The sequence below is a fragment of the Platalea leucorodia genome, assembly GCF_965183815.1.
Source record: "Platalea leucorodia genome assembly, chromosome: 4".
Classification (NCBI taxonomy): domain Eukaryota; kingdom Metazoa; phylum Chordata; class Aves; order Pelecaniformes; family Threskiornithidae; genus Platalea; species Platalea leucorodia.
This window is the reverse complement of record NC_138826.1, coordinates 79,294,343-79,366,431: the sequence shown is the minus strand read 5'-3', so window position 1 is coordinate 79,366,431 and position 72,089 is coordinate 79,294,343. Positions and strand designations below refer to the sequence as shown.

Here is a 72,089-nt window from a genome sequence, read left to right as displayed (position 1 = left end):
AGCCATGTAGCAATGCACTGAAATACAGCTGGGGAGTGAGCGCTCATCCTCAAGCCAAGCCCCACATGCCAGCAGTGGTACCTCGCCGTTTTGTCATGTCTTTCTGCGTCATGTCTGAGCTGGAGCAGCTTTGTCTGCCTGTGAGTCACGAGAGCATTCCCAGGCAGTGACCTTGCCTAGCTCAAGGGACTGGCAGGGGTCTTTGGTTGCTTGTTTGGTTTTGGCTTGGGGACTTTGTTTGTTTGCTTCCTTGTTTGTTTGTCTTTTTAACATTTGTTTGGATTAGTCTAAAAATTGGTGAAATGCCTTCATTTACTCTGCTCCCAAAATAGGTAGGATAGTTTTCAAGGGTCAATTAGAAGGGCCAACAGGCCCTTGGATAACCCTAATCCTACATTCAGTGATTTCATCCAGGTTATTTTACCCTCGGCTCTGCATTTGGTGAGGCAGAAGCTCAAGAAACCTACTTCTACAAGTGAGTTTAGTGGTTACTGTCTTGAAAAACTACTATTTTAGGGTTGATTATAATTCTATTCCACTGATTCTTTTCAACTGTTTTGAATTTCTGCAGCTCTAAGCATCTTTCAGTAATATTATAGATGGAAATTTAAGATCCTAGCATAGTGAATATAAATCTTGGTTTCCTTAGGTACCTTTTGGAGATCCATTAAAAGAAATTTAGGGGCCCAAGGTTTAAAGACCTGCTGTAGTATGTTTAGCTATAATGTGCCAACACTTAAGTGGCTATTTTCACATCAATCCCTGCATGCAGTGGGCCAGCCACCTGATTTTATTAATGTAAAATGCATATTGTATTTATGGATTCCTCCTGTTCATAACTATCTTTTTGTAATAACTGGATTCTCATTTTTTCTGTCCTTCTCTGGCAAGCAAGCATCACAAACCAGCATCACCATGTGTGACGGGCACTTACCTGCCACCTTCATCCTGACCATACACATCCCAGCTGGGACTCCTCTGTGGGGCACAGAATTAGGTGACTCCCAAAATCGGAGCTGTGATTCCTGCAGGAAAGCGCTGTGTCTCCATGCCTGGGACCAGATTTGGGGCAGTATGCCAAGTCCTTTTGAGAACTTGGCCCTAACTGTAATTACCATGGCTGATGGCTGCCCACTTCTGAAAATCTGCTGCAATGTTACGGGTGCTGAACATTCAGAAAATCTGGTGATAAAGACCAGCCAGTCAGTGGAGTGCTGTCTCAGTTCAAGGGTGACATGAAGGACAGCAGAACAAGGGCCAGAGCTGCTAGTAAAGGAAAGCAGAAATGCGTTCAGAGTAATAGACAGTGTCTGTTCAAGATTCCAAATACCTGGCGAAACCAAACCAAAACAGGAGTATTACTAACAAATGTCAAGCGTACTTATTTCTGTGCAACAAGTATAAAACGCTAAATCACTTCCAGAACACACAGTCTGAATTACCTTTGCAAAAGACTAGCATGGCCTCAGCTCCTGCAGAAGAGCTCTGAACTAAGATCCTGAATCCAGAGCCTTCCAGTTGCTCTGGGCAAATGCATCCTCACTTCCATACAGAGCCGTGGCCTCTTGGCCATGCTCTGTGTTTCACTGGAAGAGCTGGTAATATTGCAAGCTGCTGAAGAAGAAAAACTGCTGAACTGCTTTGGAGCTCTGAGATCTGGGTGGGTGAAATTCATTATGATTTAATTATTTTTTTTTCCCCATTCATTTTAAAGATGTATATGAACTACTTTCAGAATGTTATTATCATCTGTAATTTTATTTTTTTTCAGTGAATCTTTACACTGACTATTTACATATTCTTTACACTCTCACTTTGGCACACCCCGTACATGGAAATCTGTACAGGATAACTCATAAATGATTGTGGTAACCACTCTATAAAGGTGTAAAGTGCAGCCATTGCCACGGTACCTACAAACCAGATTCTATCAAATTTACCTTCAAACAGGGATTTCAGCTGCCCCTGAATGTATCCGGACGACCCCTACATGTGTTAGCAATATGCTGCAATGCCATACATGTGTTCCCATGCGGCCTATCCATGCACGGACGGCACAGGTTTCTTTGTTCAGAATCACATCATGCATGTGTTTGTTATTCATGTTTCTGCTTCTCTAGCTTTCCTTTGATGTAAATTTAATACAACTTTTTTCATCATTATTTGAAACAGAAACTCTGGGACAAAGAGAGCATCAAATATAGGATATACTGAATAACATTAGGCAATGTTTTACACTTTTTCTGCAAGTCTAAGCCATAATAAAAAATACATATTTCTCCAAAGAAAAATAAAAGTCTCGACTTTTATTCAGGAGCTACAGACTTAGAGTTAGGGTCAGGCTGGGATGCCATGGCACCGAGCTGACCAAAGTCTACCGCAGAGGGTTTGTGTCAGGGGAGGCAGGAGGAAATTCAGATCGACTTCAACTGTGCTAGAGACATTTTATTTTAAGTGGGCATTAGCTTCTAAGTCCCCTACAAGTCCTATATTGTGTCATATACAATTTTGGAAAAAGATGCTTATGTGAAGGCTGGGAAAGATGATTAATCTTAAGCTTTACATTCCTCTTTAAATCTTTCTGAGCCACACCTTCACCTGTTATTAGCTTGCACAGTGTATGAAGATAACACTACTCTGTGCTTAACCTTTAGACAAAATTTCTGTGATTATGGGCCCTGGTTCCCAAAGTGACTGTGAGAAATGAACAGGGCAGATGGGAGCAGGCTTTCCCAGTGGATGCTACAGAACGTTTCTGTAATGATTTAAAGCCATGTTAAACAGTAGCTTATTCACATTCAAATGCAGAGCATCCCAAGATGCTGCATGAGGCAGGGGAGAACTGAAATTGCTTTTGCGGAGATGCTAGGCATAATTAAAGGCTTATGTCTGAATCTTACAGCTAACAAACTGCTGTACAACAAGGGAAACAGCTCCCTAAGTAGCTTTTTACAAAACACTAAATATACTATCATAACAATAAAACCTAACTATCCAGCTGCCAGTGAATTATGTGCATGTGGTACTGTGGACATCACGTCCCCTCTCTCCCCTTGAATCCATCCCTTTCTGCTGCTGGAAAATAGCAAAGGTCCTCCAAGGAGCAGCTGAAAAGTTCGACAAAAATAAATCGGAGCTGCTTAATCTGCTTTTGCAATCTGGCTGCACTTTTTCTGAAAATCATGATTGTCCCTTTGGCAAAGTTCAGGGTGAAGTGAGAGCTGTTAGCATGGCCCCAAAGAGAGGGGAGAAAAAAGGCGCTTGCTGTCTCCCCTTTTGACATGACAAATAAAGGCAAATGTGTGAAGGTATTAGAGCCCCACTGCAGAGCAGGAAGAGGAAAACAAATGGCACCACACCATATGCCCATAATCCCAATTAAAATGCATTCAAATTCATTTCTCTTCTCCTCAGCTTCCCTTTTCCACACCAGTGAATAAGCATGTTTGACAACAGAGTGTGGGAATTTCTAGTTCACTGAGCAGGTTTCCTTTCTCTTTGCCCCTGCATCTACCTGAGGCTGCTGCTCCAAACCCTCGCCGTACACTCCAAAGCAAGCCCTGTCTCTCCTCGCCATACAGCCAGGCGTTGCGCACCATGCCAGGGACTCCGGGAGAAAGCAAACTGGGAAGCAGCAGACATGGCTTGAGATAAAGCATTCTTAGTGGCAGTGCTGGGCTTTGTAGGAAATCAAACCTTTTAGGCTTCCCATTTATGCTGTGCTTAGCTCGCCACCTTTCCCAGGCATGAAGTTTCCTGTGCTTGAGGAATACACACAGGGAAGCATCTAGCAGGCAAGCGGGACCTCCTGCCTTCAACAGGCACTGAGCAGCAGGCACAGCAGCCAAGGTGATACCTGCTCAGTGCCACCGGCAAGAAGGGGGAAGGGGAAAAATGCCGCAGGGTACTTAGGAGGCTGGAAAAAAGCCTTGGAGCCAGCGGGGTTGTGAACACATGAGAAGAAGGCAGCATGGGCTGTTCATTAGAGGCTGAACGGATCGAGAGAGGGAGAGGATGTTAGTGTAGCAAATCAATCTGCAAGCATCAAATTGATTTTAAAAAATGCAAAAGGATGCATTCACCATTATAAAATCGAATAGGAAGAGCAACAAATAAACATGGTCTACAGTTCATAAAACCATGGTTAGATAGACAGCAAAACCCTTTTCTTAGGCAGGATAGAAGGCAACCTCATCTGCAGCTTTTCAAATTTCTACTTTTCACAGTTCTAATGCAGAACTAATTATTTCCCTCTAAGAGTCCTTCCCTCTCCTCTTCATCTTCCTATTGACATAAAAGCTATTGACTGGACCTATAATCACAGCATTGGTTTTCACTATTTGTCTCTTGCTTCAAACTCTGTTTCTTTCTCCCTTGTAGCATCTCACAGATCTCAACCAAGAATTCAAAACACTTGCTTATAACTTTGCAGTCTCCAGGTTTTGGGATTTACATCCCCCTCCTTGCCAGCCTTTTCACATCTCCATCCCACTGCTTCCTACACAGAGTACAGCTGCCAGGTTGATGATACAGATGCAGAGATAAAATTCAATTCTCAAGAGCTGACTTAGTAAAATGATTTTAACATACAGTTCCAGATAGTTTTCTCTGTATGTATTTTCTTTATGCTTTTAGGTTCACCACATCAACCATTGCCTCTTGAGCAGCTGGTAAAGCAACTCAGCTAGTCTCTGTCCCACTGTATCTGCTTTTTGTCTGGCCTGGGACATTCTGTCTGATGGCTTTCAGTGAACTGCCTGCCCGTGGCCTCAGAAGAAATGTCTCCAACACCAGTTTGCTCCTATCAGCTGTCCATACATTTTCTGATGCCAGGAGGTCTCCAGGAAAGGTCCAAAGGAGGGTGGTGGTGTGACATATTATCTCATTCTTCAAAAAGGCTGAAAATTTCTAGAAAATTTCATCCTGAAAAGGATACCTAGCATGGAAAATTTCATTCAAATGTTGGGAAATTTGTGGTAATGGCCTCTTACAAAAAGAAATGCAGGAAATGAGGGCTATTTGTGGCACTCCTAGTCTGTGGTTGAAATGATTATAGGAGCTCTTGCCCACTGCTTTCCTAACCAGGAGTAAGGGCTCCCAAATGAGCTAAGTGATTCTGTATGTCAAGCCATACTAGTGCTGTATGAACTGTAATATTTACTTAAAATCCTCTTGCAGACAATGTACTGATTCAAACTTGATCCCATAGCTGCTACGAACAATGTCATTATTATACAGCTTGTTATCCCACGACAGCTGGAAAAAATGAGCTTGATAATTCACACACAAATTTGAAAATGTGCCTGCACTTCTAACTGTGTTACCCATCATGACTTCTGAATCGCCACTTGGACAGGCAGCTACCGAACAGTATCAGTACCGATGCTTCAGGCCAATCAAAAGAAATGAGTGAACAACTCCAGGCAGATTCCTCCTGGCGTATGCTGAGGTTATGCCTGTGGTCATTTTCTGCTGTGTGCCTGTAGAGGCCACGGTATATTTGTCATGTGAGGTAACCCATGAGAGAAATCTGCAAGGAGGCACATTTTGAGGTTGCCTCACACTATTCAGGGTTTGGCAGACCCATTGTTTATACAACATTAATACCAAATTGATGCTTTTGGGAAACTCCACCCATGAGTGATCCAGAAAACTTCCTGATATGCCCAACAAGACTTCAGCCAAGTGCACTAATTGTAGGCTGCAAAATATTTTTTCAGAGGAAAAGGATGGGAGAGAAGAGAGGGTGAAAGCAGAGAGGAAGAGATAAGCAAAGAACTGATAGGCTACAGCAGGACAGATGATATAGGCAGAACAAAGTATTAGTGCAGAAGGAGGCAGAGATTGTGCATACGTTTGGGAAGACTGTTCAACCTGATTATCAGAGGCTGTACTTAAGCAGAACGGCGTTCATGTTTGTCCTCTCCCTATCTCTCTCTCTCTGCCTACATTCAGCTTCTGCTGGCATTGCCTCTTCCACTCACAACCCTAAAATTTAAAGCCTCTTCTTCTCCTTGGAGGTTTCAGCATCTGGCAGGGCTTAAAGCATCGCCTAGAAAATTAGACTGGGGTGCATCCCTTTCTTTCCCCATTATTTCTGTAGCCCCCGGCTGTGCTGTGACAACAATATAGTCTGATCCCGTTGGCTGCGCTAGCCTCTTGGACAATCCACTTTCAGATGTGATGGGTTTCCTGTTGGAGAAAATATTATTAAAACTGAGAGGTCTGGAAAAAATGAGATAGATACTCTAATGCTTAAAGAGAATATTAAAATGATGCTTATAGCTGGATCCTGCTGTTTGGTAACACCAAGACCAAATTAACTCCAGAATTTAAACCACCAGATCTTGATGTTGGCTGAATGCTTATTCTCAGTCAGATGCTTTTTAAAGCCAAGTTAAGCCAAGTTAACCCAAGTACACAGACACAATTAACATATTGTTGAAACTCATGGGTTGAAGGAAAAAAATGTATAGGAGGTTGCTAGAGGTTGAGAGTCTGGAGTACAAAGGCAGATAAAGTTGTCTGCCTACAGAGTGAACCCTGAAGTGAAAGCGAAGCGAGCCCCCAGGATCCCGGGCACATGCCTACACAAGGTCCTGCCCTCAGATAACCCCACATTAAAGAGAAAAAATGAACAACTAGCACCCGCTGGGTGATTCAGACTGAAGCACAGAGAAATATCTCTGTCTCCAGGTGAAGATGGAGCAGATAAACCAGGGAGCAGCAGCCAAAGCACAAGCAGCTGTCCGCTGAGGCAGCTTTCTAGAGCGTATCTCTGTGCTTGACATCCCAAGAAACCACCTCAGATCCACAATTCCAGCAGCCACGAGTGCCCAGAAGACACTGGAGAGGTTGATGCAGCCTTTGTACCAGAAACTGTCCTGGGAGAAGCGAGTGAAGGAGACAGTGCTGAAGGGCACTGCTACTTCAGAGAGACCGCAATGCAATTAGGCATTTTTGAAAATAGAGAGGAAGAGACAATGTTGGCCCTGGGAGGTCTCCTGAAAATGCTCAGAAATGAAGCTCAATGTGGTATGAAAAATGCTTCACTTCCAGGGCAGTTTAACCTGAGCAGCTTCTGCAAGGGAGGAAGCTGCTCTGGGTCTCCCACATAACAAACCAAGAGACTGGGCTGTGCAATGTCCTCGTTATCAAAATACCTAATTCTGAACAATCAGAAAAAGCCAGGCAGAGCCAATGTGTATTTCTCCCAAGACCTTTTCACTCCAGTTTAAAAAAAAAAAAAAAAATCAAAAAAAGAAGTCAGGAAGAATCACAGGTTCAGTCCAGAGCCGTCCCAGAGCCGTGGAGCCTGGAGAACTGCCAGGCAAGCTGGCAGGAAATCAGGCAGGCTTGTGATGGAAACCTGCCTGTGTTTCATCGGAAGTTCATCCAAACAGAGACGCTTCAGCGAAACATTTTGCTTACGACAAATCGGCATTCTCTGACAAAAACCTGTGCTGTTGGAAACCTCCCAGCCAGTGTTTCTTGTGGCATAATCGTTCCTTCAATAAAAAAAAAAAAAAGCAAGCAACTGGGTGTGTCAGAGCTAACATTAATGGGCTACTTTATATATAGCTTTGTAAGTGATTCCTCATATGAGGCAAATCTTAAAAATGAGACCTCAGGCATTTCAGTCCAGTTTTGTTTTCACAATGAGTGCTGAAGGCTCAGCTTTGTTACCCTACAATGTACACAAATGTAAAAGGAATGGTGAGATGCTGGGTGAGGATGGAGCAATTTTATTGTATCCATCATTTTTTCACTCTGAATAGCATTTTTCAAATATTAGATTGTTAGTTTTGTATTCCTCCCTGTTCCTCCCAAATCCATTACACAGAAAAATGCAGATAATTCCCTCCCAATACTCAGATTATGTAACGAGGGCATAACTCTCTCACTTTGAAATGACTAACTACTTGATCATTTAGAGAAAAGAGAGAAATGTGGAAAACACATACACAACTCGGAATAGCTGAGAGCATTTTTCTTTTAAAAGAAAAAAAGAAAAAATGAGGGATATTTCCTCTTTTATGGTTTTGAATGATTACTGAAAACCTCTCATTCTCGCCTCTCTTCCAAAGGAGTACCCAAAAGGCCACAGGATAAGGTCTGCATACAAATTGGGGACGTAGTCCTGCATACTCTTCGTTTACCTGAGCTCCAGGGCCAGAAGTGGGAGGCTCTAATTCAGATAGCTGTGAAATAAATAGCAAAGTACCCATTTAAACTAACCAGAAGCTCAAGTTATAATGGCCATATTTGTTTTCCATGTACCTTTGAAAGAAAACAGCCATCAGTTGCTATTCAAATGTTCTTTCTTTGCCCCCAGTTATGTGAATACAGTGCACAAGATTAAGACGTTTTCAGCATGTAACTTCAATCGTGTGAGAAGTCCCACTGATTTCAGCCAGCGACTTCCTATTGAGTCAGCAAAGTACTTAAGCCTGCGTGTGATTTTGAGATGACTAATCTCCCTGGCTGCATCTGCGCTGGCGGGTAGGTACACTGGGCAGGATGTCCTGCGGCCCCAGCCCCCGGCATACGCCCTGGCTCCATCCTGGCTCTGGGCTGGGACAGGATCGGTGTGACCACAAGCTCCTGCATGCTCTGCTTTCGTTTGGAAAGAAATCCCCATGCCCGGAGCCGGCAAGAAGTGCGGTGTACTTTGTGAGAGTCTGCAGCCGGGGTGATTGAGGGGATGACTGGAGGGGCATCTACTCTGCTGCATGGCCAAAAGCCCAGCTTCGTGCTTAGTGTTACCCACATGCTGAAACTCTTTGGTAACTTGGAGTGGTACTATATCAGTCCTAGCTCGAATGAGGCTGTCACAACTTCTCTAATGAACCTCTCAGTCTTTCAATAACACGGCTATTTATAGGCTAGGTCTATACTGAATAGATTGCAGAAGCTGCACAAAAGCTCACAGTGTTTTAGCACTGAAGCTGTAGAGAGATGTCAGTGCAGACCAAAACCACTCAGGACTGTTACATAGAATTAAATATTATAATCTACTATGCTTTGCCTGATTACACTCACTGCTTAACTGAAAAGTTAATGGCATCTTATTACATTTATAAAATTTTCTTAGAAGTGAGAGCTGGTCTTGTGAAGTACAGGAATTTTCAAGTCTTACAGATTAAGAAATAAGCCCTACTTTTGCCTGCAACATCGATTTTTAGGTATAGCATCACTTAATTTTAACAGAATACCCCCAGTAATCAGTGCAGAACTTGGACATAGTCAGAAACCATCAGCAACTGTTTCATCTTTCTCTTTCAAGTTGCTCTTTTTAGGGTCTAGCAAACGTTCTGGGTCTTGTGCTCCCAGCATGTATCATAGGGTGAAAATAATAATAAAAAGAATGATTAAAAAATGTTTGACGAGTGCTCTCATGAGGAAGAATTGCTACTGGGAGCATTCTGTCCTTCTCACCACCCAAGTGCATTACATCTCAAATGTTTCTTTTTGAGATGTGCAAGATGAAGGTAGCATGAAGCAGCAGGACTCTTTGCCTATGGCTCACCTGAATCTTTCTTAGAAGAGATCAGAGAAAGGATTTTACTGCTTTGACCTTCCCAGACTTCCATCTCTATGGCACTTGTTCATAAAGTCCCAATAAACAGCAGATCACTGCAAACATGCTTTGCTTATGAATCTTATAAATCCTCTGAATCTTCTGAGAGAATTGACATTTGATACAGGTGTTGGAATAAGCACTGTAAGCCTTTGGCTTCCATCACTGTGGCCAGAAAAGGCTTCAGTGACACCCTATAGCACAGAGACTGGCACTTCCTGCTGCTTTCTCTTTGTCCCAATCTATTATCCCTTTTAAAGGAGCAGGGATTTCCTCTGGGGATTAGGAAGAGGAAAAAACTTGAGACAGAGGTACTATTTCATTACAATACAAAGCACAAAAGGGTGAAAAAGATAGCTAATGGTTGTCTTCTGGCAATTGCTTCCTCTTTAGCAGCTTTGAAGAGAAGTTAGGTCCCTCTGTTTTATCCTGGTCTGTAAGGGCACTTACATAAAGGGACTTACTTGCAAACCTAACTACTAGTTCGAGTCGCAGAATCCTTTATTTAGATAGCAGAGACCCTCAGCATTTCTTCTCAGCCCACTCCTGCCTCTGCAAGTGCACTGAGTCCTCTGATGCCCAGGACCCTGCTTTAGGTGTGGGAAAATGGTGTGACCCCAGTTGCCAGCGGGCTCAGTACCCCTGTTAATGCCAAAGCTCCCAGGGGATTCCTGAACTAGATGTTCCTACACAGGTCTAGACCGTCGCTGCTTCCCAGACAGTCAAATTTTACATTCAGCCGTCCTCAGGTGAGAGAGAGTGACTTTTGAAGGATGAGGTTAGATTAGGCACATGGATCCAAACTGAAGTCCCTGCTCCAGCGGACCTAGAAATTCCCAGAAACCCTTGGAATCAAACTATTAACCTATCACACAGCAGCTCTTCTGACCCTGACACACTCAATTTTTTTTTTTTTTCCACTTGTTTTACTAATTTTTGCTTCTGAAGACAGGGAAAATGAAGCAAGGCAAGGTGAAGACCTTAATCTGATTGTGTAGCTTTGTGGCAGGAAACATCTTAGTGAAAATAAGCAATTTTTCTGCTTTAAGCTGCATTTACAAATACAGTGGTGGTACCTTGTCTAGAACTGCTGACTCTCTTACAAAAGAAATATTTTGGAAGGGATGACACATTTTGTCTCATATAAGGTTCCTCAGTGCTCACCAGTAAAATTCTTCAATACCAATACATAATCAAAGACCTTATTTTTATATTATTAAGACATTTAAGTGTAAGTACAATACTAAGTTATAAATATGTTCTGTAACAAGTAATAAATGCAGCTTATCACTCACTGACTAGTTTAGAAACTCATTTTTTTCTGCTGGATTTAAAATTTCTAGTGAAATTGGTGAGGAGTGTATTCAGCATGTCCTGTTCGCTGAGTCAATTGAAATTGCACCTGTTCTTGGATGCAAGTCATAACAAACGCAACCCATATACATTGTAAAGAAAAGGACTTGTATGCACTTTTTCCAATTAACATCTGCCTTTTGGCAAGTCATTAACCTATTTTCTCACAAAGAAACGGCTTCAATTGTATTATGCATCCGAAGCGTGCAAAAGTCCCTGAGGGGGCACTCTGACAAAAACACACTGTTCCTGGATCCAATGTGAACATACATATTCATTAATTGTTTCAGGCAAAGAATACAGAATTTCTGATTTTTACAAGTCTTACAAGGTAAACAGGTTACATAAAGCTATGTCCTTGGAAATACATTCACATCCCAGCTACCATCACTCAGTAGAAAACTCAAGAGTGGTTTTGCGCTGTGATATGGCAAAGAAAATAATTCAGCAACACTGCAATAAGACTTTTAGGAAGAAAAAAACCCCTGTTTACCCTAAAAATAGCACAGCATGTTTACTTCTTTAAATAAATAAATATAAATAAATAAATAAATAAATATAAATAAATAAAGGTTGGAAATTGTCTTTCTCGAATCCCTCATGCTACAGGGATCTGTTCAGGCTGTCCTAAAATGGTGAGGCAAACCTATCCTACCACAATTTCTCCAGCCAGAAGATTAGTTTAACCAAAATTTAAAACTACGATTTAAGTCTCTTGACATAAAGATAATGATAATGAAACAATGAATTATTATCTTACACATGTAAAAGCAAGAAACAACAATCCCCCACAGACAAGAGAGTTGTTCAGATACATTCGCTTCCAGGAACTGGTTTTCCAAAACCGTAAGTTTATTAAAAATATGTCTTCTGTAGTAAAAAGTAAGTACTGAAGATTTTTTGAGAATGTAGTGGGGTGTTTTAAAAAAAACACAAAACAAACCACCAAACCAAACATGAAACAACATCCCAAAAATAGAGAAAACCCAGAATACAATTTGAGTTGTCAGGTTGGTCCATAAACAACAACGGATTATTGGCATAAACTGATGTCTCAGTCTGATTTTGGTCTGGTATTTGAAAACCTGTATGTTCAGATTAAAAGAAAAAGTGAAGTGCCTTAAGGTCCAACGTTGCAACATTTAGCCATTCGGTGTCTGTCCCCTTGGTGATAATTAGGAACCTCTAAGTGTGCTCCCAAAGGAAGTGCATATTGCCATCCAAAATGAAAGACTGAGAAAAATACCTTCATTGCCTCAACATCGTGCTTTATGTAATACCCAAGATAAAAATACCATTAAAATTCCACTAAACTTTGATGGGAATTACAAATAAAATTTAAGACACAGTTGTAACTGACAGCATTTCTTTCAATTTGGAAGAGTGTTTTTGTTTTGAAATGTCTGCAGAAGCATGTACGATGAGTTGCTGAGCTACTGCATAACACTTTGACGCCTCAGGAATCTGAAGTTGGGTTCCTCCAGAGACAGTCTCCCAGTGATGCCGGCAGGAGAGGTTATTCATGCTGCCACCTTCTCTCTTTCCCCCACAAACCTTGGGGATCTACTGCATGTCATTCAGACATTGGCGTTGTTTTTTTTAATAAGTAATTAATTGAGCCATTTTTGCAGTAGCTGGCCTGGATGCTGCAAGCAGTCTTTCTCCAACAGGGTGGCCTAGTTACATTTACTATCAGAGCGATAACTTAACTTGAGGAAAGCTGGACTGCATCAGGTACGTGGTTCAGCTGGTTTAGAACAAGTATGGATTTCCAGTACTTCACTGCAGTCTGCAATACAGATATACTTTTCATAATCATTTAAAGAGGTGTGCAATTATTTTTTCACATGGTGCAGAAGCACGACTAAGGCTAAACAGCAGTCATTTTCCTCTAGCTCTATAAGATAATTCAAATTAGTCAAGTCACCAGTCATTTGCCAAAGCACAAACCCTAGAGTAAATGCTTCTGAGAGTTTAACCAGCCTCTTCAGATGCTTTTAAAGGAAGCTTTTCTATTCTATGGCTTTATTTGAAATTGTATGGATCAAGACAATGAGATAACTAGCCCACATCAATGTTCCTTTAAAAGAAACATCACTTTAGCTAGTTGTGGTTCTGTTTTAGGAGAGCCATCATGGTTTGAGGAAAATACCTCCATCCTATTCTCAACCAACCATCTCTAATTACACAGACATCGCAAGTGTCATGCATGTTGAGTTTCACTATCAACACATGACCTGATAGAATGACAAGAACACATCTTAATTTGGAAGTGTTATGTTAGTTCACCAGATTCACAAACAGCAGAGGAATAAACTGGATTAAGTAGTAAATGCCTCAGATAGATAGTAGGTACTGAAAAGGAAGGATTAGTGACAGGAGCTAAGACAGAAAGGAAAATTTCAGCAGAGATTTTATTAAAAATACAGAAGTAAAAGAAATTTCCAAATCTTGTTGATAAATAACCCTGAAAAGCTTAACAAAAAAAAAAAAATCTACAGATTTAAAACATTCATATATAGTCCACTCAGAAAAAACAACAAACAAGCAAAGGATTTTAATAGCTACATGGTTTTGTGTCTTCTAATGGAGCCAAGAAAAGGCAAAGACCACAAGGGTATTTGCAAATGCATAAAGCAAAGTACATCTGACCCAAAAGACAGTATTTATATAAGTATGCGTTATATAGCATTATAAACAATTGCATAATCAAAGGTCAGGCTGTTTACATTGAAATATGTAAGACCATCCTTTCCAAAAAATCTGTGGCTAGGATGTTGCACAGAAATATTTGCATCTAAATTTTTTATAAGAAGAGATTGCTTCTTCACAATAAACAGTAATACTTAAGGTGGAGCTGAAAATACGTAGTACTTGTTGGCAAAATTCAGAGTTTACCAAGCAAGTGAGGTGATGTCTGGCTATCTGAAGGTGATTACTATGACAGAAAATGAAAAATTATAAAACAAAAATTGATTGCTCGTTGCTTTGGCTCAAACCGCAATAGTATTTACACAGTGAGCTTCTGCACTTAAACTGAACTCTATTGATGTTAATGAAGTTCAGCCTGGGAAATGGGCTTTGTCTATACACAGTCAGTTGCAGAATTGGATTAAAATGCTCCCCCCATTTCAAGTGTCCTATTTTTCAACATACAAAATGGGAAGTTGCAGAAATGGATGACTACCTAGTTTTGATTGTGGATTTAAAACAGGTGTTCTGCAATTGCCATTTAAAAAAATAATAGGTACACATAAAGAAGCAGAGACGTTTTCTGTTAAAAAACAAGACCTACAATCATCTTTCTAAAAATTGCATTTTTATTAAAAATAAACCCAAAATCATCATACATTTATGGCTTCATTCATAACGCATTAACTGATGAGGGATATTCATAGCATGCAAAGCTTGAGCACCTGTGGAAGTCCTTGGAGGACGAGAAACTTTTGTATTTATGATACAGATTTTGCATCATTTTGTGTTTGGTTCAAATATATTCTTCAGAAATATGAAGCTGATTTTTATTTTTCTAAATATGAAAAATGAATTTGATGGGGATGAGATAAGCAGAAGTGCTCAACTGCATCAGTCTTGTAGCTGAATTCACACACATGCAATTATAGATTCAAAGTTTAAGTGATATCATTTTCATATTTATAACTAAAAGGTGTTGTGTTTTTTTTTTGAAAGAAAACCTCTGGCATTTTTGGAGTTAGGGCTAATTAGGTCTTATTTAATTTAGCTGCTTGAGTAATGCTGCCTTAGCACAAAGAGCATTATTTTCACAATCCTTACCTGAGTTAAAAAACCTGCATAATGCACTTCCATAATAATTGCTATTCATCTAAAAATACGTAGTTTGTTGCTTAGTCATATTCAAGATCTTATTAGGTTGAAATAAGAGTCCTGTAATGCTCAATGGGAGTGATTTCAGAAAATATTAGTTTTATCTGGGCTACACTTTACTAAATATATAACCAGAATATCTGCTTGCTACCAGTGTTGAAAATGTGTTTCATTTTTTTTCTTCAGTTTTTATTACATTGACATGTTAGAAAAGGATGATTTTTTTTTTGCTTATCACAAAATCCAATGAAGTAACATTTATCATTTCCTTGTGAATATATGAAACATTCATCAATACAGTTTGTTTTCATCTTTTATTCTTCCTGTCTTCCCTGAAGTAACATTTTTTGCTGATTTTCTAAGCATTCTTTCAATTTATCTTCAGTCAAAGTCAGACGTTGTTCCAGGATTGAAATAGTCTGCATGAAGAGGACAGTAATTTCAATTTGTTTTTATATTACTCACACAGTATTATACTGTGCAACATAGTAACATAAGAAAAATAATTGTAACTCAACAGGAAAAAATATCCTAAGATGGCTTTTCCTTAGCTATTCCACTATTTACAACTATATTTACAAATAATGGTTTTGTATCTATGGAGATTGTCTAAAGGTTTAAAATTGTTTTCACAAAATATTTTCTCTGAGAGAGAAAGAGAAATATATACATGCATATATAAATTACTCTGAGATACTATGTGAAAGTTGGATCCATATTTCAACAGAAAAACATCCATCACTGGTGACCCCAAATGATGTCTTCCAAAAACCTAGAAGAAACTTCTAAGGCATCTTCAAAGAAAGGAAGTGAGAAAAAATATACTATTAACAGTCATTCTCCAAGAGATTACCTTCTTCAGAAAAGGTAGGTTTCTGGACACAGGCTGGCAGTTTCTTTTTAATCCAGTTTACTACACAAATTATTTTCAACTGATGACTTGACTCCATACTTCCCAAAACCTATTTCTTGAGTTAACATATATATTGCAAAAGAACGCAGAAAAAAAACCAAACCCTTAGCTACTCCCTTTTGATTTGGTTTAATGTTGATGTATTACAGACTACAGAGTAGTATCTTAAAACATAGATTGGCTAAATCTGGATTACTAAAAAGAAGTATTGAGCATTGGCAAACCAGTGACTCAGAGTCACTGACCGCAACTAGTATTTGTGCAGTTTCACTGACACTAGGAATTATTCCACTGCTTGGATTCCTACCTAAGCCAACACCTTGAACACTAAGTTTGAGAAGGGATTTAATAGTACATTGTCAATTTACTTTGTTCATCCCCTGCTAATGCATGACTGTTCAAGCTGGAATGTCTGCTAAACAACTGGCTTCTGGCAAATCTACGCTAGATCTCACTACTGAAAAATAGTGACTCTTTTCCTCCAGAGTTAAAAATACAACAATAATCTTTATGATGATGTAGCAGGAAGCTTTCACGTTAGCAAACACAATACATATGATCAATATTTGCTGAAAGGAAAAAAAGACAAAACAGTCACTTGACTATACAACTATTCAAAATAACCCCATAGACTTTAACATTCTGATTTATGAACATGGTTCCTGGGGTTTTTTTGCCCATTGACAGCATTGTCATTTTCCACTGCAAGTGTTATCTGTTATTGCATACTTACTAGTGTTAAAACATCCAGCTGGTCCACAATGTGCTCCAAAGCATTACCCAGGGAGGAGGAGATGCCTGTTTGCTTATCCACATTATGCACAGCTGATTCGCTCTCATTCTCTGACTTCCTTTTTGAACTTGTTGCCAAGACCGAAGCAAGGGGATACTGCAGATCTTCACTGCTGACATCATCCTTGAATACAGAAAGACCATTTGAAGATTCAGTTGCCTTTGTCTTCATTTAATTGGAAACATACAAAGACAGGCAGAAAAGTCTGGCTTTTAATTAAAAGCAAACAAACAAAAAAATCTATTTACGCATATATGCACACACACAAGGGCGTTCAGATTTGCTTCTTGTACCAGGTCCGATTCATAACACTTCAATTCATTCTGACCTAAGAGAGAATTTCAGCTGTGATAGATGAGGCAATAAGAGAAATCTCAGCAGTCTTTAGGTACGTGTTTCAGGTACATATGATTAAGGAACTACATGCTGTACTACTAGAGCTTGAATTAAAGCTCGAATAAATACTATTACTGACTGGAGTTTTCTTCAAAAAGGTAGCTCTAGTTCACAAAGGAATTCATTCACAGCAGTCATATGGATGAAAAATTAATATGTGACTAGATGATCACAAGTTCCTTCCAACTTCATAGCATGAAACGTTTGTTTAGTATGAATTAACCTCTTCTTTCAGAATAAAAAGAAATGAAGTAGTTTTTAGTTGTTTATTCAGTGGCATCACTTTTTGAGAAACTGATTCTTTCAGAAAATGGGAGAAGGAAACAACAGAAAAGACCCACACAATGCAAAGTTAAGAGAGAAATAACTTTGATGTATAAACATTGCTCCAGGTTAAGTGAGAGAGCATGATCTTCCCAGTCACTTCTGGTTTTGTTTGTGCCTTGAAGTTCTCAATGGCACTTTTGAGGCATGAAAGGTTAAATCATCACTAATTCATTAGAAAGTCCTTGATAACAACTTTACCTGATTTATTAATGACTGTTTGAGATTTCTTTTAAAACTTTATACCTTCAGATAATTTTAGTTTATTTTTACACTAAAATAAACTGAGGTAGTCAAGTTTTATTATCTCTATTTACATTTCCAATATCCCCAACATTTACAAAATAAAACTTTTAAATGTTTACAATTTAACTGTTTCTCTGAAATTTATTGACAGATGATGAAAATATCCATTAGCTATGCAAAGGGGAAATTTTAGTCTTACCCAATGTATTTAAAATACGCAATATTTACAATGTACCCCAAATATATTTATGTTGTAAAGCTAAACAGTTTTTCAAAAGAGTCTTAAAATCATTGTCAGCCATTAAAAAAAAATCTCCTAAGTCTCTGAAATAATCTTGTAGAATGTAAATTGCTAGGCAGAATTAGTGGCAAACCTTTACAAGATTACCTGGGCATGCTGATGAGCTTCTGCCAAGAATGATTTATAGGTAGTTGACCCTGCCTTTGAATCAGGTAGGATCAGAGAGTGATGGATGAAATACTACTACTATGATAATGTCATGATTTTAAATGTAGGTAATACTAAATCATATCAATATGGATACTTATACTGCTGTATTCTCCACAACACTATTCCTGTGTCTTCAGTGCCATCCTGCACAGTCCTGACCAACTAACATGCTCTGTTCTCTGGACTCACTGTTGCTGATTCTCCAAAATCTTTTCTTCCCTAAGTGCTGGGGTTGTGCTATCTACATCAATGAGACAGAACTAAGCAAGAGACAAGTTGTGTCCACCATCCACCAGGGCTTTTCTTTTTACTAGCAAAGCACAAGAGCAAACCAAAAATGCCACACACGTAGAGTCAGTAGAAGACTAGGGTCTAGGGAGGGAAATGGCTGAAAGCAGAGATAGTGGTGGGGTAAGAGGGTTTCATATCTTGGGAAGAGGACGGCAAAAAAGAAAGTCTCACCACTCTCTTTGGGTTAAAAGCTCCGTTGTGCAGTTAAGTTCTGCAAGGACAGGTCTCGACCCTCAAGCAAGAACCCATGAAATGCAGAACATGGGGTTGATAGGGATAGGGGGAGATACCCATGCATATACTTCAGACCTTAACCTACAATGCTACAAAACCACATGAAACCCTTCTCAAGGTTTGATAGTACCATGGTATTTGGTGATATGTCACTTTCATTGATTTCATTATGATGAAAGAAACAGATAAATGAACGAGAAGATACCTCCAGTTCCTTTTCAGCCCTCTTTTTTTGTGCTTGATGACTGATTTAAGCAAATGAACTAAGCATGTCAAGTAATAAAGGTCTGATGCAACTAATACTGAAATCCATCAGTGATTTGTATTGATACGGGGTTGTGTCAAAAAATAAAAGTGTACTGGACATCAAACTACAGATTTCAAACACTAAACATCCGAGGCTGTTCTAGAGAATGTCCTAATGATTACAACATTTGCATTGGACTACAGAAAACTGGCCTTGCCTTCTCAGTCTAAAGCTGTTTAAAGTCACGGCTCACAGCACAATGGTTTGTCAGCCGGGCTGTTGCCTTTTAAAGGCATGAAACTGTGGAAGAAAAGCTACTCCCTCCAGCCATGCTGTTTTGCCACTGGTCAACAGAAAGCAGCTTTAGTTCAATGGTTAGGATGCTCAGTCAAGGAGCAGGTAAGTCCTGTTCCCATGAGAGGCTTTATATTGTATAAATAAGGTGATAAAATGAATAAATCTCCATAGGAGAAAGGATTTGAACCCAGAACTTCCCCACTCCTAACTAGATAGTTTAATTACATCTTTCTCTCCAGTACCATGAATTTCAATTTCTTCTCAATATGAAAAATCTTGTGATGTCAACTTCAAATTATTCCAAAGAATTGTACATTGTGAAGGAGTCACTTGTTAGCACAAAATGAAATAGAACATAAATGATTTGACTTTTGGACAAGGTAGGCAGAAAACAAATTTCCCATTTAATTTTACTTTGCTTTAGCTCCTTGCTTTAAAGTGTTAGAAGTCCTCAAAAGAAAGTGTTCCGAATATCTCAGAATATTCTGGCTCACAATGTATCCCATGTACTTTTAGATGAGCGTGAAGTATATAGGATTATTGCATCTTAAGACTGTCCATATCTTCCCTTTGCAGATTTCTTTATATGAGATACCATTAATTCAATCCTAGAAGGGCTCAGATTCACTGTGTTATTTCTGACTTACGAAGTTGTATCTGAGGTCCTTGGGAAACAGGATTAATGGAAGCTTTTTGGCATGCTTACTAAATCACAAGATGGAGATAGTCTCAAATGCTGATTAACACAGAAAAGATTAAGCTCAATTTAGCATTCAAATGTTACAGAAAAAATATTGCCATACATTAAAGAATTCCTGTCTTACAACCAATCGTACTATGAAGAACATCCTTGTATTTAACTACAACAGAAGAGTCTGTTAGAATAGACGACTTAGTGAGATTCCTATAGAAAGACAGTGAGATTACAGAAACCTTGGTTCTACCTGTAAATCTTGACTGCTTGCCCAGAAGCCTCCAAACCTTAACTAGGATTAGCTAAATTTGACACAGAGGTAGAGGGCTCACTGAGTAAGTTGCTACAAATTTCAGGAAAATTAGAGGCAGAGCAGGTGGGACACATTGCAGGAAAGGCAGGTAGAACTCAAGCATTATATATTCTGCATGGCAGCAGTAAACCTGCCTGATTATCACATGCCTTATGAAACATAGGCAGTTGATGAAGGACGTTAAAAGCGTCAGTGAAAAACAGCCAGTTGGTGCAGGAACAGTTTGTAAATCTTTTGAGATTATTCTTTGTAGACACTTGTATGCGTCCTCTGAAAATTTTGGCACCTTTTACTGATTTTAATCAAACCTAATAAAGAGGTAGGGGTCTCAGAAGTAATGAAGTTCCTGAAAGCTTCAGGAAACCATTTTCCAGAGTCTCCCACCTGAGGTTAACACAGCTCTACACGTTCACACTCCTTAGCTCTAAAGGGCAATAATGTGAGTTCCATAAGTGCAAGAAAGACCCAGGCTGGAACCCACGTCTTCCCAGACACCAATATCAATAAACTCATTGGAAATAAACCTAGTGCAGTTTGTCTAATCTTAACAAAGCTACTTGTACTAATGTTTTGAGAAGTACATTCATTTTCTTGCCTTAGATAATGCAGCAAAACCAGATGTAATTGTAAACTTCGACTGATACTCTCTGATTTTGCTTAAAGGCATACTGATTTGCAAGTTCAGTGTCCTACAAATAGTCTATTAATTCTCAAGTACTTAAGAATAATAAAAAAAAATAGATTTAACATTCAATGGCACTCAAATTGAAAATTTGCTGTCCATGATTTGAAGTGTTAGGATTTAAAATTAATGAACAAGTTCTTCTAAAAACAGTTCTACTCTGACGTTAGTGTTTCTCAAGTTCTTGTCAAACAAGCCTGCTGTACTTCAGACTGAAAATAAAGTAGAGATTTCAGTTTAAGCTCCCACAAAGTGATTACAAATTTCGCTATTAAAGCCAACCTAAACAGATTCTTCCAACCCAAGGAGGAAAGCTGTCAATTCAGGTAAACTGAACAAATGCTAAGCTACTAAAAATCTCACCAAACAATTTTTTCTTACAATACAATTTATCCAAAATACAATGGAGCAGAAAAATAGGCTGTGAAAAATGCTTCGTAGCTCCGTAAATTGCCACCAACATTGTCAAGTCAGAGTACTGGAAAAGTCTTCTTGTAATTTAGTGGGTTAAGCAGGAAATTGAGATTCTTCTGTCATATACTCAAAGACATATAGGGACAATGTGACACGAAAGTACTTATATAAATAAGGCAAAGGCCTCGATGTTTGTCAAATCTGAAAGGATCAAATACAGATAAGCAAATAATTGAACTTTCAAAATTAGTAAGAGAAATGAAATGAGACAGTTTCAAATTTTCAACTTATCTAAGTTGTGCCAAAATAGTTATTTTTATCATATTCTGAAAATTTGTAGAGATTTTTAAATGCTGTCAGACATCAAGTATGCTGCTATATCCTTGAGGTGCCTGCTTTATATTTTAACCTTTCCTAGTATCTAAATTTACAATCTCCTCCAGCTCTGTGAAGGGTCCAAAACTGCTGAAATCTAATGCAACACTCAAATGCCAAAACTTTGTTATAAAGGAGTGATGCTAGTCTCAGTAGATTTCCTTTACTTTTGGATAGCAACCAGTTCATGTCCACTAGTTTCATTCAGCATAATCTTTTATAAAAGAAGTTCTTTTTAAAGAAACTCTTTCTACCCAACAGCCTATTTTACATAAAGTGTTTCAAGAACTAGATGTTCCCTTTCCTTCAAATAAACCCCTTTCTAAAGCATTTTAAATACTACCAATTAATAAACAACAATTCTACATGTTGCCAGCAATGTAGTAAAAATGTCTCATAATTCAAAAAACTAAACTATTCTGAAAGACTTCAGAGCTATAGCTTATTCTGAGAGAATAAATTTGAATAAGGCAATCAATTTTAAATTGTTACTTCTGAGCAAAGCTAAAAAGAAAATTAAAATGTGTACAGTGTTTCCATTCACAGCCCGTTAGTAATAAAATGGACTCACATTTGGGCAACTTCATGTGAGTTACAAATAAGGAGGAGAAGGAACAGATTTAATTAATCAATAGGAAGTTATTACCATGACATTACCAAGCAGATGTTCAGTAGAAAATTAAATTTAGCTTATAAATGATGTCACAAACAGCAAACCATAATTGCTCATCTTTGTTTTCTGTCAAGCAAAATAGCCAAAACTCTGTGGGTGGTACTTAATCAATTCGTGAAAAATCCTTATACATAACCTTGTCACCTCTGCCTATTCCCAAATGTTTTCCCATGAAACATTCACAGATCAGACAGAAAAAAACACTGCATCCCAGTCTCCCTTCGCTTCATGATGTATAAGAATAGAATCTGAGTAAAATGCATCCATATATAAAGATGCCTGAGCAGTTTTATTTATAGAGAAAAAAAATTCCCTCAAGGAAAAAAATATGAAAAAAATACAAGTCTCTGTCACTCAGTTTAAAATTATTAGTCTTCAATCTTCTAAGAGCTTCAAATTCAGAAAATATAGGCAACAGCTTCCAAGTTAATATCTTAATGATCTTATAATTAAGATGGGCTTATATGAAAAAGTGACATTGGTAAGCTTCCTAATGAATCACAAAAATTGGCATGGTCTGCTTTTTAAAAATAATCCTTTAAATTTTGAACACATGGTACATTTGCCTACTAATACTAAAACATTTCTGATACTGTGATTAAAACAACTACAAACAATTAGTCATAAGTAGGGCATTAAGCTCAAACAGACCAAAGAGCAAAGGCATAACAGAGCAGTCTCCCACCTTACCAGATCTTGCTTTCCTGTGTTTTTTGGTTATTTGAAATCATGGGAAGTTTCTCAGGAGATGTAACAGTACTATCATTATCATTGCTTTTTCCTCCATCTTGTGAACCTACCCTTGAACGAAAATGGTTCACTGTGGATATGCTAAACTGAACTGTTCAGGAGATGGTTTTTTCTCCCTTTCTTTTGTAGGCCATACTTCTTGACAGATCGCTTCTATTGCTTTGATTTTATTTTTTTTTTCAGTCAATAAGTGATCCACATAAAACAGAGCTCTCTGATCTTTTAGGCTAACACTGAGTATGTTAAATCACAATCTGTTTTATCAGTTTCTACTGCAGAAAACTTCCCTGTAGTTTCAGCTGATTACAGCACTCTTCATTTCCTCTCCTCTCGCACGCACATGAATCAGCACAGCAAAAACCTGCCATGTGCCAAACTGCAGCTTTCTGCCCCTTGCTATCTGATGAGGTGGTTCTGGTATAATTTATTTGCAAACTTTAACTGAAGTTTTGCATTCAACCAGTAAAATACAGATAAACTATGCAGCGCATCTGAAACAAAGTTCTACCAAAGTATTTCTAGCTTGAGCAGACCTCTTTCAGAACAACTCATAACACAGAATTTCACACTTCATTCAAAGTCTTTCATGGCTTCTTACGCATCTCAGTCTTCTCTAGCTCTTAAAAGAATGTCCGAGCTAAAACCAAAAATTGAAAGCACTTAATGTAAGTGCACCTCACCCAATCCAACATGGAAATATTCGGTCTCCTCCTCTCTGGTGCAGGTATGATCACTGAAGGTAGCACATCCTTCAGTTTAGAACCTTACCATGAGTAGCAGTATCAGGATACAAACTCACAGCCAACAAACCAAGTCAGACGATCAGACTGTATTCCTTAGCAACACAGGCATTTTCACCTAAAGTGGAATAGCACTGTCTTAAGTCTTGAAAACAACAGATTCAGCCTGAAGCTAACTGAGTTTATAGAGGTCACAAGGCCAGTACAGTACAATGAAAACTAGTTGCTAACTTGTTTGGTTTTTGTTTTGTTGTGGGTTTTTGTTGGTTTGTTTTTTTTTTTTTTTAAATATCAATACAAAATTAACTGAAATCCTGATGCACTTACAGCTATGGTCTGATTAATCAGATTTATTTATTTCTATTGGGATTACAACTATGTTAAATTTAGCATTGCTGTGATGGCATGAAATAATAAACTCTTCTGTTCACAGGCACATCTCAAGATATCCTGAATAGATAGTTTTATGTAAAGAAATTGTATCATACTTTACAAGTGTTCTTTCACACACATAATGAGAGACTGGCTATGTGGTTTTGTTATGTCAGCTTTTTCTGAGATTGCTGCTGATGGTCTGAGAAAACACTGTAAAACAGTGCACATTCAATGCACTGAGTATTTTGCAATTCCATGTGTGCAGAATCTAGTACAGAATAAAAAATTTTCTCCATATTCCATTCATGACAAGAGACAGAAAAGGAACCAAAAATAAGCCTTGTTTTCTCCAATAAATATAAAAATTAATTATATTTCCTCAATAAAAAACCCATAGAAGTCCACAAATATTTGAATGCATCCAGGTAGAAACAAATAATATTTCTGAAATATTTTTCTGAACTCTGAGATCATCAGTAATACCTAAGCTTTACTTAAAAACAGATTTTTTTTTTTTTTTTTTGCTCATTGATGTTAATTTCTAACATGAATAGTGCCCTGCACAGACAGAATCTGATTCAGTAAAGGGATCCACAAAAACTGAATAGCTATGCTCTGTTTCCACTGGATTTAGATAAACCTAAGCCTTAAAATGAAATACAGTACCTAAATACAGTAGCTATACAGCTTGTAAAGGAAGAAAAAAACCACAGCCCGCTCAAACATGTTCTAATCAAACCACTACGTATTAAGCATTCAGAGAACACTGAGGATTTCCCCCCACAAAACAAGCAATACTGCTGAAAAGTTAATAAAAAAAAAAAAAAGTCATGAACATCCCACATAAACTAGATAGAAATCATTACAGGTTCAATTTCCAAAGGTGAGAGTTTCCCTGCCAGGAAGTAAATTCTAAATATAACACTTCAAGAAGACCATATTCAAACACTTTCATAAATTATAAAAATATTTGCACCACAGGCACTAAAAATAACAATATGTACCCTATGGAATAATGGTCAAGGAAGGTAATAAATGATTTTCAATATATCTTCAGCTTAAGCAAGAAGCTTTGTAAAGCTGAGGGCAGATAACATGAAACTACAGAAACATTCCCACTATTCACAATCGCAAAATAAAGTAGCCAATTTTAATTTAGGCAAATTACTTTGGACTGCATGTGTGCACATCCAAGGGAACATCTTAATAGCTAAAATCAATGCTAAAGTTTCCAGTGATGACTTCTTTTTACCCATATAGAGTCCTAATAAAAGTTACATTGCATACTCTGCTTGAACTTCTTATCCATGCTAGGCAGAGAAAAGCTGGAGGAGGACAGGAGGAATACTTGTAACAGAAACTGGAAACACAACGAAACAGATACTAGAAATGAAATAATGACAGTAAATTAATAACCCTATATGGACGAGGCCTCCTTTCTAGCACTATAAATAAAATATTCTGCTATATTTCACACTACAAATCTTAATGAATAAAAACAGAAGTAAAAAACCCTCGGACTTTCGTAGCATGTGGGCAAACTCCCTATACTCCAAGTGGCCGATTGTGGAGGTTCACAGAAGGCATCAAATGCATGAAGGCAGGGTTACCTCAGAGTGTGAGTGAGCACAGCATCCTCACCAGGAACACATCTACTCTGAGAAATAACAGCTGTTCTGCTGGATTGCCTGCTCATGACTTCTTTCTCTCCTCTTCCCCCTACTTAAGAAACGGACTTAAAGTCTCTGCTTTAGACCAATAGCTAGCTAAATAAGTCTAACTGAACTTTACAAAGAAACAGTAGCTGGTAACAGTATGATTTATTGTGCAGAGTCTTCAAATATATATAAGGGCTACCACTTCATCTATCTCATTCAGATAGTTGGCAAAGTCACCTAGTATATTCATTGGTATTGTTCAAAATGAATTTACAATGAAAAGAGATCGTCCAACAAACCCAGAGGAATTTCTCGTTCTTGAAGGCATGTTTACTCCTAGGAAAACCAAACCAAACCCATTTTTCTTAAGTTTAATTTTTCAAACTAAATCATGTACTTTACAATATGTAATTGATTTCTCTTAGATTAGTGACTCATACTTAACCTGTTGGGGCAAAACTAACCTTGATCAAGTTACACTGTATATAAATGAGAAGAGCTAGAGGAACACACTTCTGTCTTAAACCCCACCTCTCAATAAGAATTAACAAAAAGTTACTGAAGACAAAATCCTGAAAAGACAGACTCTGCCAGGACAAGGGGAAGGATTGAAGGATGTGAGTAACCTCCTCCTAAACCCTGAAGAAAGCTGAGAAGAGCTGCAGTCCCTGTGCTCCAGTCTCCACAGACCAGCGGCCTGGTGCTTCACCAGGGTGGGAGGCTGCTGCACAGGAGAACCAGTGTAGAGCTGTCTATGCTGCAGAGCCTCCCTTCGTCCACATCCACATACTACATTAGCAGAGCCCCCTGCTGTAGAAGCAGCACATAAGATCTTTCTGCCAGCCCATACATAACTATATATTCATACATATCTACACACAACCTTCTTTCAAAGTTATAGGCAAAGCCAACAGAAGCTCTCTTCTGTTGGCACAGCTGCAGCTGTACCAATGGTTTTTGTCACGATAACAGTGTCAATGCTATGGGATGATTTTTTTTTTTTTTTTTGGTACTTCATACCAACATAACTTGTGTCTACAAAACTTTGTTACATAGACAAACCTAGCTTGCCTCCCATTAGGGCATGCTAGGAGGTGCACGGTGTCCACACAAAGATTTCAGAGAGAAATCGTCTCTTGTTAGCTGAGATCTGGCAGCTTTGACTTCTCTTCAGAGCAGGGGTAACAATAGGAGGGTATACCACTTGACCAGGAGGCTATTGACAATACTATTGGGTTTTTACTCCTACTTCTATGGAGAAAACAACCTCCTTCAATTCAAATTATTTACAAGAAAATATCAAGGATTAAAAAGCATTAGAAACTAAGTTAGCAATCCAGCATCATAGAGTCCAAAGTTAAATCCAACAGTTCCAGCACAATTGCTAAAAGACTTTGCTAAAGAGCCAGATGCTACTATTAGGGATGGGGAAAAAAAAAAATGCCCAGTATTTCACAGCTTGGAACTGAAATCCCCTGACTATAGCCAGGAAAAAATATTTTACTATGTAATAGAGCAACACTGTTCCTCAGCATTTGACCAAGGCTTTTGTTAATAAAATGTTACACCTATAATGGATGATGAAGAAAGGTTTGACAAGGACCATCAAATACTTTAACAACTGTGTCACAGAAAACTCCCATAAGGATAAAATGAAGCTTCAAAATTTTCCTTGAAAAGTCAAATTTATGTGCTTTTGTTAGGTTTCATTTAATACCTGGAGAAAGAAGCAAAAGTTTACACCAAGCTATTTCAGTGCTCAGCATTAGTAATACACTGAAGGTTTGGACAAGCTGTCCAATTTGTCCAGGTGAAAACAATACTCAGTGCTCCTGAGCTTAGTTCAGAGGTGGGATTTTCAAAAATTTCTTTAGCAGCACTAGCATAACTTTGAACTTGTCAGTTGAGTTCTACAATTTACTGTGATAAGAATCAAATTAGGGAACTGGAGAAACTGAGAAATTTCAGAATTGCATACAAATATCCAAGAAATGTTAACTTCGGAGTGGTCTGACATGCCTGTTACACTCTTGAAAAATCATTTATTTTAATTAGTGTTCTATTACAAACTTCTGTCAAAATACACACATTGTTCAGCACCAATTAAAATGCTAAATCTGTTGGCACATAAGATTGGTAGGTAGATAGGTTCTGCTTGGCTGTATTAAAAAAGGAATTCAACAATGATAAAAATTACAGTTAAAGTATTAAGGTTGCCAATAATAGCTTTGTTTTGAAATGCTTCATAATTTTCTCCCACTGTTAGGCTGCGACAGTTGGAACTTTGAGGAAACCAAAATAAACACCTTACTGATTTAAGAATATGTTCTGCAGTTCTGGCAGTTCATTAAAATCAGAATTCAATTAAAAAAAAAAAAAAATCTCTGTGATAAGCCGAGAGAGTGGGTTTCATTGCTGAAGCAACTCGTTAGTTACCAGGCTCTAAAGATTTATCTTCTCCCTATTTGACACTTAGTATTTGTATTTTAGCCAATTTCTTCCTACCTAAAGTGGCAAAATTTAACAAACCATTGGAGGTGACTGTCAGCATGGGATAAATGGCAATACCAGTCTGAACTTGGGTGGTCGACTCAGTGACTTAAAATTCCAAGAACATTTATTATTCTTAAATTTCACAGGAACATACTACTAGAAGAGGTCTTGATCACTGAATCTGGTCCTCAGGTACGAGAAGGAGTTTGCATCTGTACCATTCTCATTGAGCAATCTCTTATTTTGGAACTGACAACATCTCCCATGGTGAATTTCTTTTATGACTATTTATTCATTTTAATTTAAAAAAGCATAAATATGGACAAAACTTAGTTTATACAGATCATGTTCAAAACTTAGTTTATACAGATTATATTCTAGCCCAGTAAAAGTGTAAAACCTTCCCACTTCTGCCTCAACAGATGCTTTTAATATCACAATGGTCACATCCACAATCCTGTTGACTTTTGTTAAAATAAATATGGATAAATAAAGAACAAAAGTAGTCAGCTAAAATTTAGGGGTTTGTTCTCCACTTCTGCAAATGATGCTGAGAGAAAGCCCCCTTTTTCCTTAGTTCTTTGTGTGAGAATGTCTTATGGATTAAGATCCTGATTCATATTATTAGTGACGTGACATGGCTGGCTACTTTGCAGTCAGCTTTTCCTCCCTGCCAACCCAAAAGAAGAAGGGGAAAAAAAATAATCTAGTACAAACTCCTGCCTCTTTCAGCAGCAAAATGCTTCGAGGCCAACAATTTGAGGAAGCTCTGCCTCATGATTCTTACAGGATTCCTTTGTCACCAAGCTGCAGAGAGGCAGCTGGCAAACACAGCAGAAGAGCAACCTGGTCTAGTGTCCATGACAATTCACAACTTTGTGTTCCAGATCCAATCGCTGTCACACCTTATGACTCTTTCTTGGTACAAGAGAAAACTCCACTTCGAGTTGCTGTTCTCTGTAGTGATGCTTATGTGATCAGAAAAGCTGAGGTACTACAAGTAGATACACAGCTCACAAGAAACAAGATCAGTGCTTACTCCTTCATTCAGCAAGGTGTAGCACCTTTTGCACAGAAGAGGTTCTGAAGAACAGTCTCTCTGTGGATTGGCACATCTCTCCATTTAATGTATATAAGTAGAAATTAATAACGTAATTTATGATTTTTCAAAAAATAGCATAACATCACATAGGGCAGTAAAAAAATACATACACAAAGAAATATCTCCTTAGAATATAAGGATATATATAAAAGGCGCTATATATATACACTTTTATATACGTATTTTATATCAATAACATTTTTCTACTTGTATATGTATACATGGAGATATATATATACATACACATCCACACAGTTATATAAAACACCTTACAAACTCTTATTACCTTAAACTACAGCTCTGTCCCCTATAACATGCAAAGCTTTAAAACTGTGTGTGTATATATATATATTAGGAAAATAAATGGAAAATACTAAATAAAGAGTTTACCATTTGAAGATAAATATTAAATTCCACTGGTCACAGTGTATTATTTCATTCATACATCCACCCAAGTTTAATTTGTTAAACACCCACATCCACCCAGGTTTAAATTAATTTGTTAAACACCCATGCAATTCTTCTGCACACATTCCATATTTAATTATGTTTGCTGCTACATTACTAGCGCTTGTGGTGTGTTTGGGGTTTTTTGTTTGCTTTAAACAGCCAAACTTGAAACATTGATTAACATTAGTATTCTCTATGTGTTCAAAATGGGAAAAAATATGACAACACAATTATATATACTAAGTCATTGTTTAACTTGCTCACCTTCCTATTTCTCTAGTGTACAAATATAATTCCAAGACAATTTTTGTATTAGTGAAAAAAAAAAAAAGAATCCTCATCGTCAACTGTTTCTTTTTGTTGTAAAGGAACATGCTTTTAATGTGACTAATCACACTGGCAGACAAAACAGGAGCATCAGCGTGTTCCACAAGTAGGACTGAAAGCCACAGTATCTGTACACATTGGAGCTGAAGCACAAGGGTAGAACTTGCTCGTGTCACTACATCTCAATAAACTACTGCATGGCTGTTCTGGAAATCTGGTCCTCTGTTTAGACCAGGACAAAGAGAAACTCAAAACTTTTATTCTATTCCTGCTTGTCATTTATTTGGCATTGAGGTCTGATGCTTTACCAAGCAACAGAACAGAAATTTTTTTAAGAATCACCATGGCTTCAAATTAGAGCTCGCCTTCTTTGTAATCATGACTAACTTGCAAGTCTCTCCACAACTTTTCTGTTTTTAGAAAAAACTCCCTTATTTGTACTAATACTATGATCTTTTAAAACTTCTGAAAGGAAGATGACTTTGGTATTTTATTGTCACCAGCAGCAGCCTGGTGATAGCAAGAATTTATGGAACTGTAGGTCCATACAAGGTACAAGAGGATGTATCAGTTCCCATACGCTAATGAAAACACCGCGTCACTGGCACTCCCTGTCATCTATGTCCCTGCATCTTAAAGAAAATAATTTCTAACAATAATAATGGACAACATTAATACAAATCTTTTCTAGAGATCAATCAAGTTAAGCATGTAACACTTTTATATAAGACACTCCTGCTAAGACCAGCAGCTCAGATTCTGAAATGTGCTTGTGCTCTCTTGTGCTCAGAGCCACATGGCACTTTCTTTGAAAGTAAAGCACATTTCTCTAAATAGTTTGGTTGTACAGGTTAGAGTTGGATTAGGGATATAACTGAATTGAAAGAAAGATATATAAAGATATAAATCATATTTAAATACTCACTAAGTTAGCATTAATGAAAAACTCCATTAAATACTATCCATTGTATAGATAAGAAATATAAACACAACTATGCCAAAAAGGCATGTAAAACAGAATATCATACTGTTACATCCCCTTTATTAATTTCATTTGATTAAGGCTGACTGCGTGCTTGCAACTGCATGGAAGAGCTAAACAACGCGTAATCAATTGTACAATATCAGTTATGACAGGTAGTGGTCTAGTCAAGATGTGGAGATGACACACTCAGTGAGATAGGGAAGAAGGCATATCCCTACTGTGTGCCGCACTCCATACTTGATGTTAAAATGACAATAAAAACGAAAGCAGTTGGCACTATAATCCCAGATCAACAGCTGGCATTCCAGTCCTAAATGCCAAATTCCTGTTAGGGATTTAGAGCCTTCACAGATAACATATACTGTTGCTTTTTACAACTGTGAAAGGCAGAATAATACAAATGACCATAAATTAGAAGTGATGAAACACAGCTGACCAGGATAATTGAAGGCCTCAGCAAAAACTCTATAGCCATTAGAACTAGGAGCAATAAAAAGGACATTTTAGGCCCATCTGCTTGTCCCCACAGCTCACTTTTAAGTTTTGAACTTGTTGCAGATTTAAGAGGCTCTGATGGAGGAAGAGATATCCTAGAGGGAGCTGATTTCATATAAGTTTCCTGAGAATAGATTGCTAGCTAAAGGAGAGAAATCAGTAAGTACTGCCACTGGGAGAAAGGCTCTGGCATAAGTTTACACATTATTGGAGACCAGAGAATGCATATGAGAGAAACAGAACTTATAATTACCTCAAAGCAAGGGAAAAGCTTCAAATAAAACCTTACAGTCAGCTATGAAACACAGATTTGTAGGAAGCTAGGCTACATAATTTCTGTGACTCAAGGTTTATTTGTACTTTACAAATATCAGGAACAAAATAAGTCCTAGCAATGGCATACTTATTAGCTAGAGGTGTTAAAGAGTGATGCAGAAATTTTTTACAGTGGCTGATGAAGTATTTTTATCTTCCTTTTTGGAAGATAATAAATGCTATAATTGTATTTCTGGCAAAATACTTTTTATCCCAACCGTAGCAAAAAAGACTGTTAAACAATTTACACTGTAAATATTTTTAAATCCTGGGTTACATAGTTTAAACTCAATGGTTCTGAAATAATAAGTAAGGTAATGATGTTGATTTTTAATATATCCTGCAATAATGGAGAAATACCAGGGGAGTGGGGAAGCTGACATTCCATCAGTAGTTAGAAAGGATAAACAGGATAACTGTGTGGTCACAGGTCACAGTCAGCTTGAGAACTGAGTCAGGGAAAAACACTGAAAAGTTGATTTAGGACATATACAGCAAAGATTTGAGACATAACGTCAAGTAAATCAATATGGTTTGAGAAAGAAAAGAAATGGTCTGTCAAACTGAAGACCTCTCTAGTGAAATATTTAGTCAAACTGTTCCTGATAAAAGTACTTTTTTTTTTTAAATCCATAATATGCACACTACAATTTTAATTAACATATTTTAGATTGTAATACAGTAAAAACTCAATTATCTAGCTAGTGTTTCTTCAAAAACAGTTAAACCAGAAGGTTACTACAGAGTTATGCTGGTTTTAGTGATTCCACTGAAATCTGTTCTTGTTTCAGTCCCATGCAAAACATACCAGCGATCTGAAAGGTCAAGTTTACAGACGACACAAAAAGGCATACTGGAAGCCACTAAAATAGTCAGGGTTACCTGGCAATCTGACTTCATTCAGCTGTCCAAATGCAACCTTATGTACGCATGTAAGATCTCAGAGATGACGACACTCTAGAGTAATACACTATAGAAAGCAGAGGTGTTGAAAAGAATTACAATGACCTAATATATAACTGAGTGAAATGATAAAACTTCGATGTGATAAAGCTATTGAGTGAAGAATTACAGTAACTTCTTACATGTTGTCATAACTAGCTGAAAGTACTGAGCAAGAGGCAGTGTTGTACTGTTACACTACAGTGGCAAAAACTGGAAGTATGGAGACAGAATTCCTGTCCTAAGAGATGTGCAAGAAATGAAGAAACACCTATAAGAATGAATCATGGCTTGGAAGAGTAATCTTTTCAGTGAAGAACATTTGATACTGGTTTATCTGAGAATAGGTTAAGGATAAAGTAATTAATTCTTTTAAGTCTCTATGTCAAGAAAGGCATCCTCCTCTATAATAAAAATACCGCAATAGTTAACTCAGAGTTGCATTGCAAGGCCCATGCTTCAGGAATCTGATGTGCAGTGTGGAACTGGCATCTTGACATTCAGGAAGTACAATCCCCACACAGTTAGAACATGCCAGACAACAGCATCTATCTATCACTCCGTCTCTCCCTAGCACCAACCCAAACTGGTACAACCAGAGTATCATCCTGTGATGGGATTTTTAAAAAAAAAAAAAAAAAAAAAGTAGAGCTTTTCAGAACCATGATGCCGTGTATCTTCACTTATGGTGTTAGTCACACAGTTCCTACTTTTTTCTTTTTAATCCCCCCCCAAATACCATTTATTGCAAAATGCATAAGGGCAATGGCATCCAGCGTTTCTTCTGGAGAACACCCTAATCACTAACCATGGACAGCTTCTCACTTGCTTTCCTCTGCTTCAAATTCAAGCACGAAGGATGGAGCTGCCTCCATTCAGACTCTGTCTTGGTTACACGCTGTCTAGATTGCAGCCATGCAGACAGAAGATAGCAAGCTGAATCCTCCAGAAAAAATAACTGAATCCAACATACCCACTGCCTGAACAAAAGGAAGCCATTACTACCACCTCCTTTGCTTATATTTTTCCATTGCATCTTAAGAAAGATGGTGTTCAGATGCATCACGCATGTAACACACCTGTATACGTTACAGCACAATCACATTGGATACATGGCTCCATGGACATCGGTCAACCTCAGTTAGGTTGCAGCCAGCACTAATCTCCAAATATATTTTTCTCATTATTTCCTTTGTGCTGGTATTAGTGTTTGGATAGCTGAGCAGATCAGGGAATTGACTTGGATGAAATTAACCAGACAAAAACAGTCGTTAAGTTAAAATGACTGTGAAATTGTCCTATCTTATTTCTGACCCCAAAACTACTTTGGTGGAAGATACTAGCAAAGATGCTTTCAGAGTTTTCCTATATCAAACATCTATCTGACAAAGGAACATTTTTGCCCTTCGTGCTGCATTTTATTTGGAAAGTCTCAGTCTCATTTTAAGCAACCTATGTAATTTTTGGATCTGACTCAGTGTTTCCGTTATCTCACATGAAGCAAGTAACTACATCTCTTACAGCAAACTAGATAGTAATGCAACAAGGTCTGCAAGGAGGTATGTGTTGTATCAGAACAATTGATACGTTTGGAAAACACTCAAACAAGCTTTTAGGCAGAAAGCACCCTCTGGGTTTAGATATCACTGTAATTTAAGTGATAAATAGAATTTACTAGCACTTGTTCAAGCACTGTCATTTAGGAAAAATAAGAAAACAGTTAAAGTATTAAAGTGTTTGCTTTTGTAACAAACTTGCATTAACCATTTTGAATAACATTGGTATTTTATATATATATATTTCATTTTATATTCAAAGCTTTACCACACAGTTGCAAGCATGCTGCTCTAAACTTAGACTCCAGTAGTATTTAAGAACAAAGGGTAATTCAAGGGCAGTATTTTAGCTTTAGCATCTTGTTTTCTGACATGCTTGATCTGTAGCTCAGCTTTATTACCCAACTTAAGATAAACAAAAATAAAACCTTGCAACCTTATCTAAGAGAATCACTCACTAAGAACTAACCTAAACATTCCCTTGTTTCTCAGTCCTGCAAAACATGTGACCTCAGAATTATTAAAGTCCCGTGAATACTAAGAAGTTCAAAACTCAACTTGTGCTATTGCATGAAAAAATTAAAACAGGTGTTTACAGAGTAACAGAGCTACTGAACGCTAACTTCATTAACTTCCATTAAGCTAAATGACTCACAAATGGCATTTAGATCAGTAGTAAATCATCATCTAGGTCAGCAGGAAGCTCATTACAGACTGACAATCCAAGTGACAGAAACACTTTTCCACAAGTGCTATAGCAGTAATTTCCTGTGTGAAAGGCTTGCTGCTGTTCCTGCATTCCTCAGGGGACGCTTCTTCTCAGAGGATGTTACTCTTCCCCAGGAAGAGGAAGGAACCAGTTGTTATTGGATGTGTGGGCTGATAGCTGTCGGGCATTTTCTGCATGCCGCAGAATCAGCTGTGAGAACCGTGAATATGGCTTAGATTCCCAGCCGAAGCGGGGGGAAAACACTGCTTGGGCCCACAAGGTCAGAGCGTACATGTACAGTATCTCAGGAAGTTGAAACAGAAATAATACCTGGAACTTCCATCCCTCTAATTCCCAGAAATGTGCTGATTTGCTAAAGGAACAATATACAGACGCAGATCAACTTGAAAAGCATTCCTGAAGTATTGCACTGTTGCCATGAGTAAGACCCTATACAAAGTAAAATATTGTCAGTTCTAAAAGTCATCTACAGCAAGCCAGTTATCTTACAAAACAGCACCAATAGTCCAGCAATAGCATCTGTTAATAGTATCACTATGGGCACAGGCAACATAATTAAACAAACTGCCTTGTGAGGAAACTAAATATTGAAGCTTAATCTTTTATATGGCAGTGGTGTGTGTGTGTAAATTTTTTTCCTGTTAGGTCCCTCTCCTGAGCTTCCTGTCCTACAGTAACTCAAGCTCCCTCCCTATGTGCTGTGACACTCTTACAGGGCCAGTGACCAGTAGGTAGTCCGTGCCTAGCCTAGTATCAGTGATTTCAGTGTCACATCCCACTGGCTTTTTCTTCAGTGGCAGCACTAATGTTTCCTTATTCTACTAACTGCCTATTTCCAAACTTGGTTTAAAAAAAAAAAACAAACTACCAAATATTTGATTCAAAAATTATTAGAGAAATAGGACAGAGACAGACAAATAAACAGTGCAATCTCATAAGGCACATTTCCTCAGGAAAGCAGGCTAAAAATAGTATAGGAAATATTATATTCTTGCACTCTCTAGTGCCCAAATTCAGAATTCTGTCTCCAATGAAAATCTGACTTTCTCTCAAGCTCCAGTTCACTCAAAGAATATAATGAAGCCTATTAAGGAACATCAAGACATGTATTATTACCTAATTATGTAGCGGCACAACACACTTCCTGTTATCTCCTTGCAAACCAGCAGTTACACGCTGTGTTAGAATAGCATCACTGCAAAACACAAGGGCCATTTGGATCATATTCTTCTTTTATTACAAATGTTGAGTTCACCTTCATGTATCTGATCTTTAAGTGTTATTTGATACTAGCGGTATCAAAGCATATTGCTTTTAAGATTAAGTACACAAATCTTTTTAAACATGCCTGCGCCTCTACAGAGGCTCAAAATGCAAGTTTAGAAGTTCACTGTTCAATATGCCAAACGCTTCATCCTTTTGGCACTTGTGACACAAGATGAGCCATTTTGTTCGTATACACCATACCTTCTTTGGAAGGCCCCTATCTGGGCAAGAGAAAAGGCTGTCTCTACTGCCTCATGGTTGTTCCAGATGGATTAGGTGTAGCCTTTGGGAGGGATGGGAGACTTTTTTTCCCTGAGAGTAACTGAACATGTTTAGCTGCAGAGCTGTGGGGAGAAGGCAGGCTATCTTCTTTCCCCGGCCCCACATGCTGTACCTGCATAGCATGCAAAGAATAGAAATGTCTGTCTGGAGCATGCTGTAAGCCAAGATGACCCTAAAAACTGCTTGTTTAAGAGCAAGATTGGACAGAGGGGATTCATTTCCAAAGACACAAGAGCAGAGTTTACAAATTCTTATATTATTCTGCTGCACTGAACACTTCTGAGTTTTTCTATTTACAGCATTTATTCTATGTTTTTATAAAACCTAGCATCAGAGATTCAGAGCCTGTTCGAGAGTTTTTGGTATGCTTATCTATGGAAAACGTGCAGACAATTTTACCTCAAAACTTTGGAGAAACAGGACCTCGTCACATTATTCCATAATTTCATTCCATGTTTGTGACTTGTAGTTCAGATCATGGAGCTGGCAGTTCATTCAAATATGCATTTACTGGTAACTGGAAGAATGACAGTATATGAAAAAAATCCATAGTTATTCAGGGAGCAGCCTGCCTTATTTCTCTGTCTGGGAGCAAGGAAGGTCAGGTGATGGGAGAGGCTGGGAACTGTCAATTTTTAATCAAAGCCCTTCTACTGGTGGGATCACTCCTCAATGCAGAGCTCAGTCTAGTTGGCAACTGAGTTTTGGACAAGGAACACAAACAGGACGTTTTTCTCTTTTTCTTAGAGGACAATGATTCCAGTCTTCTTTTCAAAGGGATAGTGCAAGAGCTTTCCTTTGGTAGAGAAAAAGGTATGAATATCATGCAATGATCAGAGTTTAAGTGAAAGGCTAAATGTCTGAGGTCTCAGGAAAACTTGATATCCATGAACTACAGAAAGCTGTTGTGCTTTTGGGTGAACTACAACAAGCAGTAAGGGCAACCACTGTGCACAGTGAGGTGCCATATGAGTTTTGCTCTACTGGCTGTTCCCTTCCAAATTGGAGCTGGGCCCCAGAGGAGATGATGTATGTACAAAATTCCTATTCTTTCCTTTCTTCCTTTTCCCCTCCCCTTAACCTCACTGAAAACAGTTGGTGTTTATTTCCATGTAAGGCTGGAGTCAGGAAAGGATGTAAATCAAAATAAATTTGAATTTGCATGGTAAGGAAAATATGTAAAGTTTTTAGCTTTTAAGATAAAATTTCTTTTGTCTTCCTTTTCTACAGGATTCTGGAGTTGTGTTAAGCCATGTAAGGAAGAGACATTACTCCAAGATCTTTTCAAAATAAGTTCCCATGAGGAAGAATAGTTGTGTAAGCCTTCATGTACACAGAGATGGAAGAACAGATACAAATTTTGCATTCATAATGGCTGTCTTTGTAAAATATATGGGGTATTTTTTAGGTTGGGTTTTGGGTTTTTTTTTTTTTGGTTGTACTCAAAATAAAGGCAGAAAACATCGTGTCAAAGATACCTAAACCCTGAAATACATACTGGGGAAACAATATGTATAGGACAAATTGAGAGTACAAATACTTCTACTTTTTGTATCAAGACACCTACTACAAATGCAGTACAGATAAACTAACAATGTCTTACCCTGAGGAATAAAAGTTGCACATGCTCTTATTTGCTTTCACATATTTTACAAGGTATGGGGGGGTGGAAGTTATTTGGTCACTTTCTATTTTAAAACATAGTTCCTTTTGCTCTAAACAGGAACAATCCTTATATTTCCCCTTCCAATAATTAATCCAGTCTTAATTTTGTAGAAATTGTACTGTAAATGAACAATAAACATGTCTTGTTTTCAGTGTTAACTAGCACTGGGAGAGAAAGAACAGCAAACATCTCTCAGCCAGCACAGACATTCTGACTTCCAGATTACAGTACATTGCTTTGCTTCCTCCAAATCCTGTTTACATGAGCAAGGTCAGGGGATGGAACATTAGAGAGCCTCTACAGTGATTTCCTGCTGCTGTCAGTAAAAACTACCGAGACATCATCAACTTTCCCTTGTTCCGAACAGCTTATCAGGGACGGGAGGTTACCGATGTATTGCCTTACAGACTTGAAAAAACCCAACCTCCCTCAAAACTAGAAGTAAAATCAGAGGATGAAACAGGAGGAAATAGTCCCAAAGGGAAACAAGACTTCCAATTTTTCCTGTTCAATAGTTCAGAAAACAAAGGCAGTATTAAGCTGCTTGACACACGGAGAAGAAGGGGTGGGAGAGAGGCAGTAATGCTTTCAGAGTCTTCAATGAGATAGAAAGTAGGAAGAAATACCACCGCCAGCCCCCCAAACTTGACCCTAATTCAGTGAACATTTTCAGAGTGTAAAAGGCTAGAACACACCTCATTTTTAATAACTGCAACACATGAAGGCTTTTACCATTGGAAAAGTCAGAGCATTAGCAAATACCAGTTAGTTAAGCATATACAGCTTGTTTTTATACTCGATTCAGTAACACACAGGAGAACTGAATAAATGAATCATCAAATTCAAAGCTATTTTCCTGACAATAATAATACACAGACAGGAATTCTTAGTGTTTTTGTAATTATAGTCCAAAAGAAAGCAGCGCCATACTGAAGATTACACTGAAGTTTTTCTGCCAACACAATGACCACATTCCTTTCACTAAGTTTACAAAGGAAGTTGCATCAGAGTGAATCTTAGATGAAAACAGGTTTTTCACCATGTTCAAAAAGAACTGGCCTTACAGCTTTAAGTTAGAACACAAGCTGAAAAGATAAGGTGTTTAGAGTTCAGAGACTTTTAATTTTTAATTTAAGTGTTTTCTAGCAAAATCCCTACAAGAACATTCATACCTGCATATCTTGGCTTAATCTTTGAAGGAAGAAAATACAAGTAAATTTTGAAAACCCACATAAGTAGGCATTTTCAGTGTAGAAGTTGTTATGGATTGTTGGCTTTGATGAAGCAACAAATTAAAATTCCTTGAAAAGAAGAGGAGGAGTGGGAGGAAGAGATAATACCAGTATTTCCTCATAGAGATAAAGCTCAAAATATAAATTAATTGCTAAGAGAATATCTAAACACATATTTTAAATTCACAATAAAGAATCAAGAGTGTTAAATTTTTTAATATTGGTTTTTCAAATCTTCTCCAGGCAGCCTGTTGTCAAGAACAGATGACAGTGATACTTAGCTGCACCTTAATTAGCTGGAGTTTTGTGTCCTGTTTTGGGCTTCTCAATACAAGACAGATATTGACATCCTGGAGCAAGTCCAGCGGAGGGCGAGCAAGATGGTGAGGGGGCTGGAATACATGATATACAAGAAAAGGCAGAGAACCGTGTTTGTTCAGCCTTAAGAAGGAAGGATAAAGGGAAAATCTTACTGCCATGTCAAATATCTAATGGGTGGACAGAGAGAAGACAGAGCCAGACACTAGAGGACAACTATGATAGAATTAGAGGCAACAGACATGTTGGAACATAGGAAAGTCTAGCTACATGTTATGAAAAAAAAAAAAAAAATATTTTCACTAGTCAAACACTGGAGCAAGCTGCCCAGAGAGGTGGTGGAATCTACATCCTTACACGTATTAACAAATGAACTGGACAAGGCTTTTAGGAACCTGATCCAAGTTGGCCTTACTTTAAGGGGGAGGTTGGATGAAATGACTCCAGACATTCCTCTCAGCCTATACTGCTCTATGGTTTTTATTAACAAATCTTTACAGAAGGCAAGAAAAGGAATACCTTTTTGCTCTTCCACAAGTCACCTTAGGGGCAGTAATAGCATATTTCCTATGACCAGTAGGACAGGACACAGTTCCAATAGCTGAAGAAGAGATTCTCAATGGGGAGACCACTTTCTACTGTTTCCTGGAGTAGCTTGAGATCTATGGGAGTTTGCCCGCTTACTGTTAGGAATTTTGATAGCCATTCAACAAAACATTATGAGGTTTTATACAGACAACTGAAGATATTTCAGGGAGCTTTAGAGAACTCATCACAGATCCTACAAAAGCTTCAATGTTGTTGCTTGTGCCAGAGAAGCCGGTCTTTAAATACTTGAGACGGTGATCCAAGAAAGGCCGCATCTCTCTTCTTCAGAAGAAAAATTAAAGTAAATATGTTGATTAGCTACTTCCAGTGGTCCAGGAACTTGCCAACATGTTTTGTAAATAAATCCTAGGGACCTGCTGTGTTACATGCATGATAAAGAAACTGAACAAGAACTCTTAAAGATAGGCAAGCGCAGAGTGCATTTTTCTCTCTACACATATCAGAAGGGCAGAAGAACTGCTTAAGCTGGAGCAAAACACTTCAAAAAGAATAAGTAGGTATAGACAGGACATTTATAAATTAACCTGGCAACCTGATCAAAGATTTTACTCATTTGAACAGCATTCTTCCAGTAGAAGTAGGACCAAAAAGCCATAAGCAGCTTTAAGATGGGTCTTGACAAGTTCACAGGCAAAGAAAAAAAAAGTGTACAGTGATATTGTCTTCGATAACTGGTAGAAAAAGAGCAACCCAGGGGGACCAGAATCAGGGAAAGGGATGGGGGAAGAGAATGATTTAGACTAGAGTCTGGTAATCTCAAGTTAGAGGAGGATTTAAAAAAAAAAAAACAAAACCACAAATAATGCACAAACACAGTATCATTCAAGTGAGGACAAACAGTATCAAGAGGAAATCTGGCAGAAGGTGGAATGGAAAGAAATCAAGCATCTGCCCTTCCCCCTTTGATTTTTATGAAGAACACATGAAGCTTCTCTACACAGGGCCTCTAATATATTAGGGAAATTGAGCCAGCTTCAGGTGAAAAGGTCCAGGTCACTGAGATCCAGAACCCTTTGGAAACAAGACACAAGACACAAGACTGGATGGCTGGCTTGATTAAGAAGCAGGTGATAATTCCACAAACAACAGAAGCTGGTAATGCAGCAGACAGACACTAGACAGGATGAAGACACTAAAAGATGAGTTGACATTAGAAAGTAGGGAGGACCAGAGAGGTTGGCAAAGTGAGGAAAGTGTTACTTACTATAGGTGAGGAAGGATGCTAGCGGCAGAGAAAACATGCAAACGGTTTCTGGATTTGTGTCAACAGTGGTGTGTTGGAGAGAGCAGTTGTCCTTAAGGCTGTAGTCCGAGTAACAAGGATACAGAAATGTTGCTAGATCAAAAAAATGTACACATGGTGAATTCTGAGATGCAGAAAAGTGAGAATCAATGGTGAACAGGAGATCAAGGTAATGGAAAAAAAAAAGTAGTGATTACTGACACAGTCAAAAGGCATGAATTTTGAAGCAACATTTTTGTAATGAAGACTGTGAAGCCAGCCAGCAATCAAAAGGATGCTGTCTCTAGTGGGTCAACTTATTCCTATTATGAGTTCTGGGTGTAAAGTGTTATAAACTGATCTCATACCAGAAGAATTAATGAAGGAGATGAAACGATTAGCAGATTTATAGGTATGTACAAAGAATTACAGTGTAACCATACATTTGAATTCTGTGATCGGTATTAAGATCAGAAAGTAATGAACACAGAGTAAAGTGATACGTAGCCAATAAATTATATCCACCACAATCCACTATCTGTCAAGCCTACTATAAAGAGATTTCCATAAGTCTGCAAATTACTTTTAACAGAAGTTATCTTAGAGAATCATATTTCCATTGTGAAAACACAACACGACAACTGCTAAACCTTAAAATATATGAAATTATTGTCTCTCACATAAAAGTTATTATATGATTATTTGTTTTGAAGAAAAGGTTTCTCTTAGACATCAACCTCTGTATCATGACCTTCAATAAATGATCTTAAAGAATTTTACAAAGGACCTTCACAACATACCTTTTCATAAAGCATTCATGACAAAATAGAACAGCAGAAACCACACTGGCTGTCTATTCATATGTATAAACACTTCAGCCACAGAAACTCTTGTTATGGTAACTAAAATTGCTCAAGATACAATTTCTGCCTTCACAGGAACAGATTCAGAGCTAAAAGAGAAATTCTCTTTTTAACCTAATTCTAGAACAGTATGTCTTTTAGATTTCATACCGGGAGAGCATATTTCTCCTCCTACGAAACTACCGTTAAAACATTGCCTTTCTCTCCTCCCACATGCCATACCAATGTCATATGAAAAGCTAACACTAGAAGGATCTAATCCTATGATTCTGTCTTAAAATGTGTTACTTTTTTTTTTTCTCCTAGAGGACTACTAGATGCCTTAAAAGGAGAAAAATTAAAACATCACTTTTAGAATTTTATCAATGAGGCAACTATTCTTTAGGTTACCCGTTATTTGCAGATAAAGACAGAGTTACAAAAAGTGTTTGAGAATAAGCCACAAATTTTAACAGTAATATTTAGATATAATTAGCATGGACTTATAATTAGAATTTCTGCCTAATATATGGGTAAAATTACTAGCATAACGTGAAAGCTTTGCTATTACACCATCTTCTGGTTAGCCTTGGGAACTGTGAAAGAAAGCTTAAGTCGAGAAGTTAGGATATTGAGCTCTGAGCAGTCAACAATTGTTAAAAAAAATATATTTCATTGATACAGACAGAAAAAGTACATTTCTGATAACATGTTAGTTTAAGCTATACCCTATCTTCCCCCCCGCCCCGTTCTTCCCTGCCCCTCTCAGAAGGCAACTTACTGGAGTACTGAAAGATGAAGAGGAACTAATCTCTATGACAGGTGGGTCAAGCGTTTGTGTATTAGTCACATCAAAGGTAGGGTTGACCTGTTGAAAATGAATTATAATATTATTATTTCAGCACCAGTAGAGAAAGGGAAATAAGACTGAAATAAAAAGGACCATTTGCTACATTAAGGCATCACTAAAGACTGGAAATAGGCTTTAAAATTTGTAAATATGAAGGAAGGATGTTACCCTCCAACCATGAAAAATGCAATCGCATAATACAGAAAGAGAATCCAGATAGGCATTTATTATGGAAATATAATTTATACTTCATAAACATCCATAATGCAAAACTAACTCAGGGGATTCCTACCACAAGAGGTACAAGTATTACGAAGTTCAATTAAATGACAAATCAATAAAAATGAAGTTACAAATGCTAGTTTGAAATGGATTTCCTAAAACAGCTAACTCAAAACCTGCCCAAGGCTGAAGCCATGCAATTAACAGAGTGGCCAATGATGCTGCTGAAATACTGAACAGGAGGAAGTATTCAAACAACTTCCTAACTCTGTAACTGTCACTTGCAGGTGCTTTTGAAAGTTTTTGCATGTGCACAACAACTATAAGGGCTCCCGAAAGTCACCTTTTTTGAGTTTTATTTACCAGCGTCAATCACTTGTGGGTGAATTTGTAGGCAATCTTTCCTATTCCTCCTTCCACCAGGAGAACTGTCTCCAGCAGAAGCGATGTACAACCCTGGATAACTCTGGACTTGAGAGCTGCCTTCTAGCAATGATGCTCAATTAGCTTGTTACAGTCCAAGGACAGCAGTAGCCCTCCACTTGTGAAGGTTTCCATACACAACTATGCAGCACTCCGTTTTTGATGTTACACTGGTCCCCTGCCTGTTGTAGTTTACTTAGGGCACATCCTCACTCACAGTCTCATACTGCAGCTTGTAAGTCCCACTACCATTCAGCCTGAGCTAGGATCAATGTGGTTAAGCCACTCTGGCTCAGCAATGCATAGGAAGGTGTGCGCCAAGCCAGTCGCTAAGCCCAAGCTGCCTTACTGATGTGGGCACATCACTAGCACCAAAGCTGAAAGTGAGCACACACTTAGCAGCCCAGATCAATCAGTTCCCAGCTCACACTCAAGTTCCTCTTGATCTGTCGCAACCAACCAGACAGACTGTCGACATGCTTGCTTCTTACATGCCAACTCTGATTGTTCAAAGTAACTTGAAAAACATTGCTGCGGAAAACAGGTAGGAGGTAACACTGAAATCTGTGATAAGTTAACCAGCCAAACACAAACCATGCTGTTCCTAAAACCACAGGAAAAACTGCTTTATACTGGGATAATGTCAGAGGCTGACTGATCAGATATGTCATCACAACATTCATGATTTTGATGTCTTAATATTACAGTTGGACTACTCACTTATTGTTGGTTATAGGAGTTAATCTATAACTTTAGCAATATTTTGCTAATGTCCTTTCCTGAAAGTGAAGCATTAACAAAATATAACAGAAAATAAAGTTTGAGAAAGCTGCTGCTTATCGTTTCACCTATGGATCAGAATATCCTTCCTATAAAAACTATGTGCATATTTTCCCTACCATTGTATTATCCAGGTGTATCACAGCCTAATACGTTTGCCCTCTCAGTGTGATGTATGGAAATACTATTATTTTGTGAACTGACAAAATCCACAGAAAGACTAGAAAACTTTCAAATCACCAAGAAGTCTGGTGTAGGAAAAAGAAATTAACTTTCCTCTTCTCAACTTTTTATCAGTAATCCAACAGCAGCCTTGTCAGAGACAGCATTAATTCCAACAATCTTACTTGAAAGTAGAAAAAAACAAACCCCAAAACTCACACTTGCCTACTGACAGGGTTATATTTTAGTTGCTGAAAGTTTATTAGATACAGAGATCATTTTATTTTGCCGTTTCAAGGAGAAAGAGCCTACCATTTCACCTGAAGACTGTCAAAACTCTGGCTCAGCCAGAGCTGCTCACTCAGTAACAGCTTCAGTGCTAGTTTCACAAGGAAAAATCCCTGATGCTAGGGTCCATACATTAGCATATAGACTTTTAGGTCAGAGATCCATTGGTCAAGTAGCTAGAATGAGATCTTAAAACTGGAATTAGTAGCCAGGGAAGGCAGGCAATAGCATCTTGTACTGCCTGAAGCCTTTTCATTCAGTTCATTTGGATTTCCATAACTTACATGCAGAAATACAGGTTAAAACTAATAGAAGTAAGAACTTCCTTGGTAAACGGCGGGCGGGGGGAGAAGATGAACAAAATTTACTAGCAAGCTAGGAGGTAAAAAGACATTTAAATACAGATGCTACCTGATTATTCAAGCTGAAAGTGATCCTCACACTTTGCTGCACTTACAAATCACAGATGACAAACCTTCCTTAAGGGGAGATCTTAATTCTGTTTTTAAGCTAGTTCATCTTTCTGACTAGCAGTGCTTAGCTCTTTCTTGGATTCAGTTTCAAGAAGCCATTCTTCATCCATAAGCTCTTTTTTGTAGGTATTCTGTCTTTTAATTCAGATTATAGTTGCATCAATCGAGAATGAGCTACTCAGAGACAATCAGGAAAACCCATCCTGCTACAGGGCCCATCAGAGCTGATAACTTAAAATTCTCCCTCAATTTGTAGATATTAGGATCAAGTCTTGCTTTCTTCCAATTTTGTCAAATGGACTTGGAGGAAAGAAAGGGAAAAAGGAGAACCAAAGCCAGGTAACATGGTCTAAGTAAAAACTTCCCATTTATCTGAAAGTTCTACCATTTTAATTGGACTTCTCCTTTACTTTCTTCTCTACAGAAACATGACTAATGAAAGTCTCCTCTGCATATAGTACTGCTTACCACTTTATCAGAGGTAAGGTGAGGAAGAGGGGAACTGCAAATTTTACTTTTCCCCCCCCTCTATACTTACCCTGTCTATTTAGATTAAACAGACAACTGTCCTAAAGAGTTTACATTTGTTTAGTGCCCAGCATAACCAGGGTAATTTGACCTTTGACCTTCAGTCAGTCCTGTAATAAATATAATTAACACATTATCTGAGTGTCAATCATACTATAGGCAGCTAAGCCTAAAGTCTTTCTGACATGCATCATCTGAGCACTGAAAAGAGAGGACAATGCACCTGCAGGACTCTACAGAAAAGGGACAGCAGGTGCCTATCACCTATCAATAATATAGAGGATCTACTGTAGTATTATTCCTAATAATTCTTCAAACATCTTCTTTCAGATAATATCTCCTTGCTATATACATCAGAGATACTGTACAAGGAGTTAAATGCTTTTCTTGATACGGGGTTGCTAAATAAATACATAGTATGATTAAGTTAAGAAAATGTGCTCTTTACATGGAAGTGTCATGTCCTGGAGCTGGAACGAGTCTCCTCTGCATATAGTTCTGTTTACTGCTTTATCAGAGATAAGGGGAGGATGAGGGGCATTGCAAACACTGACTAGGGGTGCAGGAACTGTCATAGGCCATATTAAAATATATATCTAATATAGATATATAAAATTGTTAAGCAACAAGTCAGAAATAGCAAAGTGTCTAAAGAAAAGAGCACAAAAACATGACGGCTGTAGCTAAACCCTTCTTGCAAATATTCATGTTTATTATTGTACTAAAAAATAATGAGCTAATGGAATGAAGCTAAGTGTAAAAGTTTCAAATGACTTGACATTTTCTGACAAGGTGATGTCATTAGCTGTCAAATAACCTCACCGAACATATTTGGAAATACTTAACTTTAAAAAACAAGAAAGAAAAAACAGAACAATAAAAAGCAAGGTAGAGAGAACAGTCATGTATGAAAGGTTTTCAAAAACACTATTCCAAAGCTTTCCTTTAAGTACCTGGTAAACTGATATGTAAGCATTTTCATTATCTTCTTCAAATACAATGATACAATTATCACATTTTGATCCATAGCACAAGAAAATATATTTGAAGGAGGGTTTCTAGAGAACCTTTCATGTAAGGAATTACAGATTTCTAAAGACTGAAGTGGAGTGAAACCAAAATGTATTATTTAAAGAAAGTAAGAGGCAGGAATTAGGATCACTGCTGAGGACAGAAAACTAGGGGAGAAACAACAGAAGCAGGCTGAACTAAGTATGTGATTCTCAGCCATATGCTTTAAGTGAATGATTAAGCCCCTGCAGATATCCCTCTGTTGATTTGAATAAAATATAACCAATCTCAAAAAAACCCACCTTTCACTTTATTTTTATAATTCATTTCATAAGATATTGGTGCTACATCAAAAAACTAAAAATTAATAAAAAGAGGAAGTTTTAAATGACTCACGCAAAAGTATTTCCTAGGGAACTTATAGTAGCTAGCTGTGAAATAGTCTCTCCAAACATACCAACAGAAATTTAGCTTTCAATTTGATTAAACACTGTTCTTTGTGCTAGACTGGAACCCTCAAGCCAAACAAGCCATATATTCTTATTTCTACTGCCACCTAGCGTATTTTTGGATTTCCTTCATCCAAGAAAATATTTACAACTGAACTTACACTGAAAATTTTAAGATGAAACTAAATAAACAGTAGCTTTTCATACTCAAGATATAAACTCTATACATCTTAATATGGTCAAACCTGAATGGTATGTTTTTAAAGGAAACTTATTTCTACCTTCCATCTGCTTTGAAGAGGTCTCTAGTGTATGAAAGATTAATTAGGTACAAACACAGGAAATTCAGAAATACAACTGTCACCAAGTGGAATGCATTTCTTTTAGTGTACTGCACTAAAACTGCATTACTGATTAAACATACTGTTTTCAAATATCTTTAAAAGCTCCTTATTTCAAAGACATGACTGGGATTTATCTCAGCTAAATTTACATATACTGCTACACACCTGTATTTGACCTGGTCACTCAAGATTACCTCTATGGTCAATGGAAAAAAGTAGGTGCCTTCAGAGAACAAATAATTTACTTACATTTTCAAATTGTCTGCATAACTGTAATGAATATAAGCTTTAAACCTCTACTTACTTGAATATTCAAGAATCATATTGATCAGTGCAGTTGGAGAACCATTGTAAAGATTTATAAGTCAAGAACATGAAATCCAACACTGCGTTAAAATTCAGGCTACTGCTGGTCTGAAGAGCAGGAGATACAAATAAGGAATTTCTTGTAAAAGTTAATTATGCTTCAGAAAGTAGGCAGGGAGAGAGAAAAAAATAGAGAAGGTATCTTAAATATTACTGGCTCTGTGTATGGCTTTGAAGAAGCAATAAGGAAAGGTTCTGAGAAAAGGTGAAAGTACACTCAAGCTCCATGTTACAGTCACTATCCTGAAGGCAAAATACCAGGTGATAGCTGCAATTCTTAATGCCCTTGTGCAAGCCGTTTTGTTCAAAACAGCATTTCCCAATGGTGATGTGTGAAAACACTACAACTGTCTCTCTGAACCCAGCTAAATAAATTCTGAGCAAAGCCAGCTCCATTTTGTGTGTACTATTTTCCCAGAATCAAGTTCTGGAATAGCAGGGACCTTGTCACATTGAGGCAAGCAGGGACAGAGAAGCAACAACTATCCAAAAGCAGTAAGAAACCTGGACAGGCATGAAACATAAGGAATTAAAAAAGCATGGACAGAATTACTTCTCTCTTGAGTTCTACCTGTACATCTGTTGAACTTTTTGTGTTCTAACACTTTGAATTTTATCCTAAGGTAATCCATCTTCATTCCTCCTATAGAGTTGACTAAACTTAACCAGCCCAGCATAACTCAGGGCAATGTATTATAACACCTCTCAAGTGTCCAGATGACATTGTAGTAGCTTGTAGCAAACCTTAAAAGGTCATCTATACTTTTAAATATCCCATATTTGAACTGCCTCCTCGGCCTGCCTGTAACTCTTGCGTATGTTACCAAGTCTCTTAAAATACTGTTACTTCAGTTTAGTTAAGATCAATCATCTTCCCCTGTTCCTCATGAAAAAGAAAACAAACAGAAAGCAAGGAGTTCTGCATTTTATCTGAGGTGCAGATGAGACACTAGGAAAAACTGTGTCATTACAACTGCCACGTTGTAGTGGAATAGGTCACCCAGAGAGACAGGGGAATCTCCATCCCTCTTCAAGGCCTCCTAACTAGACACAGCCATGGCTGACTTTAAGTACCATTGGCAACAAGACTAGATGACCTCCAAAAGCTCCCTCTGACATGTCTGTGATTCAACTCCTCCTTTCCCTGGTACATTAAAACATGATGAGCCACAGAAAGATGAGGGTGGTGTTGCAGTGGAACTGCTTAGTGCTAAAATTCTCTCTATTGCCTGTTGCTTAGAAAGGGGTTGGGATGTTAAAAAAAAAGTACGTTTGTTTTAACTGAAAAGGGACAAAAAATGTTTTTCTTCTTTATTCCTTCTCCAGGGTACAGCATAGCACAAGTGGGGCTAGAAATGCTGCTTTTTTTGAGTTACAGGAGGAAATAGTTAAGAAGATGGAACACCGAAACATTTCAAGCATAGTTAGTGCCATTAAAGCACCTTACTGCTGGTAGTAACCTGATACTAGTTTTGTCTGGATAAATTATGTCTCTGTACAGATAGTGAGGTCCATTCTTCCTCGCCACAACAAAAAAACCCATAATTTTTGTTGAGACAGACAGGAGGGGCAGTAAAAAAAAGGAAAATACATATGGAGTAACAAAACTTGGTAACTTCACTTTAACACTGTCTAAACTATTATATTATTACATTAATTCTGAAAATAAGCTGCAAAAGAGATCCTAATCATTATTATTATATTATTTAATTTACAAATATAAAAATATAGTACATTACAGTAATATGGGTTCTGTTGAAACTATTAGACACTGTTCTGTCTAAAAAAAAAATTTGTAAAGTTGCTTTAGAGAATATTCATACCTTTGCCAGGCATCTGAGCAGCAGAGGTCTGGAAAAGTTGACCTGAAAAGAAAGCAACTGAACTCTCCAGCTATAAGCTTCTGTGTTTGTTTATCCCATGTTATAACTGCAATTCGAATAGGTCTTGAAGCAAACTGTTGATGCAGCAAGGGTGGTTTAAATCTGCTGGCAAATGCTGTGATTGAGTTTGTTCTAGCACTGACCACCTATACTGAAGGCTGCTACCAGTAAACTTAACTTCATTCATTGATCTTACAATGAATACAACAGTCTGGCATGGAAGTTTATTTATGAAGCTTGTCATACATGCAGTTGTCCTGCTCTTGTTCTGACCAAAATGCTAAGCATCAGAAAGCTTCACAGTCAACTTGACAATAGAACCAGACAGACGAGAATACTTAGTGATGGATTCTATCAGGGTTCCCCTCCTCCACCAAAATATTTTCAATCTTTATACTATTCATATTGCATATATTCATATTGCACACACACATTCACATACACACACAAAAAAAGCTCAATATCCTCAAATCTCAATGTTTTAAAAGTCTAAGCAGGTAACAAATGCCGTGGCAGCAGTATCTGCATTTTTATCTGCAACAGGTAATGGTGAATTTCTATAATACTCTCTTAGTATATCACAGCAACCAAAAAGTTCCAGATTTATATCAGATACAGCTCTTGGACACTAGAGGCACCTGGAGGAAGAGATAGAAGTATAGGTAATCACCATGCAGAAGCTTGCCAGATCTACCAAGGACAATCACAAATATGTCCCTGGGGTTTTAGCATAAACAATGGTCTTGTCTAATGCATAGTACTGTTTACCTATTTAGCATAGCTATCACACAACCTGACAAACACAAGATTTTCCAAATCCTGACATAGAATATTTGACATTTGACTTTGGTTCCCTAATTCCCAATACTTCCAAGGGTTGCTGGTAGAAGGTTGGACAGTAAAGTAGCTGAAGAATGAAATTATCAGGAAATTAGACTACATAGTGACATAAACCACACTACTAGCCTAGAAAGGCTTTCTAAACTTTTAGATAGATATCAAGATCTTCTCACAATACCTAAAGGTCTTGGAAAGAGAGACAACTTGTGACAATCAAGTATTTGACTTTCAGTAATAATACCATCTTGTCCTCCTTATAATGATGTATTTTGAGTAGTATCCTAAAGCTCACTGACAATTCAGATATCTTCTGCAACAGTTGCCATCTTACTTCAGAAACCAGACTATCACCTATGTTTTGTTTAAATCAGGTGTAGAGTACAGAGTTACATAAGAAACATTAAAGTAATTCACCAGGATAAATTTGACAGCATCAGCTAGCCTAGTGACCTTAATGTGGATTCATAAGTTATGGTTGCTTCCAAAGTATTATACATAACAACAAAGAGATCTCTGGTGTACATAGAACAGAACAGAACATTTCGCTATAAATGCTAGACGGATAGTGTTTACAAATGCTTCTGGTTTCTTATATTAGAGTACTTATTGCACTCACCTCAACTGACTGAAGTTTTTCATCATGGAGATGAGGTGACCTCGGGTAAATATCAAGAAGATGAGGAGGATCATCAATACGTGTTCTTCTAATATGGTGTTTAAGAACTTCTTTATAATCAAATGAATCAAAGTTGGTTTTCCATAGTAATACCTGTAAGAATATCAGAATATCAGTAACTACTTGAAGCCTATTCAGTGCCCAATACATAACTATTCAGTGAAGTCTTTTATTACTAAAAGATCATGACATCAGAATGAGCCTGCTGTCATCACTTAGTCTGATCTCTACTATAACACAGGCACTTCCCCAGAGTATCTTGTACTTCAAGTCTAATAGATGTGGTTCAATCTATTAAAAAAAAAAAAAAAAATCTCTAAAAGATGTCTCAATAATCATAAACCAAAGCAAACTTCTGTCCCACTGGACTGTACTAAGTTATTTTTCTGCCACATCAAGGGGTCATATACTATCAAATTTCTGTCCCCTATAAAGGCTTGCCCTTCAGCTGGGGCTGCACGGCTAGAAGGCGCGTCCCCTGGGTGGTGGACAGGGGATCCCTCTCTGGAGGGTGCACCAGATAAAACTGAAGAAGGTGCCGCGAACCAACGCAGCCTAAGGGAAGGCCACCCTGACAGAAAAACCACTGGCCCTCCAAGTCATGGGGGTTGGGCAGGAGGCCAACTACCTCCTCCCGGAAAAAAAAATAAAAAGTTGCAGAAACAACGAGCATCAACTCGGAGATGGAGAAAATCGGTAATGAAGTGAGGAGGAGGAGATGGAACTGGATCGGTCATGTCTTGAGGAAAAAACCAACAGAAGACTGCGCTGTGGCCCTTGGGACTCCAGAGCACGCAGCCGCAGACCGATCGAAGTGGAAGAATGATGTTCGCGCCTTGTGTGCCTCCTGGCACTGAGAGAATTCAGATTCAGATCAGATAATGGCTTGCAGGTCAAACAAGAAAGTTTGAGGGGATGAGAGAAATGACAGAGTTCCCCAGAACTCTGAAGTACCTGGTTCCAGTGTTTTAGCAACAGGAATCTGTTTTCTGAACCTTGTCCAATCACATTCAAGGTAGAAAAACTATACAACAGTCACACCGTGGCCAAATGCAGAAATAAGGTAGTAGAATGCAGAGGTAAGATAGCAGAAAGTAGTCTATCCAGCCTTATGGATAGACCAGGAAACCAAATCATAACGCACAATGTTGCTCTCTCATGTCACAAAACAATTGTATATGTAAGCAATTTAATTAAGTTTACCATAAGTTTACATGATTTGTGTCATCTTTGTTACTTTAAGTGCTAAGGGAAAAAAGAAAACAAAAAAGAAACTTCATAACACTTAGAAGATTGCAGTTTCCAAAAGTCCGATGTTGATTTTTTTTATAGCTGCTCCGTAGATCAGAGGAAACAAAGATGGGACCATGATCTGACTTAAAATTATTTGCCTGTCTAGCCAAAAAATGTTTTTGACAACTATTAAAAGTATTTTTCAGAAATTAATAAACTATACATAAGCAGCACAAATCACAGATTTGTTCAGAGAAATTCCAAGCAGACTAAATCATATTTTTACTATATTCCTAAGCAGCTGCATTGTTACAAGTTCATTTCAGGTTCAACATCTTTCATGACTCTGTTGAGTGGAAGACCCTAAATATGCACTGGGAAACACAGTGCAACAATAAAGATGGACCCAAACTAACTCAGAAATTAGAAACAGTGAAAGTGGGATGCATGGATCTCGGTACAAACTACATAAACCTGCCTCAGAACCTGGCACGTGCAGGACATCTAGGTGTTAGATTAGTTGATTCACAGCAGCTCACTGTGCTGTAAGAGGGAGGTCCTGCTTTCTCTCCCTTCTCTTCTCAGCTGTGTAGTTCCACTACCTCCATCACCCAATCCAGCATGAAGTTATTCACATATTTTATGTGGCTTTTCCCCATTTTTTCAGCCTAATTTTCTGCTGGTTTAGCAATTTGAACTGTCTCAGCACTGAGTGTAAATGAGGGTATAGGCAGGAGGCAGCAGAAGCAGGACCTTTCATCAGTGGTAAGCATTTGAGCTGCTCAAGCTCTAAATATGTTTCATTTTGCTCTGAAGTGGAAGGCCATGCCACTGCAGCTTTATCATTACAGATAACAAAGCTAGTAAAACCAGCGTGGAAACATCCATATATGCCTCGAGTATCTCAACTGCAATGCAAACAGTGTAAAAGCAACTATGCACAACCCTAGAAAAATAGTTATTCCATAAGGAAGTATTTCCCTTTACATCCAGGCAGTCACTAGACCCAATGAGTTCTCACTTCTATATGGTAAGAACTGAATTAACAGCACAGGCTACTACCATCTAAAGAAATAGGTATAACTTTGCTCTTTCATTTAAAAGTAAAACTAAAAGGTCTTGTATCTTCCATGGAAGCAGGTAAATGAAACAATTTGTCACGTGACCATATAGCCAAGAAGTGTGAAGGACACGAACTTCAGAACTCTACATGTTTGGGTTTTTTTGATTGAGGAAAGAAAACAAGAAGAAACAAAAGAAGTATCCAGTGCTTGTTTCAAATACTTAATGTGCTTCTGAACAAAGTTTTCAGCTGGCTCTGCGCCAAACAGAAAGAAACTTGAAACTAGAAGCAGAGATACTGGTTTTCCTTCTTTGACAGAAGAAAAACTTATTTTATCTGTTGCTTGAAAATGTAATAGTCTTGAAATAATATGTATAGAGCAAATAATCTGTGGTAAATTTACAACAAATCAGCTGCCTCCAGCTCATGCTGTGGACAGACAGTATCTTTTTGATACTGCACGAGGGACAGAAGATGATACTTTTATGGCCAACCTCTGCTCATCAGCTTGACATTCCCGATCTGCCCGCAGAACTTTTCATATGAATACACCCCACATTTACAGTAAACCAGTGTAATTCTATCATAGTGAGTTGAGAAGAGGTCCCACAACTATTCTCCTGGCAGACCTGGAAAAGGGCTGTGGACAGGTCAGCAGAAAAGGATGTTTGTGGAGTACATGTGTGTATCCACCAACAGAAAATGGACACTGAGGAATAAAGTTCTTATGTTTACTATAGATAAAGATATATACATAGGCAGTTACCACACAATGGTTAACACTGCACATTTTAAAACTTACAATACAAAAGTGAAAGTTACAGCAAAGTAGCCCTCTCCCACAGGAACGTTCACAAGAAAAAGGGAAAAGCTTCAACAGATAGATGCCTTTCTGTAAGGTAAATAAAACCAGGATTCATTACTAGACCTGCTATGACTACATTTTTAATTCAACATTTACCTAAGAAAGCACTTCCGGATGACACTGGATCTTCCCTCTCATGCATTCAGCATGAAACCACTATACCCAACTGCAGAGAAACATGAGTCATCTTATAGATTTTGCACTATAATACCTACTTACTCCATGATCCCATGCGCCACCAGCTCTACAGCATAGAGTCAGAGCAGGAGAAAGGCAATGACATGACTGTACTGAACATGCATGTCATTCAGAGGTCCCCAAATTCAAAGGAACCTTGCAATAAGACAGGCATTCCCAGGGTATGCTGGCATTTATTTGGGAGGTTGAGTTAGGCTTAATACTGTAGGTCCTTCCCATCATCATAGTTTCTCTGATGAATCTTTTGTGATGTGACCTAGTTTAATACATGCATTTCACTTCCTCTCAAGTCAAGTATAATATATCAATCATCATAAAACTCAAAAGAAAGTATTCATGAAAAGTAAGATCAAAAATTCAGGATTACCTGGGAATCAAAGTTTCATTTTGGAACTGAAAAATGCTCATAAAAAACCCTTTAGTATGGAAAATAAAATGTTAGACTAGTGGCTCAAGGAATAAATATATTTTCCCCATTCCTGTTTTGTTTTTTTTTTTATTTATTCTGCTTGTAAAATTAGTATTAGAAGTTTGCTAACATTTTCAGTTTTCCAATAACTGCAAGTCTTGGCACTGTTTCTTACTAACACCTTGATAAAAGCAACTTTAATTTTTTTCGAGTGCTTTCAAGTCATTCTAGAAAGTGTGCTACCTGAAGCATCAAGTAAAAACCAGAAACAGACTGTATTCTTGCTAATGATACTGAAGTTTTCAATTGAAAAGTATTTATTATTTTCCAAGACTGTCTCTGTTACTGGCTGAAACATATTTCAAGATCCACAAAACATATAAACATGATTTATGGTAAATTCAAAAAAGATCTTAATTTCTATAGCATGGCTTTCTGTGTCTACATTGAGCTTTTAGCTTTTTATAACAGGAAACAATGAAAAAGACAACTAATATTAAGGAACATTTCAGACTGTGAAACTTTAAGCCTTGGGCTAAAAAAGTTCTTTTTTTTTGGAGAATGTAACGGCCTGATAGAGAAGATTCCAAGCTCAGTAGTATTTTTGTGTGAGATTTATCACAGCAGATAAAGATTAATTGTATGATTTACTGTTTAATTTAAAATACCATTTTTGGTTTTAATGCTCAAACAACTCTTCCCTGTACAAAATCCAGTACTGTGCTGTTTCACCAGCATAAATTAGCAAAGCTAACACAAGATTTTTTTTCCCAATTCTAGCCAAAGTTTTCCTAGTAGCACAACTTAATTCTTGCACTTACAGAGTAGTGACTTTAAAAGAAGTGAAAACATAATGGAGCATGTAGGCATTAATACTAGTTGCAACACAACTACTTTGTTGACACTGAATTGCAACACTTAAAATATTTCTATCTAAAAATCATTCCTTTATTTTAATGTGTAAAATAGAAGTGGCTAGTACTATGGTCTTCTCCTCATTGTAACATCTGATTGAAAATAGTTAAGATCAAGTTTTTAAATTATGTATTTATCATTTTTCTCCTCAAATTTAACTTTAGATTAAACAAAGTCTATATAACACACTACTAGACAGAACGTATGTCAGCATACTGTAATTAGCTTGTTACTGTGATGTACTATATTTAACTCCCATCTACTGTAACAAACATTAAGACGTTTAATTTAAAGAGACAATATCACAAACCTGAGCATCTGTTCCACCTGAGGCAAATTTTTCACCACCTTTTGAAAAAGCCACAGAAAGTACAGGTCCCTGAAAGAAAAAAATAATTAGCATACAGTCAAATTACACTATTACTGTAATCACGGTATTTTAATGCAAAGAGAAAAACACTTATGCTGTTATCTAATATAAATAGACTTTTTCAATTTTAATAAAATAAGGAACAATTGAACTGTAGTGAAATTTTGCAAAACAACTTGATTGAAGAGCTAGTATTGCACACCTTTAAGATGCTGCATTACAATTACTACAATCAATACTATGAAAATAGTGGCATTTTCCTTAGATTTTATGCTTTAACTGTGCAGTTAAATATTATCAAATATATATTACGTTACTCAAGACAATGTGTTCGAGTGATTCATTATGAAAAGTAGGGTTTGTTTTGCATTAAGAGGAAAGGGAGAAAATGTCCGCCATTCTTCACAAAAGTTATCTTCCATAAGCTTCCCCCTCCTTAGACAGCACTGTTTTTCAATAGACAAAAAGACTAATGTGACAAATAATTGATTTTGACAATCAAGAGAGTGAATTATTAATTACTTAACATTAAGCATGCATACAATATTGACAGATCAACTGCACAGTCGCAAGTAAAATTGATCCATTTCCTTATGCACTTATGACAACGTGTATTAATACAACACTTTGCTGTCCACTAAGGTTTATCTGCAAGTTGCAAGATACAAGACACAATGGCATAAATGTTAGTTTCCCTTTGAAAAGATAAGATCTCCATTTAAACAGGATTGTGTATACCTTGTGTCCATGAAGAGTGTAAATAAGTCTTCCTTCTAAGAGGTCCAAAATCTTAAGGGTACCATCAGTAGAAGCAGTGATGAGATAGTTACCAGAAGGATGGAATGATACACAATTAACCCCTGCTCTGTGAACTAATTTACAGAAGACAATATTCAAAGATTGTAGATATCTACTAACAGAAAATGTACACTTTATTTCTTCACTCTTTTCTACTTCCCAAAGAACAACCTACTTCATTTAAGGGAAAAGCAACCAAAGCGCTGGGGCATAGCAGACTCTCCAAAGAATTTGCTTAGTTCTGTTCTAAAAATTAAGGGAAGCATCGCAAAGGAGTAATCAGGATTCAGATTGGATTTTTAGGATTGCTAGACTACAAAAAGACTACTTACAAAATGCCAATATGACCTGTTTGTTCACTTTCCCCAGTAAGGAATGAAATCATATAATCTAAATAAATCACATTTCATTGCAAAGAGATCAGTTCTAAAGAAAATACAACTAACTACATTGTTTTTACCTTTGTAATGCTGCAGTAGCTTGTTCATTCGAATATCCCACAGTTTCACTGTATGATTGGAACCTGCAGAAGCTATACACGTACCACTTGGGTTGAAATCCACAAAATTTGCAAATCTAAGTATAATTAATGAAAATAGATTGATTACATCTTTCCACAGAAATATTTAGAGAGATATATATATATATATATATAAACCACAATATTAACACTGAGCTGCCACAAACTTGCGTGGAATCCACATGTATGGAAACTCAAATAAGGTATTTCAAGCAACTGAAATAAGCATAAGAAAACAAGATGTGCATGATAAATCAGACTGTATAATCTGTTTTTTGTTAAGAAGATAGTATAATTGTCCTGACTCAAACCTTCACAGTTTGTGTAGGAGTACAAAGTTCCTAGAAGAAAGCGCTGCAAAGAGTTTGTAAGCAGCAAGTGAAATATTTTTGCCTAAGAACAGAATATTTAACTATAACAACCTTTTACCTTGGAAAATGGATAGAGATGGCAGCCATGAAATTAGCAAAGCACATATACAAGATTAATATTCCATTGCATTTGTTAATTAAAACTCTGGTTCCAAGATGTCCAAGAAAACTGCAGATAAATAAAAGCAAGTATTTTCTAAACCTAAATAAGGCAGGTCACTGAAGCTAACAGAATACTGTTTTCATCAACAAGCAGAGAATTCTTAAACTTCTCTTCTTGTTGAAGCATACAATATCAAATAGCATTATCAAAACGGAAGAAAAACATGAAAACGTTCAAAAATCCAAGAGCAATCTGACTTCTCTCTGGCTTATTTCTTGACTATTGGAAAACAGCTGGATAAGTGTAGCCAGTTAAGCTCTTTAGAAAAACGTGAAATGAATTATTTTAGTTTACATGGGTGGTAGAAGTTTGATCTATTTTCAGATATAACTTATATAGATGTTAATATCACAAAACATGAATTTAATCTCATTAAAATTACACATTTACATTTCTCCTTTTTTCTAGTAACACTTACCCTCCATAATCTAAGAAGCTATCAATACAAGTTTTATTTCTCATATCCCAGATCTTAACAGATTTATCCTCACTGCAAGATGCTATTAGTCTTCCATCAGGTGAAAATCTGGAACATGCAAGTGTATACATTACTAAAAAACTGATACTACCTAAATCAGCATTAGACACGTAAGTAGCAAAACACCAAAATGAAAAAAGCCTGTTTGGAATTAAAATGTGTAACATTCAACAGACATTTTAATTTTTCATATTTCTCATGGAGTAATAAAACTGAAAAGAAAAGCTTCTTGCCCCACTCCTCCCCCCTCCATTTCACAATCAGCTACAACTAAAAACAGAGCCATAAGCGAGAGAAAGAGGCAGAGGGGAAAGGGGAGGTAACAGCAGCCTAAGGTTGTCACTTCAGATGCCAAAGGGATTATTGTAGAAAACTACAGGCAAAAAGACAAAAAGGACACAGTAGAACCTCGCATTCAATTTTAACCTACATATATATTCTCCTGTGAGTTCTCTCTAGCCTTACAAACTGTCAAGCAAAACATTCATGATTATTCCTAGACTAGCAGACTAGGTTTTTAAACAGGAAAATTGATTTGTCTATAATTTCATCAATCATTATTATTTCTCATATTGAACAACTATGCAAGGACATTAGAACACTGTTCAAGAACTTCCACATACGATTTCCTAGAGCTTTTATTTTTCTTTTCAATGATTAGATACTTTGGAACTTTGTAGGGCTTTGCACTTCACCAGTATTAAATTTCTTTCTCAAGAGGTTTAAATCAGGCCTCTCTTAGCTGCAGATTTTCCATTAATATGAAGGAAAGAAAAAAAAATAAATCAAAGAACAATCTTTTCTTGTCTTTGAAAAGCTGCCCTGCCTTTAAATAGAGTGCGAATCTTAACTTGCAGTACAAAGGCCATTTCTTTTACCTTTTCCAGTTACGTAAGCTTAACTCATTTTGACTCATGACAATTCTTTTATGCCACTACTGTTCCAAGAATAATTGAGAAAACCCCTACTGTGCATAATAAATCTAGAAACAAGTGAATGCTGTGAAATAAGTTAATGCAGCACAAAAACATACAGTACTGGAGAAACAGACAGGATACTGACTGAAAATAAATACAGAAGACATTATTTGTCCTTTAAAGTAAAAGAATTAACACCCAGCAACAGATTTAATATGTACACATATTAACACAGAGCAAGCTTTCAGACTTCAACTAGGAGATACACATAAAACGTGTCTGTGTGTAAGACTGATTTATTAAAATTTTATTATCAGTGATAGATCATCTTGTATCATTCACAGATTTTTCTCCTCTTAATTTTGCCCTGAGAAATAAAAACCCTTTGTTAGGAGTTCTGCTTCTTTACAAAGACAATAAAAACAACACTTACTTGGCACAACGAACCCAATGAGTGTGTTGAAATAGGGAAAACAAAAGGCGCTGATGACGAACACTCCATATTTTTATTGATTTATCATTGGATGCTGAAACTAGAAAGTAGCCATCATGCGAGAAGCTCACGCTACGAACAGATGCTGTATGACCTTTCAGTACTGATGATTCTCCATGACTGAGGAAAAAAAACCAACCATACCAAAACACAATTATATTAAACTGAAAAAGTTTAAAACTCCATAAAACTCAAAGTTAACGTATTTGGAATCTTATCCAAATGAAAAAGCAACATATACAGGCTAAATCTTAGTATTGCCAATATTTTTTGCCTTATTTGTATATTAAATACTAGAATAACAGACTTTAAAGTAATTGTATTTAATATGACCATTTTTAGAAAACAGTGCAATTAACCAGCAGCATTAGCGTCCACACAGTATTTGAAAGAGAATTTACTATATTTTTTGATACAGTAATCTACAAAATGCTTAAGAGTTAAAGTAACATCACTCTTTAGCTCGTAATCACTACTACTTGAGAACAGGCTAACAAAAGCCAGTTCAAAATACTTCTTTTTCCAAAAATGCTATTTTTTTTGTTTCCTTCATCACTTGTCTCCTGAAAATTAAGTGCAACCATGCAATCCTTATTAAAAGAAATGTATCCTTTAAACAAGAGGAATACTACCAAGCATAGTCCTACACACATGAACTTATGACCTCTGAATTGCTGTATTTTTCTTTGGAAACTACAGAATATTCAGTAAAGAACAAAGTAACACAGTAAAGAATTGTGTTGCTTGTGCTCCCAATCTGTTTCTGTCAAAGCCCAGTCAAGTAAGTGGGAATGAAAGAGAAACTTTTCTTGCGTAAAGACTCCAATATTCACATTGCACATTAATGAAACGCATAGCCAACATCACCCAGTTATACTCACATGCAGGGAATCCATAGTCTGACAGTACGATCTTGAGAACCTGAAGCAAGGAGCTGCCCATCTGGTGAGAACTGTACGCTGGTCACCGCTTCCACGTGGCCTACAAATTTGTAAGCTCTGCATTGCGTCTTCAGCTTCCACACCATAAGAAACCTATCCAAAGAGGAGGTAGCTGACAAGAAATAAAAGATATTATGAGTCTGCTTACTGTTATTAGAAAAATCAGAGCTAACGACTATGGATTTGGATTCACCAGTGAACTTACTGAGTATTGGGGGGAGGGAGCAGTTATTGGGTTTTAATGCATACTTGGCCTGAGCAGAAGCCTGGCAGCCAGCAATGCCAACACCAGGCTTTAGGAAAGACATCGGAAGGCTGGGAGGAGTAAAGGATAATTCTTAACAGGTAGCTCTCCCACGTATTAAGCAAACTGGCTTACAAGTACTTGAAAGATATAGAACAAAAAATCTGAAGTTGAACATCATGCACATGTCATTAAGTATGAATCCAGATTTGGCATTACCAAATACTAAGAACAAGAGACAAATTCTTCAGTCATCAAGTGTTTAACTCTGAAAAGACAGGCCAACTTAAACACAAGATATCATTCCTAACAGCAGTGACCTGACACAAGCAGTGACCTGAAGTTCTCCTTTCCCTGGGACATCCACAAGCATTTTCCTTGCTCTCCCTCTGGACTCCCTACTGTGAGAGTTGCCTACTCTCACACAGCATCCTCTCTCCATCCTGAGGCAGGTTTCTCTCTTGAAGCCACCCACTCATTACCGTGACACTCAAAGGCTATTATTATCTCTGATACTGCAGTTCCAGCCCAGCCGACACCACCCCAGGGGTGGTAGAGGGCAGATGTTCAGGACCTGCACAGGAAAGACGGAGTAACTGAGAAATCCGTTGCAGAATTATTTTCGTAAGGCACGCAGGCTGATGTGAGTCTATATCCGAACAGTATGCGAGAGGTGTAAACCCAGAAAAGGAAACTCTAAGCCAAAACACTCAATCTACATTCAACTTTAGCCCCTGTCCTGCCAAGGAAACCAGGTTCCTTTACCATTAACAAGGCTCAGCCAAGCCAGGCTACTCCCCATTGATTCAGCCTGCTTGCTGAAATCAACTTTGGTTCATATGGCTGTACAGTAAACAGCTAACCACAGGCACTAAATACAAGAGTCTATAGGGTAACAGTGTTGCCAGCAATAATTTCCATTATCAATACTAACCTTAAAAATAGTTTTATACATGAAAAATCTACGTACAATTTACTATTATCGAATAAACTCCTCTGTTTTTCTTCTTATTCTAAGGGATTTTGCCTAATTTATAACAATGCTTTTCCAATTTACTCAAGCACAGTATCTTAATAATTGCTTCTTTATCCTTTTATGCATTTTTCTTCCCTCAAGTTCATGTCATCTATGCATTTAAGTGTTCAAAAGGAGAGGAGCAAGGACCTTCCAGGACAGATTATACATGGAGTCCTACAGCAATGCAGACCCGACCTAGTTGTTACGTTCTGTCAGCACTTGCTAAGTACACCAGTATGACAGTCTGACTTTCAATTACCAGACCACCAGTAAATGGTCCACAACAGATCTCCAAGGCTAATTCAAAGTATTAGAACTGAAACAAAAGAAACACAGAAGGTCCAGAACAATTTTTTAAAGATGGGCTGTACAACAAACAGGTCTGTTGCACATGCTCCACAGAGGAAACGCAAAAACTACAGGCCTGTCAGCGTGACCTCGGTGCCTGAGAAGGTCATGGAGCAGATCATCTTGAGTGCCATTATGCGTCATGTGTGGGACAACCGAGGGATCAGGCTCAGCCAGCATGGGTTTGTGAAAGGGAGGTCCTGCTTCACTGACATGGTCTCCTTCTATGACAAGGAGACCCGCTTAGCGGATGAGGGAAAGGCTGTGAGTGTTGTCTACTTGGACTTTAGTAAGGCCTTTGACATCGTCTCCCACAGCATTCTCCTGGAGAAGCTGGCTGCACACGGCTTGGATAAGTGCACTCTGCGCTGGGTTAAAAACTGGCTGGACGGCCAAGCCCAGAGAGCGGTGGTAAATGGAGTCAAATCCAGTTGGCGGCCAGTCACAAGTGGTGTTCCCCAGGGCTCAGTGTTGGGGCCAGTTCTGTGTAATATCTTTATCAATGATCTGGATGAGGGGATCAAGTGCACCCTCAGTAAGTTTGCAGATGACACCAAGTTGGGTGGAAGCGTCGATCTGCTGGAGGGTAGGAAGGCCCTACAGAGGGACCTGGACAGCCTGGATCGCCGGGCTGGGGCCAACTGTATGAGGTTCAACAAGGCTAAGTGCTGGATCCTGCACTTGGGTCACAACAACCCCATGCAACACTACAGGCTTGGGGAGGAGCGGCTGGAGTGCCGCCTGGCAGAAAAGGACCTGGGGGTGTTGGTTGAGAGCCGCCTGAACATGAGCCAGCAGTGTGCTCAGGTGGCCAAGAGGCCCAATGGCATCCTGGCCTGTATCAGGAAGAGTGTGGCCAGCAGGACCAGGGAGGTGATAGTGCCCCTGTACTTGGCACTGGTGAGGCCACACCTCGAGTACTGTGTTCAGTTTTGGGCCCCTCACTCCAAGAAGGACATCGAGGTGCTGGAGTGTGTCCAAAAAAGGGCAACAAAGCTGGTGGAGGGTCTAGAGCACAAGTCTTATGAGGAACTGGGGTTGTTTAGTCTGCAGAAAAGGAGGCTGAGGGGAGACCTTATTGCTCTCCACAACTACCTGAAAGGAGGTTGTAGCGAGGTGGGTGTTGGTCTCTTCTCCCTAGTAACAAGCGATAGGATGAGAGGAAACAGCCTCAAGCTGCGCCAGGGGAAGTTTAGGTTGGATATTAGGAAAAACTTCTTCACCAAAAAGGCAGTCAAGCATTGGAACAGGCTGCCCAGGGAAGTGGTTGAGTCCCCATCCCTGGAGGTATTTAAGAGACATGTAGACGTGGTGCTCGAGAACATGGTTTAGTGGTGGACTTGGCAGTGATAGGGTAACAGTTGGACTCAGTGATCTTAAGGGTGTTTTCCAACCTCTAACGATTCTATGATTCTATAACCAGAACCATGTTTAGAGGTGAAAGACAAAATTTGTCCTTGCTGTAGTAATGAAAATATTTGATCAAGTGCAAAATATAACTAGAAAAAAAAAGAAAGCAGAAAATTCACACTGATCTGACTCCAATAAGCAACTTAATCCAGTTTATAACCTCAGTGCCTTTTTTTTTTTTTTCCTTTTTTAAACATCAGTGCTTTCTGTACACGCCCAAGTATGGCTGATGTATCGCTAGGTAATTTGCTTTTCTGGTGATGAGTCATAACAGAATTTAACTCCAAAGAATAAAGACTTGGCCTTATGCAAAGGCCAAGTTTATACACTGCCTTGCTGCAGTTCTCTAAACAGATATGTGAAGCCCAGACTACCACAAAAATTTTTTCATGGCATTTCACAATGAAACCAAGTTGTTTATAAGTTGTAAATATTGATGGTATATTTTTCATATATGCACGTGCGTAGATGCAGACATAAGTTGCCGCAAGATGGTATTATTATTACACTCTCATTTCCCACAATACCACAGTAGCGGCTACAAGAAAGTTGTGCAAAAGATGAGAAAAGACATACTCAGCCAGGCTGTAACAGCTCAAAGCACCCCTTGGTCACCCTTTTTTCCCCCCAAATACCGAAGCATCCTCAATACATTTAACTCACCCAGTGCAAGAATTACAGGTCAGATGGAGTACAGGGCTGTGCACGTGACATATATGTAAATATTCAAACACCACCAACCACCAAAAACCCACACACTTTACAGGAACCCTGCAAATCTCAGTGTGAGTAAGTGCAATGTCACAATACAAACATATTTAACAGTGATTTGCAAGATTTCCTACTTGGAGGAAAACAGTTACTAATTAAACCTCTGTCAAGGGAGCTGATCTGGGAGTCTAAGTGCAGTGGATAAGTTATGAGGAACTTCTAATAGCTCCCATGAAGTTCAAGTTCATCATGGTTTTTACTGTACACTGTATGTACTTACACAAGTGGAACAGAACCGAAAAGAGTCAGCACACTAGCCAACATTTAATTATCATTCTGGATTTTATTTTCTCAAAAGAAACTCCAAGGCCCTCCCACATTTATTCAGTGTTAAGTTTACATTCAATTTCTTTTAAGTCACTCAAAATCAGTAGTTTAAAATATATACAACTGTTCCCCAAACTTTCAAAGTCTGACAGAATAGAAAATATTTCAGAATTTCAGATTCTCCAGAAATCTGTACACACTGAAAAACAACTGGATTGGAGTATTTCTGTAGAATTGCTGCAACTCAGTTCAAAACTAGTGGAACTTGAAATGGCAAGTTGTTTTTTTTTTTTGTTTGTTTGGTTGGTTTTTTTCTTCTCTCCTTCTCTAGCCACCCCCCCCCCAACCTTTTTTATTCCCATTTGGAACAAATTTAGTTTTATTTATTTATTTATTTTAGGGCCAGGTTATTTACTTTTGCTTTTTTTTTTTCCTTTTAGTTTTTAAATAACCACAAAAATAGAACGGGAGGTGGTGGGGAGAAGGAAGAAGAGTTCAGATACATAAAGAAAATAACTTTTCATACTTTAAAGAAGGCAGATTCACTTAGACTTATTGCTTAAATAGATAAGGAACACTTTGAATGTCAGTTTTAACATGAAGGTAGTTCTTTATATGAAATCTAGTTTTTGCCAAGTCCTAAAAAAGTTAATTGTATAAAAGTTGCATAGTCCATATTCACACCATTTAATTACTTTCATCTGAGGAAACATGCATTGCACATACAACTTATGCTCTGTCATGTAGAACTCAGGCTTTTTTCCTGTCATTTCTATTGAATGTAACTGTTTAAATCAAGCTTTTCACAAAAGCACATACTTTGTATAATTTATTGCCCCAGTACATAATGACTGCTGCTTTTAAAAAATTTGATAAATGGCTTATAACTTGTGGGTCCACAAAAGAATTCCTTGCTGCAGAGTAGAATGGAATTTTTCAGGAATGTCTCCCTTATATAGTAAAGAAGTTCCCTTTTTTTTTAAAAAAAAAAAAAAAGCAAAAACACAGCTGGAGGGGGTAAAAAAAAAAAAAAATCAAATTCCAAGTAACCTCCTAAAAATAAGTTCAAGACTTAAATCAACCCATGCCACATAGTGGCAAGCATTTTTAGCATGATTCAACACTACATCCACAGCTCCAAATTTTCTTCTTCTGTTCCCCTTCTATCTTAGCCTGCTTTCACCCAAGCCTCTCAACTCTTTAGACCCACTAAGATTCAAGAATACATCTTAATTTACTCTTGCTTCATTTTTGGCAAATCTTCACTTATTTCAGGTCTCACTTGCTCCCTTTTAAACCTTCTACCTACTAACACCTGCAGCAAATACACACCTACTACATTCCTCAAGTATCCAGATTTTTATTGCTCATTAGCTCAAGTTCCTACCTACCAGCCCCATGTCAAGCATTACTACATTGTGGCTACTGAAGAACATTTATCACTTCAGTGAAAGTAATCAGAAAAGCTGGAATGGCTGAAACATTAAGATAAGTGTTCAACTTAAATCATATAAAGCTAAAAACACAGATACTAACACAAGATTTTTTTTTCAAGTGCACAATATATCTATCACATCTACTGTCCATAATCACACTCAAAACAGATTTGTGACATGATTCAAGAATCAATATTATTCTCAACTCAGCATAACAGGATACAGAAGACATTCTAAATAAGTTGTTCTGTGAACCACCTAACCAACAAATCTTGGCTTCCTCCAACCTGCCCTTTGCCTTTTCAACTCCCTTCACTTCAGGACCTCCCGCTTTCCAGCCTTACCTGAGGTCTCCCATACTACTACTGTGACTAGAAAAAGGCTGCATATGCTGCATTATTTCAAAACTCTACCTAGGGCTGATGTATGCCAGCTGTTGTCAAAATGTATGACTCAAAATAAAACAGCCCAAGTCTTCCTTTGCACCTCTTTCCTCTACCCTGCTGACAGACCAAAAAAAAAAAAAAAAAAAAAAAAAAAGAAAATTAAAGATACATGGTATAGTCACATAAGCTATGCATCCCTAGGATCCCAAACTTAACATACAAAAGCTTACACAGAGGCAACGTAAATATTAAATATATAGTTAAGAAACAGCAGTAGCTAATGCAATTCTGTGCTTTCTTTCCTCCTCCATTACCTTTAAACAGAATTCTTACTGGTAGCCATCCCTATTTGTTCCCATTTGTGGTACCACCAGCATGTCCTTGGTTCCACTGCTACCACACTCTTCTCTAAAGGCATGAGAGCTCCTGACTCACCCTCACGAGGTAAACTTTCCAGAATAGGCACAAGACTGCAAAACAGTGCCAAAGCCCACCTACTAAAAAACCCTTCCTTTTCTTCAATGTAATATAGCTAGTTGTCACCCTGAAACCCTTAAAAGCATGTAAATTCCCAGAAAACTGCAGAATACTACAAGGCTTAAGATTCAACTTTTCACATCAATGTCAATTCAATTACGTGCTACTGTAGCATTACTTAGTGTGTTAGATACATATGTTATAATGTATCTGCAACATAGGTCAGTTAATGCCACTACAAGAACCTTAACTTCTACTTCTCTAAGTAAAGATTCTTTACTTTTACGTAACATTATCTTGCAGGTTTAATGTGTATAATTAAAGAAAAAAAAAAATCCTCCTCAGTCAACTCAAAAGCCTTTGTTTTACCATAATCAAGACAGACCAAAGTAAGAAAATAATGGAGCAAAATTTTACAAAAATAAAAGGCATTAGATCTGTAATCAATATTTTAGAAACTAAACCTCAGTATTTACTTTTGCCTTCCATACAGTTCACCACAGCAGATATATTTTCTACACCACTACAGATTCATCTGAAGATATTCCAAGTTATACAGTCAAACGCCACTATCTGCTCACACATGTAAAAACCTTGGAGATCAGAGTCCATTCGATTCGTACTACCAGCAGCAATTATTTCTCAAATTTCCAAATCTGATTTTTATCTGCAGCATTACAAGTTCTCATTTGCACATCAGCACGCCCCTCAGTTGTACGATAAGCAGTAAGGCACTTTGCTGAATGAGGATGATAAATAGTCCCATCTTCTTTGAAATGCCATATAATAATTTCTGGGATAGGAGATCCATCTTTTGGGCAGCTCCTCATACCTATGAAGTCTTCATGCTCAGGGACTTCAGCACATAGCTCAGATACAGAGTTAAATCTAATCTCCTTATTTGATGTGTACTCAAAAAACTGATTGCCTCCCTGACCATGACATCCGAAGAGAGAAAGGTGAGCCCCAGTAGGATGATGTTCTGGTAAGGCATAGTCGAGGCATTCTGAAGCTATTCCTGCACTGCGGATAGCACCATGCCAGCCAGGACGATCTTCGGGTACATGCAACTCAGCAAAAATGTTTTTTAAATACCAGCTAAAACTCTTGCATTTCAAACGCTCTCTTAATATCTTCCTTTCAGAAATATCTCCATAGTTTTCTTTTCTTGCTGAAGGATTTCTGTTGTAAAAGTGCTCTTTGTACTCATCCATCCACACCTCAGCAGCACGTGCTGTGTTCTGAAGGAAATTCGGTCTAGCATAGGGCGCACGCTTTGGAAACACATGGCCTACATGGGAGCATGGATGAATTTCCAACATGCCCCCACACTGCCAAACCCTAAACGATAATTCTAAGTTCTCCCCTCCCCAAACATCCATTCCTGTATCGTAGGTACCCAGGTACTCAAAATACTTCTTGCTGACAGCAAACAAGCCACCAGCCATAGTTGGGGATCTGATTGGGTCAGTTTCAGATTTGCGTCTGAGACGTTCATGTTTAGGCACCGAGTGCCACTGGAACGTCAGCCGCCAGTCAAACCCTCCAATCATGGGCTCTGCCGTTTGCATGTAGTATTCAAATGTTTTCCAGTCAATGGTGTCAATGACGGGACAAACAATAACAGTCTCATTCTCAGCAATCCTCTCAAGCAGTGGTTCCAGCCAGCCAGAAACACATTCACAGTGACAGTCTAGAAATGTGAGGACATCACCAGTGGCAAAGGTAGCGCCAATTAAGCGTGCACGAACCAATCCTTCTCGTTTGTTGGTTCTTATCAAACGAACTCTTTTGAGACTGCTTATGTATTTTTCAAGCTCAGTCTTCAAATACACTTTATCACTCAAGTCATCCACCAGTATAATTTCTTTTAAAAGCACTGAAGGTGAGGTTTCAAGAACACTATGTATTGTCCGCAGCAACGTTGACCAGGCTTCATTGTAAAAAGCAATTATAACAGATGTTGTGGGCAGTTTTCTGTAGTCATAAGATTTAGCTTTACAGCCACTCAGTCGATTATCTTCAATGTGCCGGTGGAGAGAGATTTTATCACTCAAATAAATATTAATTGCATACTTCTCAATCAGCTCTTCTTCCTGTTTCTTCTCCTCAGGACTCAGCTGCAGGCGAGAGGGCTTACCCCATTCTCCCAGAGCATAAGAATCAGGCGGGGATTTGTCATAAACTGGACGAGCCAAATCCACAGCTGCTTCTGCTCTGTCAGAAAAGCGCCTCTCCCATCTCCCTTTGGTGATGCTCTCCCCGGCGAGGGAGGCACCGAAGGAAGAAATCGACAGCTCGACCACAAAGTAAGCAATCATCAAGAAGCCGAGAAGCACGCAGATTTTGCGGACCCATGTCCATCTTCTCGCCAGACGGATCCTCATCGTAAGCGATTAAAAGCAGCCCCTAGCAGAGAGGAGCTCTGTGAACTACTGCTGGCTCCCCCCCACGCCCCCAGGACGGAGGGGGCTGTGGGAACCCCCAGTTTCGGGCTCGGGCCGCCGGCCGAGTTTGCAGCCAGCCCCTCCGTGGCGGGCCCAGAGGTTTTCAGGGGGGGAGCGGGGGGAGCGGGGCAGCAGTGGAGGCGCCGAGCAGCCCCCCCGCCCCTCCGGCCTCGGCGCTCCCCTCACTTACTTCCTCCTCCTCCTCCTCTTTCGCCGCGGGACAAACCCCTCCTCCCGCCTTGTGGTTTGCTCAAAAAGTTGTCGCTTAAGGAAGGGGCAGAGACTCCTCGGCCCGCCCGGCCGGCGCGGGAGCCCGCCCCGCCTCCGCACCCGGACCTGCGCCCGGAACCGCCCGGCGGCTCCGCCAGCTGACGGGGAGGGCAGAAGCGAAGGAGCCGCCCCGCCCGGAAAGCAAACAGCGCCCGGCCCCGCCGCCGGTGCCCCGCACTCACCCAGCCCCGCGGCGTCCGCGTGGAAGGCGACGCCCGTCACCGCCGCTCTGTGGCCTCGGAAAGGCCGGATCAAGACGGGGTCCTCCTGGGGAGAGGGTGCGCACCGTCAGGCTCCGGGGGGGTGCGGAGCCCCCCGCCCACCCCCCCAGGAGCCGTTAACGTCCCGCGCGCGGCGGAAGCACGGCGGCGAGCCGTCCCCGCACCCTGAGCGCTTCCACTGGCGGGTGCGGCGGCCGCTCCGGCTGTAGCCGCGCAGCCCTCGGCGCCGGGCGACACCCGCCGGCCGCGGTGCGCGCTCGCAGGCCGGCAGCCGCTGCTCGCCTGCCCGCCGGAGCGTCGCCCTGGCTGCCCGGGGCCGGGGCCGAGCCCTTACCAGCGCGGAGGCCATGGGCGGAGCGGGGCGCCGCGGCAGCGGCAGCTGCCGGAGCGGCTCGACGGCCCCTCAAACCCCCCGCGCTCCAGGCGCGGACGGCCGAGCCCAGAATTCATCCGCGGCGCCAAGAGCGCGTCTTTCGATCGGCCCATTCGCCGGCCGCCCTGCGAGGGGGCGGGGCCACGGAGCCGCCTATCGGTCGTGTAGGTGCTCGACTCCCTCTTAAAGGCATAGATCCGCAGCGCCCCTCGTGTTGCCGGGATACCGCGCGAGCAGGCGGCGCCTCCTCGGCCTGAGGCGCTGCCGCCGGCCTGGCTGCAGGCGGAGCTCCCTGTCCCTTGCGGAGCCCCAGGGCCTTTTCTCTCAGGTTAGCTGAAAGGAAACCTGAAGAAGCAAAATCTTCAAAGCTAGAGGAAGGTCTGGCCGATGTTACCTCGATTTTGGGACTTCCACATTGATGCAGGATAGCTCTGCTTAACACCTCAGACTGATTTTGTATTAAGCCACCTTAGGTAGTTTGGCCTCTTTGTCTTTTTTCCAGTTGTTTCTTAGCCTGTTAATACTTTCTAGATTTCCAAGTCAGCAGTCCTGTTTAGAATCATAGAATCATAGATTCATTAAGGTTGGAAAAGCCCCTTAAGATCATCGAGTCCAACCATTAACCTATCACTGCCAAGTTCACCACTAAACCATGTCCTCGAGCACCACATCTACCCTTCTTTTAAATACCTGAAGGGATGGAGACTCAACCACTTCCCTGGGCAGCCTGTTCCAATGCTTGACTGCCCCTTAGGTGAAGAAGTTTTTCCTCATATCCAACCTAAACTTCCCCTGGTGCAGCTTGAGGCTGTTTCCTCTCGTCCTATCACTTGCTACTAGGGAGAAGAGACTGATCCCCACCTGGCTACAACCTCCTTTTGGATAGTTGTAGAGAGCAATAAGGTCTCCCCTCAG

General features: G+C 38.6%; 2 protein-coding genes across 2 annotated transcripts; both read right to left on the bottom strand.

The window, feature by feature from the left end:
• Positions 1–14,413: 14,413 nt before the first annotated feature.
• POC1B (POC1 centriolar protein B) lies at positions 14,414–71,278 on the bottom strand. The gene is made up of 12 exons (XM_082311009.1): positions 71,136–71,278; positions 70,763–70,847; positions 61,447–61,618; positions 60,506–60,685; positions 59,096–59,203; positions 58,084–58,199; positions 57,564–57,697; positions 56,766–56,834; positions 51,713–51,865; positions 43,259–43,345; positions 16,426–16,608; positions 14,414–15,198 (listed from the first exon to the last, which is right to left on the bottom strand). The coding sequence occupies exons 1-12, from the start codon at positions 71,148–71,150 to the stop codon at positions 15,094–15,096; spliced, it is 1,407 nt and encodes a 468-aa protein (XP_082167135.1). The 5' UTR covers positions 71,151–71,278; the 3' UTR covers positions 14,414–15,093.
• On the bottom strand, positions 66,054–70,818 carry GALNT4 (polypeptide N-acetylgalactosaminyltransferase 4). The gene is made up of 2 exons (XM_082311008.1): positions 70,763–70,818; positions 66,054–70,272 (listed from the first exon to the last, which is right to left on the bottom strand). Exon 2 carries the CDS (start codon positions 70,248–70,250, stop codon positions 68,499–68,501), a length of 1,752 nt encoding a protein of 583 aa, XP_082167134.1. The 5' UTR covers positions 70,251–70,272; positions 70,763–70,818; the 3' UTR covers positions 66,054–68,498.
• Positions 71,279–72,089: the final 811 nt, after the last annotated feature.

Excerpts from the sequence above, each read along its gene's own strand:
- GALNT4 (XM_082311008.1), bottom strand. The coding sequence starts at position 70,250 with ATGAGGATCCGTCTGGCGAGAAGATGGACATGGGTCCGCAAAATCTGC.
- POC1B (XM_082311009.1), bottom strand. Across the intron at positions 58,200-59,095 it reads AGCTTCTTAGATTATGGAGG|ATTTGCAAATTTTGTGGATT; the intron begins GTAAGTGTTACT and ends AATTATACTTAG. Across the intron at positions 51,866-56,765 it reads CAGGTGGAACAGATGCTCAG|GTATTACTATGGAAAACCAA; the intron begins GTTTGTGATATT and ends ATATTCTTACAG.